This window comes from Cajanus cajan, chromosome 6 (assembly GCF_000230855.2).
Source record: "Cajanus cajan strain Asha chromosome 6, NIPB_CcT2T_4, whole genome shotgun sequence".
Classification (NCBI taxonomy): domain Eukaryota; kingdom Viridiplantae; phylum Streptophyta; class Magnoliopsida; order Fabales; family Fabaceae; genus Cajanus; species Cajanus cajan.
The window spans coordinates 10,881,561-10,953,649 of record NC_138522.1 but is presented as its reverse complement, the minus strand read 5'-3'; the positions used below and the strand labels follow the sequence as shown (position 1 = coordinate 10,953,649).

At 28.0% G+C, this 72,089-nt stretch overlaps 1 protein-coding gene and 1 long non-coding RNA gene across 2 annotated transcripts; both read right to left on the bottom strand.

Annotated features, from left to right (window-relative positions):
* Window positions 1-15,144: 15,144 nt before the first annotated feature.
* On the bottom strand, window positions 15,145-17,077 carry LOC109818664 (myb-related protein 306). Its single transcript, XM_020384194.3, has 3 exons — window positions 16,553-17,077; window positions 16,216-16,345; window positions 15,145-16,071 (listed from the first exon to the last, which is right to left on the bottom strand). The coding sequence occupies exons 1-3, from the start codon at window positions 16,683-16,685 to the stop codon at window positions 15,375-15,377; spliced, it is 960 nt and encodes a 319-aa protein (XP_020239783.2). The 5' UTR covers window positions 16,686-17,077; the 3' UTR covers window positions 15,145-15,374.
* Window positions 17,078-43,223: 26,146 nt separating this feature from the next.
* Window positions 43,224-45,525, bottom strand: LOC145958955 (uncharacterized). Its single transcript, XR_014434539.1, has 2 exons — window positions 44,400-45,525; window positions 43,224-43,485 (listed from the first exon to the last, which is right to left on the bottom strand). It is a non-coding gene; the product is annotated as an uncharacterized LOC145958955 (long non-coding RNA).
* Between the last annotated feature and the right edge of the window lie 26,564 nt (window positions 45,526-72,089).

The window sequence follows — 72,089 nt, the reverse complement described above, 5'->3', positions numbered from 1 at the left end:
TCTACAAAGAACTACGTGACTCTGATTCTCCATTGCATATAGAGATACGTAGGAGCAGGAAATAAATCTTGTCGAGCCAAAAATAATAATATTATATTTTTTGAGAAATGCATTAGTTAAATAAAATACATTTGTTTGTTACAATTAATTTTAATTAATCTAGGGTGAGATAAATATTTTATAAATAATTTGTTTAATTAATTAAAGGTAATTGTCTTAGGATGAACGTTGTGAGGTGCTAATATCTTCCTCACACGAAATCGACTCCTAAACTCAAAAATCTGGTTTTCGTAGACTATTTTCTACTTTTTGGTTTTTCCAATATTTTTCCATAAAAAATAACATTGGTGGCGACTTCATGTATTTAAATTTTTTTTATCGTCTCGTTACGATCTCGGTTACGACAGTACTCCACATGAAAACTCTTCATGGTTAAAACTATAAACTAAGAATTTGTTATTATTAAAACATGAATTAAAGTAAAATTCAACAATATTGTTGTTGTTGAACAATGATAATTTAAATATTTTATGGAATAATTTGGTAACATGTAATGTTAACGACCTAATTGAAAATTTATACAATATATGTTTTATTACTAATTTTTCTATCTTGTACACCAAATGCAAATTTAATGACAGTTAATTATGTTTTTTATTTCAACAAAAAGTTTCAAATTGTATCTCCTTAATGAATAAAAAGAATATTATTTCCTTCGACAAGTAAATTTAATGCATAGTATAAAAATATTATACTCTCCCCACATTCGAATATAAGAAGAAAAAAAAAACTTAGATATTTATTTGTCTCAAATATAAGTAAATATTGACTAATCTTACTTTATTTAATATTGTCATTTTCAAATTATGCTTTTATTTAATTGAGATTATATTTTTAATAACTTTTTTTGTCCTTGATATTAAGTTTCAAGGAATGATAGTTTAGGACAATATATTAGTTTTTAGATGGAATTAACAAAATTAAATAATGTAAAAAAAATATTTTTTTAATTAGTGTGAAATTGTTCTTTTTTATTATTACTTGCATTCCGAACCGAAGAGAATATAGGTAAAATTTATGCGAGTCTCACTAAAAATTGATAATATATATTCTTATTTCATAGATCTCAATTATATATTTTTTTTTATCCATAAGAATTATATTGATCGTAATATGGTTTTAATTTAAGGTTTTGTACATATTATCCTACCTTACATCAATAAGGTAATCATAGTGATTCAATCTCAATTCTATTTAAATATATATATTTTTTAAAATATATAAGAAAAATAGTATTTTGCTATTATTTCACTTCATTGTTATCATTAAAAGAGATTTTTATATTGGAAAGAAATTATTTATTACATTACAAAAACAATAGTATAATAAATATTTAATAAAACAATTTTTATTTATTTAAAATTAACCTGAAGAATTATATTAAAAATTGTTTCTCTTTTTATAATTTTCTTAGGGTGATAAAGAAATGAATAAAATTATAATTTATTTTCCGTTGAAGTAATTGCAATTAAATGAACATATAGTTAAATTCATTGTTGTTGCCAGAAACCATTATAGCAAAAGGCCCGGATCATGAGAGACATGTCCACCATTTCTGAAATAAATTTCCAAGCGTTATTCAATAGCATTAAATCAAAAGGTAAGCCTATTATATGAGGACATCCTCCACTCATATAGTCATATTGTACACACAAATATATAAAGTCATAAATACAAAGTTTAAGTATTTTCTTTTGGGGGCAGGGGATAGGATTACTTGCCGACAATGCAAGTTTATTTTTTCCGTGCCACTAGCTAATTCTATTCAAACATGTCTTCATTCAAGAGATAAATTGTTTAATAGTAATTTATAGTATAATCAGTTCAAATAAGATACTTTAACATCATATTTATATAAATATAAGCGTATCTTATATATATATATATAAAAGAATGTGCAACTACAAACTAAAATTTAAAGTGCACGTAATAAGTTGATTTTTCTTAAATTGTAGCAAATTCTAAGCATCATATTGGATGAATCATGTTATCCATTTTTGGTTTTAGGCTTAAAAGAGTTTTGGGGTATATTGAATTCACTATTCATATAAGACTTTTTTTAGCACTCTTGTAAGTTTTAAAAGACTTTGTAAGAATTTAATGGCTTTTAGGATGTTTTCAAAAGATTTTGTAAGAATGTAATGAATTTTAAGATATATTTTTTTTAAAATTTTAATCAAGATTTTATAATAAAATTTTTAATAGATTTGTATCTTAGGAATTTATAAGATTTGAAAAGATTATGTTAAATTTTAAAAGATAATATAAACTTTAAAAAATAATATAATTAATAAAAAAAATAACATAAATGAAATTGTTTGAATAAAGAAAATAGAATTAATAAAATTTTCAATCTTTTAATAAATAATTAATTCTGGTTTAGTGTCATATCTTTAATGTATCTATATTTTCTAGTTTATACTACTAAATTTGAACAATATATTCAAATTTATGATATTCATTAATCGATAGAATTGTCAAAAAAAAAAATTTAATATATGTTTAAAATTTTGATATTTCAATATTAAATTTTATTAAAAAATAATTTGTTAAATTTTAATAATTTAAAATTTTTAATAATATATAATATTTAATAAATCAAAAATAATTTTAAATATTTAATAATTGAAAACAAATATTGATTAATTATACATCAATATTGATAGATAAAAATATAGAGAAAAGAAAAAGAAGAAATAAATGAGAGAGATGAATAAAAAGAGAGAGAAATATGAAAGAGTTAATCATTCATATAATGTCAGTGTAAAGTTTACACTGGCAACCAATCATATCTTTTAAAGTTGCTTATTTTATTATTATTTCATTAAATAAAGCAACTGACATGTTATTATTAAAAGATATGATTGGTTGTCAGTGTAAAAAACCATTACACTGACAGTGTATAGGTGATTAACTCAATATGAAATATATAAAACATGAGAAAAAAAAAGCATGAGGAAAGATAGGAAAACAGAGATGAGACAAAGAGAGGCAAAAAAGGTAAGGGAGAAAAGGAATAATTAAAAAAAAGTCACACGAAATCTCAATAATTTTTGTGAGATTGTTGAACAAATAAATTTTATGTAAATTTTATTAATAAGTGTCACAAAATTCATCCATCAAAATAATTCATTAAAGTCTTTTATTATTTTTTTAAAAAATTAACAAACTTTTTTTAAGTGAAAAAAAAGTTTTAATTGAATATCACTAAATTTTAACGTACTCCTAAAAAAATCTTGATTGTTTTAATTAAATATCATCAAATTTTGATATCTTTTTTTAAAAAAATTAATTATTTTAATTAAATATCACATAACTTTTTTATATTAAAAAATAATTAAATATTATAATTTTTTTTTTTATAATAATAGTTTTTAAAAATTCTAATCTAATACACTCCTTTATGCTACCTACACAGTTTTATAAATGAATGGGGAAAAAATGAGATCATAGAATTTATGAACTTAAATTATGTGTGTGGTGGTGGTACTATTCACTATTCAGTATAGAAAATAAAAATGTGTGCGCGAAGTATACCTGTCTACACGTGTGTAGGCATGGCAACTGGGCGGGGCGGAGTGAGTTTTATATTTTTTGCCCCGCCCTCATAGATTTAAATTATTCCTCCTCCCGCCTCATATACTTAATAGGGGTAAAATATGGGTACCCATTCTTGTTCCTGGCGAGTTTGGGTTTTTCCGCCCTGCCCCCGACCCCGTTCCTAAACCTTTTTTTTCTTAATTTTTTCTATTTCTAATAAATATGAAAAAAATTTAAAAAAATAAAAGAAAAGAAAGATAATATAATTTTTTACATGTAAATATTTCTAATTTTGGCTTTTATATATATATATATATATATATATATATATATATATATATATATATAATTTTTTAATGATATTATTAAGGGGGCGAGCGGGGGTGGGTATGGGGGCGAGGCGGGTATTAACATCCCCGTCCCCGCTCGCGATTTATCAATCGGATAAAACCCGAACTCGATCCCGATAAACACGAGTTTTCCACGTCCAAATCAGGATGGGTTCGAGCAAGTATCCACGGGAACGAGTTAGATTGTCATGCCTATACGTGTGTAGACAATAACATGTGCGTGATACCCTCAAATTCTTAAAGAGTAAATATACACGAACAAATTTTACGATCAAGAAAATAAAAATAGAGAAGTTCGCATTAAAATAAATGATAGGATGGAGAGAGATAAATATAAATTAAAAATAATATTATATATTATTATATATTGTTATGTGAATTATTAGGCATGTATAATTATTTTTGTCTATAAATGTGTGTACGTGTATACATTCATGTATGTGTGAATTTTCTAAAAATAAAATAAGTATTCATAATAATATTATATATCTAGTTAAATTTAAAATCAAGGCGACATCATCAAGTATTCAAGTATATGTTATATTTATATATTTATTTATATAATTATTCTCTATTTTATTATTATTATTGATTAATATTAATTAAGAAATTATATTTATATGCTAATATCAATTATATTGTATATTATTATTAATTTATGGGTAATGCTTATTGGACTTCTGATGAATGGTCCGTGATGGGTTGGACTATTCACTAGTCCGTTGAGAGGTCCCTGGTCTCTACTGGTACGGATATAGAACTAGTATCCCATTAGTCAGTTCATATGAAGAAATACATTTTCTGTCTTCTGTCTTTTCACCTCCTACCAGGAAGAGAACAGCCTTCTCTCACGTTGTTCAAGACTGACAAGAATGGATCCTTCAATGATTATGGATGCGCAATTCTTTCTAAACCTTACTCGAACATACTATAATATTGTATATTGTATTGTTCATTATCTGGTAATTACTATGATTTTCTAACAATTGGTATCAGAGTCATTGAGATACAAATTATGGTTATTCTGAGTTATAGAATCAGTATCTTATGTATGAATTATTCACAAATTGTATATGAAAAAAATTAGGAATTTTTATTGTAGGATATTTATTCTAATTCTGTAAATACTGTATAGGTATTGCAAATGTCATTTATCAGGTTCGATTCTGATTTTGAATAATAGAAACTATTTTCTTCTTCTTTTGAAAATGGCAACTCAGATTATATTCATTAATTGAACAAATTGTCAAAGGGGTTTTCTTTCTACATGTATTTCAAACCTTGTGCAAATTTTTTTCGAACTTGTTCTATTCGGCGAGAAATTTAGATTTGTTTTTCCTTATTTCTCGATGATTATTCATTGCAATTTATTGGGGACTTTTGTTCACCTCTGGATGTTGAATAAATCTGCACATTTTGTGAAAGAATTGATTGAATAATCTGACGAATTTTTTGTCTCTTTTCGTCGCAGGTATCTTCAAAACCCCAATTTCTTAGATTTGAAATTGCCTTCATTTGAACCGATGATTCCCAAAACTGATAGGGGGTTTTGGACTCTCATGAAAGGGAGATCATTTGGCTAGAAAATCGCAGCATGTCGTCGCCTGTAACGGTTTTGCGTTGAGTTTTTTGTCACTGGTCGGACGACCCGTTTTTTATTTTTCGGGTGAGGGAGAAGATGAATAGTAATGCACGTACCTGCCCACTCACGAGGCCAGGCACATGGGGGCGCGTGAGACCCCTATTTTGGCCAGAAAAATTTTATTTTTTATTTTAAAAATTAAATAATTAATTTTCTGATATTTTTTGTAATTTTTTTTATTCCTATAATTATTTTATTTTAATTATTCCAAGAATAAAACTTAATTTTAAATATTGTACTCTTGAGATTTGGGTTTGTAGTTTTTTTATATATATGTTTCTTGTTATCTGAATGACATGTTAGTATGGTGTACTCTCCCTGGTAGCATATATATACTTGAGTTAAAAAAAAAATGACCCTTATTTGTATTAATAGTTGTTTGTTTTGTACTTATTTCATATGATGTTCATGCATAATATAATTTTATTATATTTTTTTAAGCATAGTTAATATAATTTTATATAATTGTGAGCTCACCTATCGTAGGTACAATTATATGAAATTTGTGTGAATGAAATAATTTAATTATTTCTCTAATTAATTTTATATTACATTAATGATAGTTATGCCCTATCGGTATTTTTTTGTTAATGTATTTTGGTATTATGATGCAATGTTTTTTTTTATCTTATGTCAATTATTTGTCAAGTACCATATCGGTATTAGATTTTTTTTACATGAGTTGTGCGTTGCATTTTGTATTTCTTATTTATTATGGTTCGAGACCCTTAGGTGGGATCATAATGAATGAGAAATTTTATATTATAGGTATGTTTGACTGTGTATTCAAAAACATTTAATTTTTTATTGCATATTAAATGTTTCTTTGTTGTTTTGATTCCAACTTCTTTGCCTGTGCAATTGTCTTCGGTCAAAACATTGAATGTGACAAATTTTGAGGACCGGAATGAATCTCTGGATTTATATTTGACAATTACTAATATGGACTTTTCTTTAAGAGAGGAAGAACCTCCAACTCTTACTCTTGAGTTCACTATTGTCCAGAGAACTTCTCATGAGAAAGGAACAATCAAACAAGGTGTGTCTAATGGTGATGAAATACACCATGGAGAAGTCTATTCGACAGAGCATTCTAGAAAAAGATAAGGCTAAGAATATTTTTTTTCAGGTCAGTAACCAAATATGATGGTATTTGAAATTTGATTAGGTATTCACTTCTTTTGGCTTCAAGGAAAATGCCTCAGATCAGTGCATTTTCTTGAAGACTAGTGGGAGTCATTTCATCATTCTTGTCTTATATGTTGATAATATTCTTCTTGCTAGTAGCAATGTTGAACTTTTGACTGAGACAAAATTTATGTTAAATAGCCACTTTGATATGAAGGACCTTAGTGATGCCTCTGTTGTTATAGGCATTCAATTTTTCCATGATAGGTCACATGGCATTCTTGGATTATCTTAAAGATGGTATATTGATAAAGTCCTCAAATAGTTTAACATGTAATTTTGCTCCCCATGTGTTGCACCTGTTCAAAAAGGTGACAAACTCTCTAAATCTCAATATCCTCAAAATGATAATGATAGAGTTGAAAAGGATAAGGTCTCATATGCTTCCGCTGTTAGTAGTTTGATGTATGCTCAAGTTCGTCCTCGTCCCAATATTGTTTTGTAGTTAATGCTTTAGGGAAATACTTGAGCAACCCAAGTTTGGGTCATTGGAAAGCCGTTAAAAAGGTCTTTAGATATTTGCAGGGAACCAAGGATCATATGTTGACCTACAAGAAGTTTGATCAACTTCAGGTCATTTGTTATTCTGATTCTGATTTTTGTTGGTTGCCTTGACAACCAAAAATCTACTTCCAATTTTGTTTAATTATGATGGTAGGAGAAGCTATTTGAAGAGTGTTAAATAGACTCTTACAGCTTCTTCTACCATGGAAGCAGTTATGAGGCTACTTATCAAGCTATGTGACTTAAAAATTTGATTTCTCACTTTCATATTGCTGAAAGTATTTCTAAGCCACTTGTGATATATTACGTCAATACTGCTGCTATGCATTTTCTTTCAAAACAATAGAAGTTCTACTCGATCGCTCAAAGAATTTTGATATAAAATTTTTGTTTGTTAGAGAAAAAGTTTTGGATTTTTAGACTTGAATTGAGCATATTGCTACAGAAAATATGTTAGCAGATCCACTGACTAAAGGCTTAGCTATTGGAGTTTTTCAAAATATGAAATTCATATGGGTGTGGTTAAGTTTTTTGATGTATTGGGTTAGTGGGAGTCTGAAATTTATATTTTTATTATTATGGTTTTCATGAGATGTAAATTTATCAATTACATCATTTACATTACATCTCTTTTAGCATATAAAAATGCTTGGATCATTTTTGGGATCACATATTTTATTATGTTTTTCATTATCATTATTTATGAAATATAAGCAAAAGTATCTATCCCTATCGAAAACTATCTTTGTAGTTCATGTTTATATTTCTTATATTGTTAATTGATATATGTGATTGTGTTGTAATTGGTATATTTAATTTATTGATTAATGTTATCCAAGTGGGAGAATGTTATATTTATATATTTATTTATATAATTATTCTCTATTTTTTATTATTATGGATTAACATTAATTAATAAATTATATTTATATGCTAATATCAGTTATATTGCATATTATTATTAATTTATGGGTAATGTTTATTGGGATTTTGATGAATAGTCCGTGATGAGTTGGACTATTCAGTAACTCGTTGAGAGGTCCCTGGTTTCTACTTGTAAGGATATAGAATTGGTATCCCATAAGTCAATTCATATGAAAAAATACATTTTCTGTCTTTTGTCTTTTTACCTCTTACTAGGAAGAATAGTCTTCTCTTATGTTGTTCAAAACCGATAAGAATGGATCCTTCATTGATTTCGGGCATGCAATTCTGTCTAAACCTTACTCGAACATAATATAATATTGTGTCTTATATTGTTCATTTTCTGATATTTACTATGATTTTCTAATAGCATATACAATAAAGCATGCGTATATCGATATGAAATGGAAAAATATAATAAGTTAAACTTTTTTTTTTAATAATCCGATATCATATTTTGGTGTGGTTTTGGGAATTTCGACAAACTGCACAAGACTATAATATACTTAGGTTATTGTACTTAATATCATACTACTCTACGTATTTAATCAAAAATCTAATGATGTTGTCAAAAGAAAAATAATCTTATCAAATTGGTCGTTAGCTAGAGAATTATATTAAAAGTTAAAGGCTTAATTAGTTATCAAATTTGTAAGGTAAAAATAAAACTTATATGAATTAAACAATAAATTTAGAAAAATATAAAAAAAATAATGAGAGAACTTTTTTTTTTCAAAGATATGAAAATAAATATAAAATAACTTCTGTAGTAAATTTTTTTTTTATTAAATAAAGTAGCTGTAATCACAAGTACCGAGAATGAATGACCAACCATTTTTATTGAGAGGCGAAGAGATCGACTTGCAGCAGATAATGTTACAGTTAGATCCTTTCCATCTGTATATAATTAAAAAAATAACTAATTTTACACAAATTAAAAAGTTTATTAAATATATTTAATTTTTTTCATTTCATATAAAATATACAGTACATTACATTTTCTAAAACATCCTTAATTACATTTATGATAGATAATACTCTCATTTATTATTATAGAAATATTTTTGGATTAAGAACATTAAATAAGGTTGACTTGAAAGAAATTTGTTTATATTTTAGTCCAAAAATTTTAAGTATTTATTTATATATATATATATATAGAGAGAGAGACGGATTTACATACAAGAGAGCAGGGACACTTGCCCCCACTACCATTTTGCATATACAATTTTTTTATTAAAAAAATAATATATTAAAAAAATTATATTCTAATAATATATATATATAAATTTAAATTATCATATGTATAAAATATAAATTTGGAAGAATTGTTCATTTATTTGATATTTATCAAATTTTCAAATAAGATTAATTTTCATACGTGATAAAAAATATTTCTTAATAACAAATTAATTTTTTTTTAAAATTTTAATTATAATAGATATATATTAATGCTCACATATATAATGTAATATAGTAATTCTTTCTATTTATTGTATATGTTGATAAAAAAAATTAAAATAATAAAAATTATAAGATTGTATACGTTAATTTTAAAAAAATTAAAATTGGAAAAATTTGAAGATTTATGTTCTATTTATAATTTTTATTATAAAACATGTTTTAAAATAAATTAACATCTAAAAATTTATATCACATATTAAAAACATGTTTATATCATAAATAAATTAAACTTGATTTTTATAAAATTTAACATATTTATTTTTATATTTTTATTAGTGTTAAATTATTATAAAGTAGGTCTTTAAAATTATAATTTTAACCAAATATTTAAAAAATTTCTATGATAGATAAATATGTCATATTTAGAACATGTATTTTTTAAAGAAAGTTAGGTTCAAACATATTAAATTATAATATAACATAGTCTAACATAATTTATTTTTATCCTTAATCGTAATTATAAATATAAAAACTTGTAAAAAATATTTGTAAAATATATTTATACTTTTAAAAATTATATATAAATTTTTTAATATTATAATTTATGAATAAGTATTGCCCCTACTGCTATCTAAAGTTTCTGGATCCATCACTCTATATATATATATATATATATATATATATATATATATATATTAAATGTGAATTTTGTAACTTTTACTAAGTGTTACACCGCTCAATAACTTTATATTAAATGTGAATTTTGTAAAGCCAACCGTTAGATGGAAAGTTCATATCTCTTAGATCATATATCTCAAATTTTGTTAAAATTGAACAACAACTTGAAGGTAATCAAAGTGTTCATATTTTAGTATATTTTGAAATGTATATATTACGTCAATTTTGTTTTATGAGAATGAAGTATCAAATCATCTTAGATTAATATAAAATTTGATATATATGATCTAAGAGATATGAACTTTCAATCTAACGGTTGGATTTACAAAATTCACATTTAATATAAAGTTATTAAGCGATGTAACACTTAGTAAAAGTTACACCGATGTCGTTTGAACCCTCCTCTATATATATATATATACCAAAGGGGATATTGTCACACCGTATGTTTTAGTAATTGTTGATTTTTTTTAAATGTGTTGTGGTTTTTTTGGGCATTGGTGGTTGATAAACTCTAAAAATTAAAGAATTCTTTTGAGATTAGGTAATTTAGAGAATTTCTCTAGACAGAAGTCTAATTTAACCTTGAGCGGATGATTATATAAGATTTCTTTTAAAACTTAAGTTTAATAAGATCATTTCTTGAGGATCATAGAGAAATAAACTACAGAGAGAAGCTTTAGAGTTATAAGTCCTTTTTCTTTCTAGACCCGAAAGTCATAGTCTAGTAGATAGCTAGTGATTCAAAATTGTTGGAGTTAAGAATCAGATTCGTTGGTGGTAGTGGTACAGAGTTCTCAAAAGTTCCAACCTTCTTCATTCCTTGATTTTCTTAGAGCTAGAGGTAGAGGAAGCTAGACTTTTTTTTTCCTTTTGTTGAATTAATTTGAGTTGTATGTTGATTTACTTCCATAAACTTGTGGTTGTGTTGGTTGAATTTTGATTAAATGATTAAGGTTGGGATTTTGTTTCTTATGAAGCATGTTGAGAGAATTTGATGATTTGATCATTATGTTGGTTGCATGTTGAAGTTGTTGTTGAAAATGAGTTGTTAATATCGTGTAGTTATGTTTTCTTGAGTTGCATGTTGGATTTTCTGAATTTCAAGCATAAATTGAGCCAATTTGTGAATTTGTCATGTGCAAATTTCACTATTGTGTTGAACATGCCTTTGTGGTGCCAAGCATGACTCAAATTAGGGATCCTCTTTCTTGATTACGTTGGATGCAAGATTGGTGGCTTCATTCATGAGGAGAGAAAATAACCCTTGAATTGGTCACATCAAGCATGGCTTGAATAGTGTCAAGTGTGAGATGAGAGAATTTTCTTTGTCTAAATTAGAATTGGGCATCAATGGAGTAGTGTTGGATATGAGGAGAAAGACTCGTCTTTACCTGAAATTGGGTCGAACGTGAGTTTTTCCACTCTAAGTGTGAGAGCAAAGGGGTTCTCTACTTCATTAACACTAGACACAAGTTGAATGGCATCGAGCGTGGGTGAGACATAGTTCTCCCTTTCTTGATGGCGCCAAGTGCAAGGTGTGTAGCATCAGGTGTGGCTTTCCTTGTGAAAATTTGTTGTTTGAATGATTAGATGGCTCCTTTTCTATTATATGCCGTATGTTGATATATAAAGTTGAATATTTATATCTTGATCTTGTATGATGTAAATATAGATGATTAAATGGTTGAAAGTTGAGTTATATATAGTTCATTTTAGTAGTTGTGTTGAGCTTAAAGTACGTTGTTGAAAGTTGTTGATCAACCTAAGACTAGAAGAGAGATTGTCTTTAAAGTTGAATATGTCATTGTGAAAATATTGTTGTGGTGTTCTACGAGTCTAGTTGTTGAAAAATCATTCTTGAAAAGTTGACCCTTGAAGCGAATTGTTGAGTATCCTCTAGGTCCTTAGTTGATGTGGTATGTGGGTCACGTTGAGGCATACTGACTATAAGCGACCACAGTATAGGGGTCATGTCAAACTATATTGATCACAAGTGAACACTATTAATCCATATGTGAGCAAGGCCGAGACATACTAAAGTAACCAAATTAAAGTAAGGTACAAGGTCGAGAGGCCAAAATCCCTAACCATGTACTGGAAAGGCATAGTATTTGGAGGATACTCGGTAGGATAATTCCATAAGTGGTTTAGTTATGCAAGCTAATATCATGGTAAACTCACACCTAAGTTTTTCTACCTTAACAAGAATACTATACTTTTTAGTTTAAGTGATGACATCTGAGAAATTATGTTGTTAAGGATTTGTATTCTAATTTGTTGTTGATCTAATTAGATTGAAAAGATCAGATTGTTGGTTCGATAGAGTCAAGCCACTTACACTACTCACCTGTATTGTAGGAGATCTTCTAGTTAAAATATGTGACAACTCATATAGTGAATTTGTTGCTTATATGCGATTGTATGTTGAGTTTTGTGAAGAATATAAAATGATATGATGTTGTTCAAGTTGAATGGTGTGTTGAGCTTGTATTTTGTTGATGTTCATGTTGTTCACATACTATGTTGGATTGTGTTGGGTTGTAGTGTTATGTTATCCTAATTGATTATCATGTCGTATTATGTTTATAAGTTGTAATATATGCTATGTTGAAACATATTAAATTGTGTATGTTAAGAGTATAGTAGTTCCAATTCTATGCTTATATTGTTAATTATTTTAAATACTATCTAGTTTACTCTTACATATTTTCTTAAACATAGATTGTAATAATTATATTTAGTATAAGAGTAGCAGGGATAGGATATCGTTGGAGCTCGTTTTGAGGTCATGCTAAGTGATAACGGTGTGAGCCTCTAAATAATTATATTTTTTTTCTTTTACTGCTCATAATCAAATTGTTAAGTGTAGGGATCAAACATATCGTTATAAATATATTCTTACTTAAAAAATTGTAGGTCGGGATCGAGAAGAAACTTAAAAGCCAAGAAAGCATATACAAATTTCTTACAATCAAAATATAAGTTTATTCAGTAATAATTTCAACCGCAGTGAATCTAAATGGATGTAAAACATTACGTGCATGTATAGGAGACTACAAATTGTAGACTCTCAAAAAGGAGACTAAAAAGATTTCCCACCAATGGAAGTTGATATAAAGAATTTTCTATAAAACGCAAGACAATTGTAAAGTGCAACGGGCCTTTAGCTGGTTTGAAACCAAAGTGCCAGCAAGGTGAGAAAGGGGTAAGGAATAAATTCTAATTATGTTTATTTTCCTTTGATAAGTAATAAAAAAAATTTCAATTTGTCTTTCATCTTTAAATACTTTCTTAACTATTTAATAAAATATTAGTGTAATAACTTTTAAAACATATACTCTATCCGATAATAAGGGTTGTCTTAATTTTTTTTTACATAAAACAAAAAATAATAATAAACAAATAAAAATGAACAATAATTTTATAAAATTAACTATGTTATTATTTTTCTTTATTAGAAAAGAAAATTAATATTTTTAGAAGTGTAAATGAAAAAAAAATTAATATTACATTAAAAAATTAAAAAATAATTACTTTTGAAACTTATTTTTTCTTCTTATACAATATTTCATCATGTTATATATATATATATATATATATATATATATATATATATATATATATATATATATATATATATATATATATATATATATATATATATATATATATATATATATATATATATATATATATAGAGGAGAGATCTTTTTACTCCAAGAGTAAGTATACCCAAGCTTATTTCGTTCAATAACTCATGTTCTACATCAAATTTCAACGATCCAACCGTTCAATTTAGAGTTTTTAATGCATAGATCAAATTTGCAAATTTTTAGAAGATTTGAAAATTATTTGATACTTCGTTTCATTAATTCGAATCAATGTATAAAATGATTTTATGATTATCCGTCAATTATAATTAATGAAATGAAGTATTAAATAATTTTCAAATTTTCTAAAAATTTGCAGATTTGATCTATGCATTAAGAACTCTAAATTGAGCGGTTGGATCGTTGAAATTTGACGTAGAACATGAGTTATTGAACAGAGTAAGTCTACTTAGACTTACTCCTAGAATAAAATGATCCTCCTCATATATATATATATATATATATATATTATCATACTATCGAGCAAAGTCTCAATGACATGCTCAAGCTGTTAACAAAGACCCACTTACAACTATTCAACTAGTCCCTAGGCGTTATGAGACTCCTATAAGGTGGGTTATTCACCAAGTAGGAACAATGACATCAAGGAGATTCGAACTCACATTTATGTAATAGGTGAAAGTTCAGTTCAAATCATAAATATTGGGAAAAAAATCAAGTTTTATTTATCCTAAATCATTAAAAAAGGAAGTCACCCACCAAGTAATGTATTTAAAGAGATGTATTTAAAAAAAAAAAAACAAGTTTCATATCGACTCAATAAAATAGAATTTATAAGTGAGAAATAACTTTTGTCTTACAAGTTGTTTTTCAGGTTGAATTAGATCTAAATTCACATTCTAAAACTAAATATAAGGAACAAATAAAATAATATATATGCAGTAATAAAAGAAAATAAATTAATACAGTTTCTTAAGAATAAAAATGGCCATTAAAAATATAATTCCAATTAATTGCATGCGTATTTTAGAAGTAGTAGAAATAAATAAAATAAATTTAATTGAGATTTGCATACGAATTAAATTGAGTTTTTATTATTATTATTATTATTATTATTTTTTACTTTTATTGAAAACCAGAAGTACTTGTTAAGAGATGAAGAGGGTAGTGATTTTGTATATAAGGAAAAGAAATATGGAAAGGAAATTATGACAGGTAATAGGGAAACCCGTGCAAAAAGTAGAAAACACAAATATATTCAACTCCAGTTATTATGGTAGATAGCTAACATAATAATATCGTATAGATGTACTTGTAATGTACACTTTGCTTCTATTGACTATTGAGGGAGTTACCTTCCTACTGGGGGGACCTAGAAAAGTAGTTCCATTTGCAAGAACTCTAATAATAAAGTCTATTTGACTTTCTTAAAGACCCTTTATGCTTGGTTATTAATTTGGTTACATGAATCTAGAACAACCCAGTTGTACTTTCCTCCAGTGATGACATGTTGATAAGATCTTCATTGCACTGAGGGGCTGCATCATCAAAGAGCCAATTCTCCAGCAGCATGAGAGGCACTTGATGCGTCTCAATCTCATCACCCAAGTTGGCGTTGTTTTCTTCAGCCGACACAGATTGAGAACGATCAGAGTCGTTGAAGCTCCACAACGAGTCAAGGGCATGATCCCGTGTGGTGCATGTGATGCTGCTCTGTGTTCCCTCACTTGAACTGGACCCTGTCGTTGGTACCATGTTCATGTTGTTGCTAAAGGAGATTGTCTTTGGGGATTTCTTCATCCAGTTTTGGAGCAATCTGGCTATGTTTTCTGTGCTTGATGCGTACAAGGGTGTTTGTGTTTGGTTGTTCGGTGGTGTTGTGGTTGTGGAGGGTAGATTGGTCTCATCAGGGAAAATATTGGTTGGTTTTTCTTCAAGGGACAGTGCCTCACATAAGGCTTGTTTGGCCATGTGGATATCCGTTTGAAGCCTTCTCTCCCATTGACCCTTCAAACAAGACTTTTCTTTCTCATTAGTGTTTCCATCATCATCACCACTCCCAGAATCGGTTTGCATCTTCTTCAACTTTTTCTTCAAATGGGTATTCCAATAGTTCTTTATGTCATTGTCTGTCCTCTGTGGAAGGTACGAAGCTATAGCAGCCCATCTGCACATCATTAATCAATTATTATCAAATCAAACCAAACAAACACACCCCAAATTTTCATACCCAATTCATGAATTTGTCGAATTACTTTAAAGATTGAATTTTTTTTGTAAAAAAATAATTTTTTTTTGGACAATATGGTACCTGTTTCCCAAAAGTGCTTGGAGGTGGATAATCATTTTTTCTTCATGATCAGTGAAATTCCCTCGTTTGATACCAGGTCGGAGATAGTTAGTCCATCTGAGTCTACAGCTTTTGCTGCATCTCATCAACCCTGTACGTAAAACAAAAATCAATGGCATCATTCACATCAAATTTATTAAAACCATGTTTAATAAAGAATATTTCTCTTTAAAAACACTTATAATTTGTACCAGGCTTTAAATAATTAACAAACGAGGACTGGTTGCACATAAATGAAGACCCAAAAGAATATTAATGAAGAAATCACAAAGCATATATGTTAAATTTTTTATTTTACCTGTATTAGTGGGAACCGATCTCCAATTCCCGGGTCCATGTTCTTGAATGTAAGAGACCAAGATGATGTCCTCTTCTGGAGTCCAAGGCCCTTTCTTAATCCCAATTTTGTCACAGCAAGGTGGTCTTCCCATTTTGTACACAAAAAAGTGTTATAGCTAAGCTAGCTATATCTATATATTCCTCCTTTTTCTTCTTCTGGGTTTGTGCCTAATATAAGAGCCTCTTGAATTCTGAGAATGGGAGTATGATATGAACTAAGAAGGATCTTAGAAATTGAGAGACAAGTTTGTGCAACTGGGGCTGGGATGTCTATTCCATTAGGCACATATATATAGAGAGAAGAAGAAGGTGGGTTAGGTTAAAGTTTAATCGCTGACTAGAGATCGAAAAAATGAGGTAAAAGAAAAAGGGTCAAAACGACAACAAAAACATTTACTCGTGTATTGCAAAGGTCAGCTATGCTATGCTTCTCTCTCTTTTCTCCATAAACATTTCACACAAACCCGAGCGGCATTCATTATTATGGGAACAGTGTAAACACTCAGAAGAACAACACAACTTCTTTCTACTATTAATCATTTTATGTATTCTACGTGTTTTAAATATTAAATAAACGTATTTATTTTTCATTTAATGCTTTTGTTATTTTATATTTTGATTTCTCTTCACTGATACGTACCTTTTTTCTTATACGAAAAACTTCTTTTATTAAATAGCAGCGAGAATTATGAGAAGATGTAACATTTTTCTTGAACTAAAATGTCAACTTTAATTAGAAAATAATATTAATAACCATTATAATACACATTCTCTCTAAACCATAATTTTTTTTATATTTAAAGTTTTTCAAACACCTTAAAAATTATTTAATACTAATATTTAAGTACAATATTCTCATTTAGTATTTTTAACAAGAAAATAATAAAGTATGAATAATTAATAAGTATTTCTCTTAAATAAGAGTATATGTGAAAAAATTTAATTAACATTATTTGAAGTTGTAAATAATATTAAAAAATTGAGGAAAAAAAGTCTAAATCATAACAGTTATGTAGCGAAAGGGGTACTTCTTTTATCATAAATTTTAAGTTCTTTTATATATTTTTTTATCAAAATAATTTACATTCCAAGATTTTAAAGTTTAATATTTTTTAAATATCCGACAGACATTTTTCATTTATTTTTTAGAAAAAAAATAAGATAACGGGTTAGGACGATAAAATATTTCCTCTGTCCTAAAGAAATCTTGGATTAAGAAATATTTAATAATATAAATTTGGAGTATAAAAATATAATTTAATATGACAAAATTTAAGAACAGTATAAGAATTATTGATGTTGTTATCTGATTAGAGTTGAAGTTAATATCAGTAATATGCAAATCAAGGTTATATGCATTTATATTTAATATGACAAAGTTAATATGCATTAATATTTAATGAAAATTAAAATACTTATTTACACATATTATTGAAGTGAAATTCTCATTATAATTAAAACACAATATTGAAAGTATTTATGGTAATGTATCTAAGTTTTGTACTATTTATTACTTCCTTTGTTTCATAAAAATGTTGTCCTAATAATTTTTTTTACATAGATAAAAGAAATTAATAAATAAATGAAAGAAAATAGTAATTTTATAAAATTAAAGTTATTATTAAAAATGTTGTTAGAAGTAATGCAACACCAAGAAAATATTAAAGCATATAGGTATAAATGAAAAAAAATTAATATTATATTGAAAAGTCAAATTGACTTTTCGTCTTTATTTTTGTTGATATACAATTTTGTTCCCTTTATTTTAAAATTGAGACATTTACTACTCCTTCTATTTTTAAAATCACAAATTCTAGTCATACCTTCAATTTAATATTCGTTGATTATTAAATTATAATCATCACCACTTAGCTGACATAATATTTAGTAACATGACATATATGTGTAAAAATTAAAAATTATCATATAAAATAATTTTGTTTATATTTATTTTTCGAATAATTGATATTTATTTTATTAATAAAAATTTATTTACATATTTTTATAATTTTTTATTTTTAAATATCACATCACTTAAATATGAGTAAACATTAAAATTTAATGATTAGTATATTATAATTTGATAAAAGGATCAAAATTTCATACTAAAATTAGAGGACTAAATGTCTTTTTCTTTTTAAAAAAAAATCAAAATTGTATATTGATAAAAATAGAAAGACTAAAAATACCATTTAGTAAAAAAAAAATAAAAATTAAAAACACACTAATTTTTTACTTATTTTTTTTTCTTAGATGACACTTAATTTAAGACAAAGAGAATATCTCATTATTTCAACTTATTATATTGTTTTTGCAAAATAAAAAAAGGGTAAATACTTTCTATTATACTTATCATAAGACAGGGAAAAAAATATTAACTTTTTTTTTATAAGTTTTACAATTTCTATGAAACTTTAGTTTTATTTTTATCTTTTGTCACTATTAAATATTATGAATATGTGTAGTTTTTTATTGTTAAATAATTAAAATATAATTTAAAAATTAAATATCCTCTCTCATCTCTTAAACTCTTGGATTGTTTATCAAATTTATTAGTATTAGAAGAAAAAGATTGTTTAACTTTTAATTCCTATAAGTTTTTTTTTTTTTTTTTATCTTTCATCTCTCCCATTACTTTTCACTGCTTATCTATGACATGTCAACTAAATGAATATTGTTTCCAGTGAATTTAACTCTTTTGATGTTTGACATTCCATGCATAATAAATGATAATAATAATAATAAAAAAGTAATGATGGAGATAAAAAAATTAAAAAATATTACATAGACTAAAAGTTCATCAAAAAAATTTAGGGACCGAGAAAAAAAAAACCAATATATTATATGAAAAAAATATTTAAACTAAAAATTAAAAGTTTTGGGATGAAGACTAGTAAATAAAAGCTGTTTTGGCATAAATTTATGTCTATTGTGCATGATTAAAGATTTTCGATGAAAGAAATATTATGTTTAAGTTTTTTTATTTTATTAATAGATCTCTTAAGATATTGAAAACTTAATAAATGATAAAGACATTAAGTATAAAAACTGAAAATTTTGATATTATTGATGATTAAAAATATTATATTTATTAATTTTTATAACAATTATCTTAAAATTATTTTATTATAAGAATCTAACTCTATTAAAAATGCTTTTAATACTCACGCACTTGTTGAATCAATTGAACTATGCTCTCTTAATAATTTCTTTATATATTAGTGTGTCAAAAATTAAATTCAAATAATTAATTGAAAGTTATATTTAAGATTTTTGTTACGTAATATGAATGAGGGTGCGCCAAATTTTCTTTTTTCTCCGCGGAATAGTGTCGCTGTTGGTATCTAATAGTAATATGGGCTTTTGGATTATATAACAAGTTGTTTTCAACGTAATTAAACCTCACGCCTTGTGATGTGTGCTTCATCATCGTGTGGTTCACAAGCTTTTAAAGAACACAGGCTTTTCAACTTCATTATGGTATCACCGGTCGGCGTAATGAGGAAAGAAGAATGTTAGTAATGCAATTTTATATATATTTTTTTAAAAATTCTTTTATAAAACTTTGTTTAATTTTGAGTCTTTGACAATGTGAACCTGTTTTTTTGTTAATAAATAAAATAGTACAATAGTTTACTTAATATTGAAAATTATATATGTTGATGACATGTGGCCCTTTCCAAACAAGAAATACGACTTCCCGGTGCATTGTCGGCTATTAATTTAAGTGAAGAATTGTCGGTAACTACAAAAAAATGTGTGATTTCTGGCGGTTAAAAACCGTCACAAATTGCATTACCGGCGCCACAAAATGCATTTTGGTTTGACTTGTTTGACATTTTCTGGCGGTCTAAAACCGCCACAAAATTGCAGCTCTGTTTGACTTGTTCATCATTTTCTGGCGGTTTTAAACCACAATATTTATTTTAATTCTACCCAGTTCAACATTTCTGACGATTTTTAAACCTCCACAAAATTATTATTATTTTTGGTTGTTTACATTTTCTGGTGGTTTTAGATTGCCATTTCTCGCATTTTCTAATAATTTTAAACCGTCAAAAATACACTTTATTTTTCGGTAACTTTTTTTAAAAATATATTTGGAATTATTTTAAAAGCGCATTTTTATTATAAATTGACAAATAATATTCTGTATATTTTAGACATTTATCAAATTATTATTTAAAATTATCACTAACCATATTAATCATTAAAAATTAATAATGACTATATTATATTGTTATTTAATTCAAGTAACTTATAAATAAAAATTTTACTTGTCAAATTCTAGGATCACTTATTTTAATAAATTATACCTATAATTATAATAATATTTATGTGTTTTGTATGTTTCTTGTTCAAATATAATTACTTAAAGATACATTAAATTAACAATTTTAACATTATAAAAAAAAATCAAGCCAACATCTAGTCATGGGTCTAGCATGACATATTTTTTTAGCCCCTGTTCACGGTCTTGGCTGCAATAGTCACAATGGCAGGCTCAAGACTCTGCAACAGAATTTTAAGGCTTCAATAGCAGTACTATTGAGCATTATTAATAAATATGCTTTGTCCAGTTCCCTTTGACTATGATTTTGTACCTATACAATCACAAACACAAACAGACAGAAGCCCAAATCAAACTATTGAATATGAAGTTGATTCTGTTAGGAATGGCTCATCTATTACTTCAGTGTCCCTTGATGCCATTGTTTCATATGCTTCACCATGCCATATCCAAACTTTGTAATTTTTTGGAAATTGCTTACAAATCAAGTGGTCAAACACAACATCTCTAGTTTTCCATTTACTAAAATGACATTTAGGACATGGACACCTTATTGCACCATTGACAGATCGATTTTCAAAAGAAAAATCTAAGAATTTATTTAATCCATCTAGATATTCTATTGTATTCCTTGGCATATCAATCCATGATTTATCCATTACTACATCCATCTGACAAGGTTCAAGAAGAAGAAAAAACTAGATAAGTAAATTAATTTACTTATTTAAGCCAATTAGTCCAATTTCTATAGTCCATGAATCTAGGCAATCTTTAAAAGAACCCTTGAAGGTAAACTTACTTGAGAGCCTGCTGTGACAATATCAGTAGATTCTTTGTCTCATAAGCATAAACATCTTCAATATCATAAAAGAATCATATGAATGCATACTTGCTTTGTAAGTTTTAGTGCCACAAATATTTTGACATATAAGGAGATAATCAGATAAATGAATAGAAAGCTGCGTGTATTAAATAATACAAATCCCATACATCTATACATATAACATGCCTAGAAAGTAGTTATAGATATCCTTAATATATAACTTAACCAATTGCTAAATATCACACCAGTTTAAAAATTGAAATACTACTAAATTAAAAGGCATATTATATTATAAGTCAAACATTTTTCTTTTTACATTTATGTCAAACAAACAGATTACCTTGCAAGTTTTGCTTCCTTAAAAATGGTCAGTTGCTGGGAGAAAAATGATTTGCAAGAACTGCACCCACAAGCAAGTGTAAAAACTGAAAAGCAATCCATCAGTATATGTAAAAGATATTTTTTTTGTAAGTAAAAGATACAAATAATAAATCCATAGAGACTGACATAGATTAGTTGACACAGAGTGTACAGAAGACATTTTTTTTTTTAATCCATCTTTTGTAAGTGAAAAATGCCATCTAAGTAATAGTTGTTAGTAAAGATATTAGATTTTTCTTTGTTTTTTTGGTCAAATTTCAATGAATGTATATATGCAGTTTTTTCTGCAGAAAAATTTAATATACAGACGGCAAATGTTATTCATATGCTCTTCATTTTTTTTACTTCATTTCCAGAAGCTAATGTTAAATCTAATGATTCAACGGGGTCATCCATAAATCCAGCCTATATGGATTTCAAATGTCACACCTTTTTGCATGACATGTATACTTTACAAAAAAAAAATGAGACAAATGAAATGTCACTGTTTCTGATCCCCCCGAGTATCATCGTCATCTCCTTCCTCACTTTTAACATAAAAAAAAATTTCTATCCAACCCACCCATATAATGATATCCAGTTTTGCTATACACAGCATATACCACCAACTTCTCTAGTCCAAATAAAACATAAAAGCAGAATCATCAAAGAAAACAGCAACATTGAAATAGTGTTGAGAGAAAATGTCTATTGAGGCTTGCATATTGATCCCTTCTTTATACTATACAAGGGTCAACTTTGAGCCTCTTTTTATCTTGGTTTTAGATGTGCTTGTAGAGCATATCCAAGAGCCAATGTCACAATGCATGAATTTTTGTAGATGATACAGTCCTAGTGTAAGTGTCCAGAGGGGAAATAAAATATAGAGTAGTTGTAGAGAAAAGATTTAGAAACTTTTGTTATCATATTGGAGTGTCATTTGTCTTTTCAGTAGTTCACAAATCACGGGTCATATTCATCAGGATCCAATGGTTTAGAGGCCGCTGATGCAAACTAGAAGAAAATATGATGACATAACTCATAAGCCTTTTTCAATTCAGTGGTAAACAACAAATGTTAATAATATACCTTGAAATCAATTTGCATTGGAAAGTTCAATGAGCATAGCAGAGGAAGACCTTTCTTAGTGAAGAAAAGAACCAGATATCTATTAAAAATGTCCATATCACATAGGCTCATATCTATATCAGGAAGGATGATATTCTGAGTGCAATATAAGCATAAAAAGGGTGATCTTGCATTTGAGAATGTCAATGCTAATGCCCTGTATTGAGGTCATTTTTACTGTGGGCTTAATCATATTTATCCTGACTCATTGTCTCATTGTTTTAAACTATACCTAATTTCTCAAATATGTTATGGAGGCATATAATATTTTTCCTGATATTGATTCTACCGCTATAGTTTGTTTCATATGTATGCTTCCTATTTCAATAGTATTTTGTTATTTTCTTATAAACTTTCTTTGCTACATAGGAACTGGCTTTATATTGTTATATATTTTATTCAAGTGTTTATATTGTCTTAATGATTATGGCATTTTAACTTACTGCTACAACTATTAATTACTATCCTACAGCTTGGCATTTGTCTAAATTATTCAAGTGTTTATATTGATTATGACTTAGACCCTTGAGCTGACACTTCCATATGGATGGACTCACTTCCATATGAATTAACTAAGGTCCTGTCAAAATTGAAAGATGATGCAGCAACAGCAGACAAAAAACTTTAATAGATTATAGATGAACAATTGATTATTTAGTAGTGTTTAATTCTTTTAAAATAACAGTTTTGGAAAGTAAAAAGTGAGAAAGAAATCAAACAGCAAAAATTAAGGGCACTCAATCATATTTTGTAAGAAGATGACTTGAATTAAATTTCTCCTACAAGTTAAAAAGCATTAGTTAAATCAGTTTTTAGAGAAGTTAAACAAGAAAGATTCTATAAATTGGCTTATACATAAATTACTTTTAATAACTTGATTCAAATAAGACTTAAGTTGTGAGCTGCTCTTATACAGTGTGTTATTCCCAATATGAGACTGAGAGGGCATTGTCACTGCAGAAATAAATAAAATAAATACATATAATATTCAATGATCAGTTAATGGAACGAAAATGTTTTTTTGTACACATTTTTTAGAGTGTGTACATTTTAAAAAAAAATTGAAAGTAAATTTGGCACAACTAACAACTAATTAGTAAAATTCAGCTTCGAACATAAAATTAAGTCTCATAATTTCTAAACATAGTCTAGGCAACCAATTTATAATGTGGCTGAGATAATTGGAAATGGATGTGAGCCTCAATCACATAAACACTAAAATACATATATATATATATATATATATATATATATATATATATATATATATATATATATATATGTATATGTTGGTGCTTGATATTTAGAATTTTGAATCACCTAGTTGTTTAACTACTATTGTGCCCTGTTATTGGTGAACTTAGTTCAAAGTTCAGGAGTCTCACATACCTCCAATTGTATGAGCCAACTGTTTGATCCTGAACCATATCCACGGTGGAAGTGGTAACATGGTAAAGTACAAAAATCACGCTAAATGATAATGAGAAATTATTTGATAACTTTTTTATGTGTTTTGCAGCTGTCATCTACATTATGATTCTAAATTCTAAAAGGGGCCACCTCACAAGCAATGTCAACCATGTAATCTACAAAAGTTTGATTAGATATCATATGTCTAGATCTCAATCAAAGCCGGGAAAAGTAACTAATAACAGTGTTTTAGAAACATAGAATACATTTCTCATTTAATTTTCTTACATAAAAACCCAATCTTATAAGAACTTGGTTAAGATACTCTCCATATTAGAGATGCTCCGAATGTAAGAAACCGCTTCATATGATTAAAAACAATAGAAATAATATGCAAAGCTCATTTAATTTTTTAACGATTATACTATTAGAATACAAAATTGTTAAAAACTCTATTAAGCACATTCAATTTAAATACATCATTGAACATACTTTTAAATTATTCTCACTCATTCCACAACTACTAGGAGTACCAAGCAACCATCGAAAACCTCAAATCACATTAGCATTAGTGCAAGTCTTGATCATTTATATGATACCAAAATTAATTTGTACAAAAGAGTATATGTTGTTCAGAGAGGTTATCCTTTTCAATAAATATCAGTGCCTTATATGATCAGAAAAGTTCCTATTGTATTTTACAAGCCTGAACTGAACCAAAAATGCCACCCCTTCGAATTTGAGGGTACCGCGGAAACATAAAAAGAATAGAGCCAAAAATTCAAACAGGGAAAGCAAAATGCATACAAGACTGAGTGAGCTATACCATCCTTCCACAAATAAACAAGTTAACAAACCAAATTCACAAAACACAAAAAGACGTGACATTACACGAGAAATGGCATCACCAACAGTGAAGTTCAAACAAGTGACAAAATATCATCCACATTATAACACCAACTATCGAAAAACAGAACTAATGCAAGCAGGAATAACAGCGAGGTTCAAAAATAAAACAGAAGTGTGCGTTTGGTTTATCATCAGGATGGTATTCAACAAACTTTCACTTGATCCAATTCACAAAACATTGAATGTAACTCTTTTACAAACACACCCTAACTGTAAATATAACTGAAGAATCGAAGACATAGAAATGCACATATCAAAATTATTATGGTTCTTACGAGACACTCAAAATCGAATAGAAACGTGCCCTTCTCACAACAGCAAAAACTATTAAACTGATTCAATTGCATATTCCTCGATTGTTTCACATCGCAAAGCAGAGCAAACAAGGTGCAAAATATGACACTAGCATTAGTAACGTAGAGGTTTCAGTTTGCGGAATCAAATTAGGAATAAAAACCTAGGGCGAAATTCAAAGTTGAAGGAAAGCGCGGAAACTTAAGTAAAGCCTTACCGAGAATGTGATTGAAGGAAAGCAAGAAAGAGAGTGAGTGAGGGACTGGGACTAAGTGAGTGGGAGAGTGAGTGAAGGTCTGGGAGTGAGAGTGAACGAACGAAGTTAAAAAATTGGGGCGGGAATTTTTTTCACTTTTTTTTATTAAAACCGCGTCCACTCTCCTAAGTGGTTGCCACGTGTGACATGAAAAGGTAGAACAGGTATTTAAAGATTGTGGCAGTTTTAAACCGCTAAAAATATCATTCTTTTGTGGCGGTTAAAATAACTGCCAGAAATATAATATTTTGTGGCGATTTTTTGAAACCGCCAGAAAAAAACCGCCACTAATTACATAAATTTTTGTAGTGAGTTTTTTAATATTATTTTTCTATCTAATTTCTGACCTCACTTAATACAGTATTCAACTTATTTTTTTATTTTTTTTTTGACATAAAATTTCTAATCATTACTTTACAAGTTTTCATAACATTCATTAATATTAATTGGTTAATTCTTTTCTTTTAGATAGTAATTTGTTCGTTAAGTCTTGATATTTAGATTTTTTTTACATAATAACGATTTATTTATATATTTTGACATAAGAGAAATCTTGGTCCTATAACAATTTCTTAATAATATTTTAAATTCTTAACAAAAAGATTTATGTTAATAATGTTTTCTTGACATGCCTAATGAAGAATGAGATTCTAAATCATTAAATAAAAATATTCAATATTTTAAAAACTTTAATTATATTTTTATTTAACAATCTTTTTGAGATTTTTTTTAAATATCTATAATATATAATGAATAAACTATTAATGTATTTTTCTTTAGATTTTTTATCTCTCGATTGCAAGTGATGACTGATTATTGATTCCATATTCTGATTTTTTTTTTTTTGTCATCGGTATCCCTTAGTCCGCTAAGATAGAGACTAATCCTCTCATAGTATTATGAATAATATTGTTGATCCAATGATTTTTTGCACACGACAAGAATCAAACACAAGTTTCTCGTCAAATAAATTGTTCCCACAACATTTGAGCACAATGTAACACTATAATTAATTGTTGTTGATTATATTAAAATATATGTTGTTGTGTGATTTGTTGTCTAATTATTGAGAAACTTTGTAACTAAGGAATTTTTTATGAGTTTTAGTTGTTTAGGAGTGTCCTTGAGCAACGATCAAGTTGGACTTGTAGGGGAAAGATATATGAGATTTCTTATAAGAATTGAACTTCATAATAAGTTCATTTCTTAAAGAAACTTAAAGAGAAGCTAAAAAGAGGAACTCTAGATCCCAACTTCCTTCCTTTTTCTTCCTAACCTTCCCAAGAGTGTAGAAGATCTTGGTTGTGTAGTGGAGTAGTGATTTGAAGCCCTTGGAGCTGAGAATCCGAGTTGTCGAAGTAATTGTCCGAAGTTGGTCGGGGAAAACTCTAATTTCTTCCTTATATTCTTTTCCCTTAGATTTTGAGGTAAAAGAAGCTATTTTTTTTTTAAACTCTTGTAGATTTATCTGAGTTATATGTTAGGTGAATTTCATCAAATTGTTGTTGTGTCGGTTATTTTGGATGAATTTTGAGGTTGGGGTTGGTTGATCATGAAGAATGTTAGAGGTGGCCGGATTTGATGATTTAGACCAAATGATGGTTGCATGTTGTGTTTTTGCTTGAGAATAAGTTGTTTATGATGAGTGGTTATGTTATTTGTCTTTGCATGTTGGAATTGCCAATATTTCAGGTGGGATTAAGCAAACTCGTGAATCTATTAAGTGCAAAATTCATCATCGTGTCAAGCACAACTTCAAGGCATTAGACATGATGTAGACTAGAGGCTTTCTGCCTCTAACCCGAGCATAGGATTGATGGCGTCAAGTGTGAGTTCAAGGAGAGCTATTTAACTTGGTCACATTAGGCATGGGTTGAATGATATTGGATGTTGATGTCATTCAAGCTCTCTAACTTCATGATGTCGAGCCCTAGTTGAGTGGCACCAAGCGTGGTCAAGACAAAGGCTCTTTGCTTAGATGACATCGGACATCGATGTAGCGACATCAGATGTAACATCCCAAATTTTATTCAATGAAAAGAAATATTTTTTTTATGTGAATAAGTATTTTATTTATGTATTTTACTATTTACGTATACGTATTTTACTATTTATGTATACATATTTTTACTATTTATGTATACGTATTTTACTATTTACGAATACGTATGTATGAATAGTATTTTACTATGCAATTGCACAGTAAAGGGGCGGCTGAAACGTGGGCTGCGGATTCTTTCCGTTTCAAAATTTTAATTAATTTGAATATAATAATGAATAGTGCATAGTGCATAGTAATTTATAATATTATTTTAATGAATAGTGCATAGTGCATAGTAACTTCAAAAATTCTATAAATAGGGGCCTAAGGTTTTGAAAATTTAGAATTCTAGAGAGAAGGAAATTCTGGAGAAATAGAGAGAGAAAGTAAGAGAGAGAGAAGGAGAAAGAAAAGGAGGTTCTGCTCTAGTGCCTTGTTTAAGGAGAAAGAGGAAGAGATTCTGCCCTAATTCCGATTCCTTTTAAGGAAAGATAGAGAGGAGGAGATTCTGCCCAAATTTCTGTAAACCCAGGTAAGGGGGGAGTGGGAAACCTCGCTTGGGGGTGTGGGAATAATTGTTAAATAGTTTGTTTGTTGGATTGGCTCCCGATCCCTTGCCTGTTGTTTATTTCTTTGAATATGTATTATTGATGTGTTTTGTTTTATATCTTATTTATTTACATATTAGAATCTGTTATTTGAATGGAAGGCTAAGCCTCCTAAGTATTTATAAATTTGTAATCTATTATTTAAATGGAAGGCTGAGCCTCCTTATTATCTTATATTACCTTTTAAGCTTCCTACTTTACTTAAAAGATCTTAATATATTATTATTGAAAAATATGATACCTAAGCAACCTCTGGACTGTTGGATTGTTGGACTGTTGGACTGTTGGACTGTTTGGACTGTTGGATTGTTTGGACTGTTGGACTATTGGACTATTAAATTGGATTATTGAAATAATTCTTAATTATGAAATATGAATATGATATGTGTAACATGCTAAAGGTTGAGTCTGTGAATGTATGACATGCATCATATGCACATATTACTCCAGGTGTGCCGCTGAGGCCGCATACCCACGACTAACAAGGTGTACCTTTGAGTCACCCACGATATGCTAACGAGGTGTATGAACACCAGTGATAGGTGTGCCTTCGGGACACCAGTGATGTAACATGCTAACGAGGTGTATGAACACCAGTGATAGGTGTACCTTTGGGTCACCAGTGATAAATTCTGAAACTTCCGTATGGCGCCACATGCATACAATAGTGAGTCAAGTCAAGAAAATCATTATACATAAGCATATATGTGAGATTGATTATATATGTGAATTATACTGCGTGTGTGTGTGCTATTTAACTTTTATTTCTATATCTGCAACTGAGTGAGAAGTTTCTCACTCCCTTGTCATTTTTGTGTATATTTAAATTATGATGCAGATAATTAGCATGAGGCTGAGGATGTTGGTGGTGAAGCTTAGGCTTCTGTTTGGGTTTCGCTCTGATAGGATGTGACATCGGGATTAGCTAGACTTATTGTTAAATTATTATTATTTTTCTTTTGTAATTTTTATGTTATTTATGTTGAAAGTGTGTATTTTTGTCATATTATAATTTTACTAAAAGATTATAAGTTAATTCCTAACTAGGAGGCTCTGCCACCTTTACTGGGATTAATTTATAATCTTTGTTTTATAATAACTTCTTGAGTTTAATATTTATGTGTATGAATTATGAATGTGCATCTTCTACCTTATGATACTTATTGTTTTATATCATTCTATGAAAATCTTTTATAAATATAGTTTATGTTTATTAATGATGTTGGGGTAGAGGGTGTCACATTTAGTGGTATCAGAGCAAGTCGATTTTATCAACCGTGTGTGTTATGTGCTTATCATGACTCTGTTGTGTACTCTGACTATGTCTTGTTTGTTGTGTACTATGATGATGATGTTCGTCCTGTGTTGATATTGTTGAGTTTGAGATTGTTAAGTTAGTTTGTAATCAGAGGAATGATAATCATGATAGTGTTAGCCAACTCGAATTATTAGAACCTTGGATGGGAGGTGATATATTGAGTGTACTAAGAGTTTATGATTGGTGAAGTTTCTGACATCTATAGTTGTAGCAGGTTGAATCTAAAGGTGGTTGTCTCTATGGTGAGAGATCGAAATGATGTTAATTCCCTTAAGTGTTATTATTGGTATGTTAATTATTTATGGTTTAGGTAGCATGTGAGTTGTTTTGATTGAGAAAAGTAAGGAGAGATTTGAATGAGAAATTAAGTAGTGAATTTGGAAAAAGTTGAGGTATTTTGTGGCATTAGATATATTGATACATTATTGCTATTTGGTGTCGAAAATATTCTCATTATAGTTTGTTATGATAGTATGAGTATTATATCGACAAAATTTATATTTTGAGGTCTTTATGAAGAATATGGTTTTAGATATTATCTTTTCAATAGAACTAGGATAAGATGAAACAAAAATCTAGAACTTCAAGTTATGACTGCCTTGGTGATTAGAAATTTAGTAAGCACTGAATTTATTGGTGGTGATATTTGAATCTTTAGCTAAAGAGATGATCTCTTGGAAATCTTATGTCTTCATAAAGAGTTGTAGCTTATTCACTTAACTTTCGTTTGAGATAGGTTTGAAATCATTTGGACGAATACAACTCTGTGTGTCAGGTAGATATATGCTATCATGATATTTTGAGTTGTTAGGCATAAAAATAGATTTAAACTAGATTATCTAAGTATGAATTTGGATTGTATGAGGTGAGTATTTTAGACCATGAAATTTCTTGCGGAGGAAGATCTACTTAAGTTATGCTTAAGTGAGAGATACTTGAGTCAATTAGTAAAATCAGGAGTCTTGTTTGATAGTTTATATGAAAATTCAGTGAGTAATTTTTTTTTTAACAACTGTTCATGGTTTAAACTGCTCTCACTATAAAAATTGCTTTTGCCTTCGTTTCTTTGGTCATTAAGATGTTTCAGTTCACTAGGTTGTTTCTTGCCTACCCTTGGAATCAACCGTAAGGATAATCTATATCAGGAATTCTTGAACCTTTGTATATTTTTAACTACCCAAATCATTTCGTTGCTTACTTCTTTGAATTACTTACTATTACCTTTGACTGAATTGACTAGAAAGGAGTTACATTAGTATGGGATAACAATTGAGGAAGTAGTTTTCAAACTCTTAAGGAAAGATTGACTAGTGTTAATATTACTAGATTTTAGTAAGATTATTGTGATATATAAATATGTCTCTGAAAATAGGTTTAGGAAGAATATTGTGGCAAGAAGAAAAGATAGTAGCTTATGTTTCTAAGAAATTGAAAATTCATGAGAGAAATTACCTTACCCATAACCTTGTTAGCGACTTTGTCATTTATACTAAGATTTGGAGACACTAACTATATGATTCTATGGTTGAGGTATTTAATGATCATAAGAACCTTAAATATCTTTTGACCAAAGGGGTTGAATACGAGATAAAAGAAATAGTTGAAATTTCTTAAGGAGTAAAATTTTGATCTTATTATTTGGCTAAAGCCATTGTAGTGATTGATGTTTTGAGGAAATCTTTATCTTTCATTATGATTAGAGAGATGAATCTTTTTGGCTCAAATTAGAAATTTAAGTTTGGATTATAAGGTTACTTCTAGTATTGTGAGATTAAGTATGAATAACGAATGGATTGTTGAAGAAAATTATAGGAGCATAATTAGTTGATTTATTTTGGTAACAAGTTATAAGGCTATAGGTTAAGGTGATGGATATGATTATGACTTGGGTGAAGATGAAATGGTGAAACTAGAGAACTGATATGGATACCGAGTGTACATTATGCTTAGGTACCTGATCTTTAGAATTGATCATAGAAGAGTTTGAATTGGTTGTAGATAGAGTAGTAAAATTAGTGATCTGATATGTGTATCTAATGCTTAGGTGTTGATGTTGTGGCAAATATCTGGATTACAATGATAACCAAATTATTATTTTGATGATTTAAGGATTGAATTTGATTGCAGAATTTAGAAACTTATGCTTGATGTGTAAGATTACCCTAGTAGCATTGAATTATTTATGTTGGAAGTAACTATCAGATTAATAGATGAGATTAGAGGAACTAGGAGTTAGATCCTTTATTAGTGACCCAAATAAGCAAGAGATCAGAAAGGACACAGTTGAATGTTTAGTTATAAAACTTGAAAGGACATAAGAGTACTCTTAACATTTATTTAGGAGTTACTAAAATGTATCAGAGTGGCGCAGGGGAAGCGTGATGGTCTAATATGGAAAGAGAAGTAGAGAACTTGAATCAAGGTATGGAGAGTGAGTTTAAATTTAGAGTGGATGGAGTTTTGAGATTTAAGGATAAGTTGGGCATTCCTAGTGTGCTAGAATTTAATAAAGCAATCCTAGAAGAAGGTCATAAGAGTATCTTTAGTATCCATTCAGAAACTACTAAGATGTACCAAAATCTTAAGAAGATATTTTGTGACCTAAGATGAAGAGAGGAGTAAAGCAATTGTATATTTATGGTTAGCATACTAAAAGTTTTTAAGAATCTTGTAGCACTTAGATGCTCCATTTTGGAAGTAAGATGGTGAATAGATAGACCCTAGTGGAAGATTTGTCTAAGACGCTTAAGAAATTGATTTTGTTTGTGTTTAAGTGGATAAATTCGTCAAGATCTTTCCCTAAGCAAATCCTTTGAGGAAATTGATAAAAGTTGTACATCAACAAGGTAGTGATGTTGCATAAGAATTAGAAGTAAGAATGCGAAGAGTTTACCATTGCAAAAATTTCGGGGACGAAATTTCTAAAAGGAGGGGAGAATTGTAACATCCCAAATTTTATTCAATGAAAAGAAATATTTTTTTTATGTGAATAAGTATTTTATTTATGTATTTTACTATTTACGTATACGTATTTTACTATTTATGTATACATATTTTTACTATTTATGTATACGTATTTTACTATTTACGAATACGTATGTATGAATAGTATTTTACTATGCAATTGCACAGTAAAGGGGCGGCTGAAACGTGGGCTGCGGATTCTTTCCGTTTCAAAATTTTAATTAATTTGAATATAATAATGAATAGTGCATAGTGCATAGTAATTTATAATATTATTTTAATGAATAGTGCATAGTGCATAGTAACTTCAAAAATTCTATAAATAGGGGCCTAAGGTTTTGAAAATTTAGAATTCTAGAGAGAAGGAAATTCTGGAGAAATAGAGAGAGAAAGTAAGAGAGAGAGAAGGAGAAAGAAAAGGAGGTTCTGCTCTAGTGCCTTGTTTAAGGAGAAAGAGGAAGAGATTCTGCCCTAATTCCGATTCCTTTTAAGGAAAGATAGAGAGGAGGAGATTCTGCCCAAATTTCTGTAAACCCAGGTAAGGGGGGAGTGGGAAACCTCGCTTGGGGGTGTGGGAATAATTGTTAAATAGTTTGTTTGTTGGATTGGCTCCCGATCCCTTGCCTGTTGTTTATTTCTTTGAATATGTATTATTGATGTGTTTTGTTTTATATCTTATTTATTTACATATTAGAATCTGTTATTTGAATGGAAGGCTAAGCCTCCTAAGTATTTATAAATTTGTAATCTATTATTTAAATGGAAGGCTGAGCCTCCTTATTATCTTATATTACCTTTTAAGCTTCCTACTTTACTTAAAAGATCTTAATATATTATTATTGAAAAATATGATACCTAAGCAACCTCTGGACTGTTGGATTGTTGGACTGTTGGACTGTTGGACTGTTTGGACTGTTGGATTGTTTGGACTGTTGGACTATTGGACTATTAAATTGGATTATTGAAATAATTCTTAATTATGAAATATGAATATGATATGTGTAACATGCTAAAGGTTGAGTCTGTGAATGTATGACATGCATCATATGCACATATTACTCCAGGTGTGCCGCTGAGGCCGCATACCCACGACTAACAAGGTGTACCTTTGAGTCACCCACGATATGCTAACGAGGTGTATGAACACCAGTGATAGGTGTGCCTTCGGGACACCAGTGATGTAACATGCTAACGAGGTGTATGAACACCAGTGATAGGTGTACCTTTGGGTCACCAGTGATAAATTCTGAAACTTCCGTATGGCGCCACATGCATACAATAGTGAGTCAAGTCAAGAAAATCATTATACATAAGCATATATGTGAGATTGATTATATATGTGAATTATACTGCGTGTGTGTGTGCTATTTAACTTTTATTTCTATATCTGCAACTGAGTGAGAAGTTTCTCACTCCCTTGTCATTTTTGTGTATATTTAAATTATGATGCAGATAATTAGCATGAGGCTGAGGATGTTGGTGGTGAAGCTTAGGCTTCTGTTTGGGTTTCGCTCTGATAGGATGTGACATCGGGATTAGCTAGACTTATTGTTAAATTATTATTATTTTTCTTTTGTAATTTTTATGTTATTTATGTTGAAAGTGTGTATTTTTGTCATATTATAATTTTACTAAAAGATTATAAGTTAATTCCTAACTAGGAGGCTCTGCCACCTTTACTGGGATTAATTTATAATCTTTGTTTTATAATAACTTCTTGAGTTTAATATTTATGTGTATGAATTATGAATGTGCATCTTCTACCTTATGATACTTATTGTTTTATATCATTCTATGAAAATCTTTTATAAATATAGTTTATGTTTATTAATGATGTTGGGGTAGAGGGTGTCACATCAGACATCGATGTAGCAACATCGAACATCGATGTAGCGACATATCGGACATCGGTGTAGCGATACCGAGCGTGAGTCAGGCAGAGACTCTTTATTTGAACAAGGTTAGGCATGGGTTTTAGTCACGCAAGCATGATTTCCATTGAGGCTCTCTACCTCATCCATGTCGAGTGTGTCAAGATTGGCATTAGGCATGGTCGACAGGCCAAAAGCTCTCTGTCTCATTTCACATTGAGCATGGGTTGCCTTATTAAAATATGTTGTTTGATTGATAAAATATTGAACATGTATGTGGTAGTTGTATATCTCATATGTTTGTATGCTGATATGTGGTGTTAGTTCTTTATACATTGATATGGGATAATGTATATTGATGATTAAGTTGTTGAAATGTTGAGAATGCTTCAGCCATTAAGTTGCGATTGACTTAGGACTAGAAGAGAGGTTGTTTTAAAGTTGAATATCTCATTTTGAGGATATTGTTGTAGTGTTCTACAAGCCTAGTTATTGAAAATCCTTCTTGGAAAGTTGACCCTTGAAGTGGGTTGTTGAGTTTCCTCTAGGACCTTAGTTGATGTTGTATGGGGCTAAGTCAAGTCATACCGTTTATAATGCGACTATAGTATAGGGGTCAAGTCAATCTATATTGATTATAAAGTAACCAATGTTGATCCATATGGGTCAAAATCCCAAACTAAGTACTAGAAGAAGCATAGTATTTGGAAGGTAGTCAATAAGCTAATCCCATAGGAGACTTAATTAAGGTGTTATTGTTGTGTTGCTAAATTTGAAACCATGAGGAGTTGTGTCAAGTGGTTTATATGTTGTTGGTTGGTAGTATAGTGGCATGTTACTTTTATACTCGATATGTTATTTTTTGTTGAATACTATCTTACCCTTACATGTTTTCTTGTGGTTGGACTATGATATCATATTTATATGGGAATAAGGTAGGGATAGGTGAGACTCGAATATTGAGTCAAGAGCCAAATGAAGGATCGATTGTGTAGCTTGGTGCTACCTTTTGTTGTTATTTTCAATAGTCTTGCTTAACTAACAATCTAGTTTTACATTTTAGTTTTTAGATTATTGTAGATATGTGTATATGTGTGTATGTGCGCGCACATGTGTGTATGTGTGTACTGGATACACTATAGTTCCATTACGAAACATATACACTTCAGTTGATTTTATTCCTATGCATATATTATTACATGTATTTTTCAAGAACTATATGCATGTTAACCTTAGGCAGAGGTATTATTATTTTTATTTTTATTATTTTTCCTGGTGCTAGTAGCTAAAACTTTAAGTGTAGAAATCATGATAGATCGTTACACACTAAGTATATATCTAACCACTAAGCCAATTCATTGAGTTACTCTCCCATATTATAATTGATGTTTTACCCCACAATTACATATTCACATTTTTTTAATTAACTTCCTTTTTCTTTATCTTTCATTTAAAATGTATAACATTATATAATGATGATAAATTCTTTTATTTTTTATTTATTTATTTGTGAGTATTTTTACCCCCTCAATTATATGTGATAATTGGTCTTACTCTCAAAGTGTTATAACCATTTTTTTATCCCTTACCTATACACTATATTTTTCTAAGTAACTTTCTTCTTTCTCATTCATTTTGTTTTTATTTCAAAGTATATAATGAGACATTAAATCTATCTTATTTCCTAAACCACTAGTGTAATATATGTCATTGTAATTAATGGATAAAAAAATTCTATTATTTCCCTAATCATGATAATATATATAATAAAGTCTTAAAATTGAGAACTTGCATATTACAAAATAAAAAAAAATCATGCACAAAATAATAAAGCAATATATGTGGTAATTAATGTCATTGGTTAAAAAAAATTCTTGGTGAATTATGTATTTTAATTGGAAGTTAGGGAATAAAATTTATTTAAAGGATTGATCTTCTCAACAAATATTTCTTTTTATATTCATAGTAAAGGAAGTGAAAAACTATTTGGTTCAAAGGAGAAGAATGGAAGGGAAAGGAGGGGAGGGAAAGTTAGAAATTTTGTTTGGTTGAGAAGTGAGAGGAGGAGTGATAACTTTTTTCTTGTTTAGTTCACAAGGAAAGATGATGGATTTTAAAAACCAATTTACCCTTGACTCCATGCCTTGCTCATTTTTGGCCCTTCAAACAAGCATGACTCAACCTTGTTCCTATATTATATTCAACATAAAAATCTAAAGGAGATAAATTTTCAAAATCAACTTTCTATTTTAGGATCCATCTCTCTTATCGAAGGATTTTCGTCATTGAGCTCTTAGAGCACCATAACTCAAATCCTTACAATGAGATCTTTTAACTCTGAACAACTAACTCTCCTTTAATTTCTAAGTTAAACTCAACACATAAAGCATACATCATGGATTATCAACTTAAGATATCAACTTAATTAACTTCATGCTTCACAACTTACAACATTTACTCATAAAATACATGTTAACTCAACACAATACATCTTAAATCATCATTTATTTAACATCATATATCATCATTCTTTTCATAAGACATTAACATAACTACACATCATAAGACACCACTTTTTATCCCATATTATCTCAAATTCATTACTAATGATCAACATATAATAAATTACAACATTTAATAACAACTTACATAATATATATATATATATATATATATATATATATATATATATATATATATATATATCAACCACCTTGATTAAAAAGAACTAAAATAAGATTTCTCAAAATAGGGCTTGGGACCCAAGCCTTCAAAAGAGCCCTAAGCTGAGTGCGCTACTCTTGTTCGATGGAATAACTCTTGATGACTTATCTCGTTGGGCAAAAGAAACCTTTGTGGGTCTTCTCATTGAGTGAGTCTAGCTCAATGGGCAAGCGAGACTTTCTTTAAGTCCCTTTGTCAAGCAAACTCCCAACCTCCACAACCATAGCAACTTAGGCTCACCCACAACCACACATTCTCACTTAGCGACTCAAGGCGTCATTGAGTGAGAGAGTGATTTGGATATTTTAGTCTTCTGTTTTGAAGGTTTGCCCAAAAAGTAACCCTTATCACTAGGTGAGAACATGAATGCCATCATGTGTTTGGGCTCTTCTCAGCTCATCCAATCACATGCAACTCAAGAAATCAATTGCAATTCACCTATTCAACACAAAATTCAACTTAAGCATCACATGCAGCAACAACAACATCTTAAGATTTCATCAAATCTTTGGGTTTTGGTTCAACACACACAAATCTCATCTTCACCAACAACTTGAATCCATTCAAAATCAACATAAATGTCACCATTTGTGACACCCTCTACCCCAACATCATTAATAAACATAAACTATATTTATAAAAGATTTTCATAGAATGATATAAAACAATAAGTATCATAAGGTAGAAGATGCACATTCATAATTCATACACATAAATATTAAACTCAAGAAGTTATTATAAAACAAAGATTATAAATTAATCCCAGTAAAGGTGGCAGAGCCTCCTAGTTAGGAATTAACTTATAATCTTTTAGTAAAATTATAATATGACAAAAATACACACTTTCAACATAAATAACATAAAAATTACAAAAGAAAAAATAATAATAATTTAACAATAAGTCTAGCTAATCCCGATGTCACATCCTATCAGAGCGAAACCCAAACAGAAGCCTAAGCTTCACCACCAACATCCTCAGCCTCATGCTAATTATCTGCATCATAATTTAAATATACACAAAAATGACAAGGGAGTGAGAAACTTCTCACTCAGTTGCATATATAGAAATAAAAGTTAAATAGCACACACACACGCAGTATAATTCACATATATAATCAATCTCACATATATGCTTATGTATAATGATTTTCTTGACTTGACTCACTATTGTATGCATGTGGCGCCATACGGAAGTTTCAGAATTTATCACTGGTGACCCAAAGGTACACCTATCACTGGTGTTCATACACCTCGTTAGCATGTTACATCACTGGTGTCCCGAAGGCACACCTATCACTGGTGTTCATACACCTCGTTAGCATATCGTGGGTGACCCAAAGGTACACCTTGTTAGTCGTGGGTATGCGGCCTCAGCGGCACACCTGGAGTAATATGTGCATATGATGCATGTCATACATTCACAGACTCAACCTTTAGCACGTTACACATATCATATTCATATTTCATAATTAAGAATTATTTCAATAATCCAATTTAATAGTCCAATAGTTCAACAGTCCAAACAGTCCAACAGTCCAAACAGTCCAACAGTCCAAACAGTCCAACAGTCCAACAGTCCAACAATCCAACAGTCCAGAGGTTGCTTAGGTATCATATTTTTCAATAATAATATATTAAGATCTTTTAAGTAAAGTAGGAAGCTTAAAAGGTAATATAAGATAATAAGGAGGCTCAGCCTTCCATTTAAATAATAGATTACAAATTTATAAATACTTAGGAGGCTTAGCCTTCCATTCAAATAACAGATTCTAATATGTAAATAAATAAGATATAAAACAAAACACATCAATAATACATATTCAAAGAAATAAACAACAGGCAAGGGATCGGGAGCCAATCCAACAAACAAACTATTTAACAATTATTCCCACATCCCCAAGCGAGGTTTCCCACTCCCCCCTTACCTGGGTTTACAGAAATTTGGGCAGAATCTCCTCCTCTCTATCTTTCCTTAAAAGGAATCGGAATTAGGGCAGAATCTCTTCCTCTTTCTCCTTAAACAAGGCACTAGAGCAGAACCTCCTTTTCTTTCTCCTTCTCTCTCTCTTACTTTCTCTCTCTATTTCTCCAGAATTTCCTTCTCTCTAGAATTCTAAATTTTCAAAACCTTAGGCCCCTATTTATAGAATTTTTGAAGTTACTATGCACTATGCACTATTCATTAAAATAATATTATAAATTACTATGCACTATGCACTATTCATTATTATATTCAAATTAATTAAAATTTTGAAACGGAAAGAATCCGCAGCCCACGTTTCAGCCGCCCCTTTACTGTGCAATTGCATAGTAAAATACTATTCATAAATAGTAAAATACGTATACATAAATAGTAAAAATATGTATACATAAATAGTAAAATACGTATACGTAAATAGTAAAATACATAAATAAAATACTTATTCACATAAAAAAATATTTCTTTTCATTGAATAAAATTTGGGATGTTACAATTCTCCCCTCCTTTTAGAAATTTCGTCCCCGAAATTTTTGCAATGGTAAACTCTTCGCATTCTTACTTCTAATTCTTATGCAACATCACTACCTTGTTGATGTACAACTTTTATCAATTTCCTCAAAGGATTTGCTTAGGGAAAGATCTTGACGAATTTATCCACTTAAACACAAACAAAATCAATTTCTTAAGCGTCTTAGACAAATCTTCCACTAGGGTCTATCTATTCACCATCTTACTTCCAAAATGGAGCATCTAAGTGCTACAAGATTCTAAAAAAAACTTCTAGTATGCTAACCATAAATATACAATTGCTTTACTCCTCTCTTCATCTTAGGTCACAAAATATCTTCTTAAGATTTTGGTACATCTTAGTAGTTTCTGAATGGATACTAAAGATACTCTTATGACCTTCTTCTAGGATTGCTTTATTAAATTCTAGCACACTAGGAATGCCCAACTTATCCTTAAATCTCAAAACTCCATCCACTCTAAATTTAAACTCACTCTCCATACCTTGATTCAAGTTCTCTACTTCTCTTTCCATATTAGACCATCACGCTTCCCCTGCGCCACTCTGATACATTTTAGTAACTCCTAAATAAATGTTAAGAGTACTCTTATGTCCTTTCAAGTTTTATAACTAAACATTCAACTGTGTCCTTTCTGATCTCTTGCTTATTTGGGTCACTAATAAAGGATCTAACTCCTAGTTCCTCTAATCTCATCTATTAATCTGATAGTTACTTCCAACATAAATAATTCAATGCTACTAGGGTAATCTTACACATCAAGCATAAGTTTCTAAATTCTGCAATCAAATTCAATCCTTAAATCATCAAAATAATAATTTGGTTATCATTGTAATCCAGATATTTGCCACAATATCAACACCTAATCATTAGATACACATATCAGATCACTAATTTTACTACTCTATCTACAACCAATTCAAACTCTTCTATGATCAATTCTAAAGATCAGGTACCTAAGCATAATGTACACTCGGTATCCATATCAGTTTTCTAGTTTCACCATTTCATCTTCACCCAAGTCATAATCATATCCATCACCTTAACCTATAGCCTTATAACTTGTTACCAAAATAAATCAACTAATTATGCTCCTATAATTTTTTTCAACAATCCATTCGTTATTCATACTTAATCTCACAATACTAGAAGTAACCTTATAATCCAAACTTAAATTTCTAATTTGAGCCAAAAAGATTCATCTCTCTAATCATAATGAAAGATAAAGATTTCCTCAAAACATCAATCACTACAATGGCTTTAGCCAAATAATAAGATCAAAATTTTACTCCTTAAGAAATTTCAACTATTTCTTTTATCTCGTATTCAACCCCTTTGGTCAAAAGATATTTAAGGTTCTTATGATCATTAAATACCTCAACCACAGAATCATATAGTTAGTGTCTCCAAATCTTAGTATAAATGACAAAGTCGCTAACAAGGTTATGGGTAAGGTAATTTCTCTCATGAATTTTCAATTTCTTAGAAACATAAGCTACTATCTTTTCTTCTTGCCACAATATTCTTCCTAAACCTATTTTCAGAGACATATTTATATATCACAATAATCTTACTAAAATCTAGTAATATTAACACTAGTCAATCTTTCCTTAAGAGTTTGAAAACTACTTCCTCAATTGTTATCCCATACTAATGTAACTCCTTTCTAGTCAATTCAGTCAAAGGTAATAGTAAGTAATTCAAAGAAGTAAGCAACGAAATGATTTGGGTAGTTAAAAATATACAAAGGTTCAAGAATTCCTGATATAGATTATCCTTACGGTTGATTCCAAGGGTAGGCAAGAAACAACCTAGTGAACTGAAACATCTTAATGACCAAAGAAACGAAGGCAAAAGCAATTTTTATAGTGAGAGCAGTTTAAACCATGAACAGTTGTTAAAAAAAAAATTACTCACTGAATTTTCATATAAACTATCAAACAAGACTCCTGATTTTACTAATTGACTCAAGTATCTCTCACTTAAGCATAACTTAAGTAGATCTTCCTCCGCAAGAAATTTCATGGTCTAAAATACTCACCTCATACAATCCAAATTCATACTTAGATAATCTAGTTTAAATCTATTTTTATGCCTAACAACTCAAAATATCATGATAGCATATATCTACCTGACACACAGAGTTGTATTCGTCCAAATGATTTCAAACCTATCTCAAACGAAAGTTAAGTGAATAAGCTACAACTCTTTATGAAGACATAAGATTTCCAAGAGATCATCTCTTTAGCTAAAGATTCAAATATCACCACTAATAAATTCAGTGCTTACTAAATTTCTAATCACCAAGGCAGTCATAACTTGAAGTTCTAGATTTTTGTTTCATCTTATCCTAGTTCTATTGAAAAGATAATATCTAAAGCCATATTCTTCATAAAGACCTCAAAATATAAATTTTGTCAATATAATACTCATACTATCATAACAAACTATAATGAAAATATTTTCGACACCAAATAGCAATAATGTATCAATATATCTAATGCCACAAAATACCTCAACTTTTTCCAAATTCACTACTTAATTTCTCATTCAAGTCTCTCCTTACTTTTCTCAATCAAAACAACTCACATGCTACCTAAACCATAAATAATTAACATACCAATAATAACACTTAAGGGAATTAACATCATTTCGATCTCTCACCAAAGAGACAACCACCTTTAGATTCAACCTGCTATAACTATAGATGTCAGAAACTTCACCAATCATAAACTCTTAGTACACTCAATATATCACCTCCCATCCAAGGTTCTAATAATTCGAGTTGGCTAACACTATCATGATTATCATTCCTCTAATTACAAACTAACTTAACAATCTCAAACTCAACAATATCAACACAGGACGAACATCATCATCATAGTACACAACAAACAAGACATAGTCAGAGTACACAACAGAGTCATGATAAGCACATAACACACACGGTTGATAAAATCGACTTGCTCTGATACCACTAAATGTGACACCCTCTACCCCAACATCATTAATAAACATAAACTATATTTATAAAAGATTTTCATAGAATGATATAAAACAATAAGTATCATAAGGTAGAAGATGCACATTCATAATTCATACACATAAATATTAAACTCAAGAAGTTATTATAAAACAAAGATTATAAATTAATCCCAGTAAAGGTGGCAGAGCCTCCTAGTTAGGAATTAACTTATAATCTTTTAGTAAAATTATAATATGACAAAAATACACACTTTCAACATAAATAACATAAAAATTACAAAAGAAAAAATAATAATAATTTAACAATAAGTCTAGCTAATCCCGATGTCACATCCTATCAGAGCGAAACCCAAACAGAAGCCTAAGCTTCACCACCAACATCCTCAGCCTCATGCTAATTATCTGCATCATAATTTAAATATACACAAAAATGACAAGGGAGTGAGAAACTTCTCACTCAGTTGCATATATAGAAATAAAAGTTAAATAGCACACACACACGCAGTATAATTCACATATATAATCAATCTCACATATATGCTTATGTATAATGATTTTCTTGACTTGACTCACTATTGTATGCATGTGGCGCCATACGGAAGTTTCAGAATTTATCACTGGTGACCCAAAGGTACACCTATCACTGGTGTTCATACACCTCGTTAGCATGTTACATCACTGGTGTCCCGAAGGCACACCTATCACTGGTGTTCATACACCTCGTTAGCATATCGTGGGTGACCCAAAGGTACACCTTGTTAGTCGTGGGTATGCGGCCTCAGCGGCACACCTGGAGTAATATGTGCATATGATGCATGTCATACATTCACAGACTCAACCTTTAGCACGTTACACATATCATATTCATATTTCATAATTAAGAATTATTTCAATAATCCAATTTAATAGTCCAATAGTTCAACAGTCCAAACAGTCCAACAGTCCAAACAGTCCAACAGTCCAACAGTCCAACAATCCAACAGTCCAGAGGTTGCTTAGGTATCATATTTTTCAATAATAATATATTAAGATCTTTTAAGTAAAGTAGGAAGCTTAAAAGGTAATATAAGATAATAAGGAGGCTCAGCCTTCCATTTAAATAATAGATTACAAATTTATAAATACTTAGGAGGCTTAGCCTTCCATTCAAATAACAGATTCTAATATGTAAATAAATAAGATATAAAACAAAACACATCAATAATACATATTCAAAGAAATAAACAACAGGCAAGGGATCGGGAGCCAATCCAACAAACAAACTATTTAACAATTATTCCCACATCCCCAAGCGAGGTTTCCCACTCCCCCCTTACCTGGGTTTACAGAAATTTGGGCAGAATCTCCTCCTCTCTATCTTTCCTTAAAAGGAATCGGAATTAGGGCAGAATCTCTTCCTCTTTCTCCTTAAACAAGGCACTAGAGCAGAACCTCCTTTTCTTTCTCCTTCTCTCTCTCTTACTTTCTCTCTCTATTTCTCCAGAATTTCCTTCTCTCTAGAATTCTAAATTTTCAAAACCTTAGGCCCCTATTTATAGAATTTTTGAAGTTACTATGCACTATGCACTATTCATTAAAATAATATTATAAATTACTATGCACTATGCACTATTCATTATTATATTCAAATTAATTAAAATTTTGAAACGGAAAGAATCCGCAGCCCACGTTTCAGCCGCCCCTTTACTGTGCAATTGCATAGTAAAATACTATTCATAAATAGTAAAATACGTATACATAAATAGTAAAAATATGTATACATAAATAGTAAAATACGTATACGTAAATAGTAAAATACATAAATAAAATACTTATTCACATAAAAAAATATTTCTTTTCATTGAATAAAATTTGGGATGTTACACCATTGAGCTAAACAACTCAATAATCAACACAATTCAACTCAATAAATCAAACCACAAGTTTTCCTTACATTAATTACTTCCAAAAACAGAGAAATTAAGGAATAAGGAATGAATTATAGGACCATCAAAGTCAATTTCTCTAAAAGAATTTGAGCCTCTCAAGCTTGAATATGAGTTTCTAAAACTCAATTTCAATAAAGGAAGTTCTTGATGAAATCAAACTTTTTTGGATTTAGAGTCGTTTTCTCTAAAATGTAAGACAATGAACTTATGAAATTCATGTTTTCCTAAAATCTTATATAGCCATTTCTCCATTCTTAATCGACTTTGAGCCCAATTCAAATAACTTGAAATAACTTGACTCTCAAAGATTTTCAACTCCCAAAATTTTATAAAATAACTAAAGTAACAACTTATAATTCATAACATCTTAAAAACATCATAAATCATCAAATAATACATAACATGCATAAAAAAAATAATTATAGAACACTTAATACTCAAAATTGGTGTGTAATTTGACAAATAAATAATCATATCCATATGGTCAATTATATGTATGAAAAAAATATTTATTAAAAGCTAAAAATTCCTTAACTGATTTCAATGTTTCGAAAGATTAATCCTTACCTTTCGATAAATAAATATTTTGATATAAAAAAAATATGCAAAATTAGTAACAATGATTAGTTTACTGTTTTGATATTATTATAAAAGTGTAAATTTATTTTTTATATTTTATAATTATTAATTAATTTAGTCTTTAAAGTTAATACTATTAAATAAGTTTCAAATACTATTAAATCAATCAATTTAGCCCATAACTTTCCATTCATTATCGATTTGGCCCTTAAATTTCGTAATCGTCAATAAATTTGGTTTGAACTTTTAAGAATATAACTAACTGACATAGACTAAATTCAAGACTCAAGATCAAAGCCATTGACTTTTTATTATTATTTTATTTTATGATATGTAAATATAATGTTTTTTTATTAGATTAGTCTTTTTTATTAGGCCAGTCATGATCTTTATATAAATAAAATAGTCCCAACTTTATTTCTTAACATTATAAGATTATATGATTATTAATTTTAAAAATTGAAAATTTAATATTCTTAATTTTACAGACCAATTTTAAAGATTGATTCACCTGAAAAATATTAAAGATTGATTTGATGTTTAAATCCTTTTAAAACGGTAAATATGATATTTTTTTAAAATGAATCGAAAGCAGAAATATGGTCACCAAGAATGAGGATCTCCAGCGGTTCATATTGAACTACATCAATCTCAATCCTCAATATAAACTTTAAATTCAATAAAATTTTAATTGAAAATAAAATTAAAAAATTATATAGTGATAGATTGAATTTCAGCTGATGTAATTTCTTTTTGAACTGTAGACGATCCTAATCCAGTCGCAATAGATATTGATACGTGTTATGAGTATTAATAAGGTAGTTTAAACTTTAAACCAGTATCTTTGACTATTCAGTGTAATGAGTATTAATTTATAGCATGTTATATTATTCCTCTAAATTATTGGTTGTTGATATATGGTAGGTACGTCTTGTACAATTATTAATGATGTATTAGTTATCAGTAGATACAAATACAAAAATAATTTTCAATTTTTACATCCCCAATATATTATACAACCGTAAAACAAATAAAAATATTGTACAATAGTCAATATAATACGATAGAAATAAAAAGAATTTAAAGTATTAATAAAGTGTTTTTCTAAAAAGAAAAAGCATTATCCCTACATAGAGTATATATCCATAATGCAAGTTATTTAATATATATATATATATATATATATATATATATATATATATATATATATATATAAATAAATAAGGAGAGATTCATTTACTCTAAACGTAAATATACTTAAACTTACTCTATTCAATATTTCATATTTTATTTTAATTTTTAATAATTTAATCATTGAATTTAATGTTCTTAATATATAGATTATATCTGTAAATTTTTTAAAAATTTAAAAATTATTTTATACTTCATTTTATTAATTTAAATTGATGAATAATTCATAAAATTATTTATATAGTGATTTAAATTAATAAAATAAAGTATTAAATATTTTTTAATTTTTTTAAAATTTACAAACTTAATTATCTATGCATTAAATTATTTTAATTTAACTGTTAAATCGTTGAAATTTGATGTAGAACATAATTTATCGAATGAAGTAAGTTTAAATAGACATATTCTTCAAATAAATATTTATTTATTTTTTTTCTCTCTCTCTATATATATATATATTATTTTACTTATAAAATTTTACTTTGTGAATTCATTTTTTCTTTTAATTTATTCTTTTAGGTTTTGCTGGTGTAGAATGGTTTGAGTGAAGAGGCGGTGTATGTTGTGTATTTTCGACTCATTTCATATATCACACCGTAAATTTGATTATATATGTAAACAATTTTATATGTGATATCCGAAATCAGTTAAAATATATTTGATTTTATAAAGTTATTATTGTCTATTATACTAAATCGAATATAATTTATCATATAACTAATTTTACAAAATTGATAATAATTGCACAAATATCACTATGCTAACTGATATTTAATAATTTGATGTTTTTAATTTTTTAATAGGCTTAAATATATTTTTAATTTTTTAAATATAAAGAAAATTACTTAAATTTAAATTTTTTTTCATAATTCATTATTTAAAAAAAAAGAGAGAGATTATTTCAATTCTGATTTCTAAACACTGTTATAAAACTTCTGTCAAATAAACTTATTTATTATTAAATCTCTCACACAAATACATACTTTAGTATTTTTATTAATAAAAATATCACCTTAAACTTAATTAATGTTATATAATTAATTTAATATATTTATGTTAGTAATGTTACAAGTGTCTTTAAAGGATTAAAGTAAGTTTCTTCTTTATTGAAATTTTAGAAGTTAAATATTAATTTTAAAAATTTGGAAAGTTAAAGGCAACTTCCCTTACATTTAAGAGATTAAAAATATATTTATCTCTTTATAAACAAAATTTTACGTCAATTAGAGTTAGTCAATAAAATGATCAAGATCAATGACCACATTAATAAAATTTCAAATTAATCAAAATTTGTTAGTAAAATAATTATGATTAGATAAATTCCTATACATACACAAATACACACGCACACACATATACATTTAACAATAGAACTATATTTTTAGTAGTGTTCTTTAAATCAATTACATAGTCCAAACTAGTCCTACAAACCAAAATTTTAATATATGTGATCAAGTCGAATTTCATTCAAGTCATAATTATTTTTGTCTTGTCTAATTTCACAGATTGAATCATAAATTATTATTATTATTATTATTTTATTACATAAGTTCATATAAATTTTTATAAAAAAAAATAAAGAAATATTGTATCAAATAAACTCATTAATTTTTCAATCAGTTTTGCATCACTTAACCTGACTAATTTAACAGTTAAGTTAGGTCAAATGAACTTTTTTTTTCAAAATTAAACAATATAATTAATCTAACTTAACGATTCACAAAACTATTGAATCGAGTAGATTAATTTTGATCATAATCCTAATTTTTAAATGATGCTATTTTTTATATGAAAATATTTGGGAAATATAATTGCATTCATTTCAAAATAAAAATATTTTAACACAAAATTTTTATATTAAATAATTTTTAATTTTTTTAACTAGTTCTATAATATTTTTGTTTTTTAATTTTTGTAATTACACTATCGTCATAAGTTAACAAATTGCAAATAGACTATTAATTTCAAAGACTTGATTACAAAAGTTTTAAAAAAAATTTAAAATTGAATTATAATTATATATAGTTTAATAAAATGTTTAAAAAATATTAAAAATTAAATACTAACAAATGTATTAAACCTTTTAATAATTAATTAAAAACTATAGTCCAAGTTAAGGAATAATACATGTAATCAAAACAAAATATACTTATTTACATATCATAATAATAAATATTTGGATTTCTAAAGATTTTGCAGTTTTGAATAAAAAATGCAATTTGTTTAGAAATATTTATATGTACTTTCCGCGTCAAGGGGAGCTCTATCTTGTTATAGAACAGATGGTCAAATTAATTATAATTCACAGGTCCACTGAATTTTTGTGGGAAAAAGTAGCTTTTATCATACACGCCTAAGTTTGATCACATTCATCACATTAAAAAAACGAGAGAAATTAAATTGATTAAATTCTTTTAGCCCTTATATTATTTTTATTAATTTATAGTTTTTATTTTTTTATTTTAAAATAAAAATTATTTAATATTTTTAATTTTAAAAATACGAAATTTGCATCTTTCGATTAAATTGATAGATATTAATTATTAATTTTAATTTTTAAAATTTATTTTATTTAAATGATTTTTCATTTAAGAATATAATATTTAGAGATAAAATAATTTAAAAATATATAAATATAATTTATTAGTAAAATAAATATCAAGTACTCATTAAAATAAATATAAACAAACATCTTTTATATGTTATTTTTTTAAACTTTACTTTTATATGTCATATTACTAAATATTACATAATTTAAGTGATGATACATCATAAATAATATTAAAATTTAATAATTAATGAGTATTAAATTGATAATAAAATTAAAATTTTATATTTTTTAGAATAAAATAATTAAATATTTTTATTTTAAAATAAAGATATTAAAATTATATATTAATTTTTTTTTAAATGATTAAAAATGTAATTTAACTTATTTAATCTTAAATTATATTGGATTGTGAAGTGAGGGACCAGCATGATGATTGATGTGTAAGACAATGGTGGGGAAGTGGTATTTTTAGTTTCGAAAGTTGGGACAAATGTGGGTTCATTTCTGGACTTGGGACCATCTACTATTGAAAGGTGAGAAACTGAGAATGAAATGAGATAGCCCTAGCTAACCTCCATTCAAACCCTTTCTCTTTTATGCTTCTCCATTTTCAATTCTGGCCTTAACTAAATTTATTACTTCATAAAAAAAATAGTATAAATTTATGGTCACAGGAGAAGAATTGCAAGTTGTGGCAGTTAATTCCCATTGCAGACGATTGCGTTATTCCGCGTGTTTCAACTGTGCATGCATGTAATGATGTAATCACGTTCATGCAAATTAAATTTCTGGACTTATTCTAGTGTTCATTGTCAGATTTAGCAGGGTACAAAATTATTATTATAATTATCTCAGACTATTATTATTAATGTTCTTGTGGAATGTGATTGGAGACATCTACCCTGTTGAGATAGATTCTTTGAACTGGTATATAAAGTAATATATATCAGCTGCATTATGTTATGGACCTCTAATTTTCAATATTGCTGCTCACTACAATGAAAAGTGGTGGTTACTACTTATTGTTCCACCGTTGAAGCTATATAATATAATATGTTGACACAGTCATAGACGAAAGTTCGATATTATATATGGTTCATTATTTATTTATTTATTATTAGTAGTAATATTTTGAAAGAACTAAGAATAAATCGAAGTATAGCATTTTTGTTAGCAGATAATCGAAATATTTCCAAAGCACCAAGAGAAATTAAAGAAATACTTTCGAAAGCCACTTAACTAAAAATGTAAGAATATTTTGCTTGTACAATTAATTTAAAAAATTTCTGCCATGACTTTTTAATCAAGTTATTCTAAGTGTGTATTTAAATTTCCTTGTGGAATCTCATATCATCCATTCACTGTTTCAAAGCTTAAAAATAGAGACTTAAGTTTCTTGGTAGATTATAACAAAAATAGAATTTCGTATTTATGTTTAACCTAATACTTTTCCAAACACACTACAAGTAATACATGAATATATGGTTAAATTTAATTCTAACATTTAAAAGATATTTAACTTTATTCTTTAAAATTTAATATATATATATATATATATATATATATATATATAAAAGATTTTAAAAAAAATTTAATGTCATTACAAATTAGTGATGATATATCTAACTATCCTATGCCAAAGATTATATATTAAAATGATATCTCTAAATGAATGCGATTTTATTAATGTCTACTAACAAAAGTTGTTTTTAAATGTTTAAAATTATAGAGAATAAAAGCTAAGGAATACTAAGCTTTAATGTTTAATTGTACCATTAGAGTCAATGAAAGATTAGAGTAGTATATATAGAACTCTATAGATTAAAACTCTATATATATCCAAAAGTTAATTAAAAACGTATTTTTATCCGATAAAAAAATACTTTACCCAAGTTAATATGAACTATTATTCTTCACTTGTACTTAGATTAGACAATCATCATCAATTCCTATGTTTATTATTTTTAAGATAAATATTTTTATCAAAAACATGTTTTAAAAATTAATGACACTTATTTTTCTAAAAAATAGATATTTTTAATAAATTTAAAATTTTTAAAAGTAATTTAAAAATATTGTCTAAAACTAAAAATATGTGAAAATGTTGTCGAAAAAATTCATTCAAACATACCGTATGTTATACTTATACAAAAATAGTAAGTTGGTATTGGTTATAAATTAAATTTGAAAATCATAATGTTGGACTTTAAATAGGATTTTTCTTAGGGTTCCAGAAAGTAATAAAAACTATGAACAATAGCCGTTATTTTCAGCTGTCCCTTGAATTTATACGCTTGAAGTAGTAATATGAATGACAAGATACCTACCAAAAGAAAAAGGAAAAATACAGCTTTGATTAAGAGATGAGAGATGATAGCTGCATTCACTTTATACTATTTTATTAAATGCATGTATTTATAATGTAAGTTGTTTAATCATGAATTTTAGTACTGTATTTTATTAATTCTTATAATATTATATTATATTTAAGTAATTTATAAATAATTTATTGCACTTTTATTCTAATAACAAAATTTTAACCAATCTTTACTGAATTTTTTTTTGGTAATATGATTTACTGTTTTTAATTTTTTTTTGGGTTTGCTGGTAGATGATGATGATTTTATTTATTTATTTATAACTTACCGTATCTTATATAAGATATGAAATTTAAATTTAAGATACTTTTTTCGTGTCTCATAAGCCAAATGGAAAAAGTAAAATAAGACACGGTTCATAAAAATAAGAATATTTTTTAAGATAATAGCTAGTCGATGTTCTAATGACACTTTTTATTATTAACTAAAATTTATTAAAAATTATAAATTCTATGAATTTTGCATGTCATTTATTTTCTCCTGAATTTGTGGAATGTTTCACTATTTTTTATTTTTAACTAATAATAAATAAAATATTAATAAGATATTGTTAGAGCCAGGGACGGATCCACTTAGATAAGAGTGAGGGCACCTGCTCCCACTACCATTATATATATATATATATATATATATATATATATATATATATATAATTCAAAAAACTATATATTTTTAAAATAAAAATTATATTCTAATTTTAATAAATAAACATATAAATTTAAATTATCACATGTACAAAATATAAATTTGGAAAAGTTGTTGATTTATTTGATATTTGTCAAACTTTTAAAAGAGATTAGTTCTCATATATGTGATAAAGAATACTCCTTAATAACAAATTATTTTTTAAAAAATTTAATTATAATATATATCTATCTATCTATCTATCTATCTATCTATCTATCTATCTATCTATCTATCTATCTATCTATCTATCTATCTATCTATATATTAATGCCCACATATATAGTGTAATATATTAAAAAATTAATTTTTGATAAAATAAAATTTGCAGCATGTATGTTTACCTTTTGTGCTTTCTATTTATTGTATATGTTGATTAAAAAAATCAAAATATAGGAAATATTAGAAGATTTATGTTCTATTTATAATTTTATTATAAAATATATTTTAAAATAAATTATCATTTAAAAATTTATATTAGATATTAAAAACATGTTTATATCTTAACTAAATTAAACTTAATTTTTATACAATTTTTAACATGTTTATTTTTATGTTTTTATTAGTATTAAATATACAGTAGGTCTTTAGAATTGTAGTTCTAACCAAACATTTACAAAATATTTATAACAGATAAATAAGTCATATTTAGAATATGTATTTTTTTTTAAAAAAAAGTTTGGTTCAAATCTTACTAAATTTTAATACAACTTAATTTATTTTTATCCTTAATCGTAATCGTAGATATAAAAATTTATAAAAAATAATTATGATATATTTTTATATTTTTAAAAGTTATATGTAAAACTTTTAATATTACAAATATATGAATAAATATATGAATAAGTATTGTCCCCACTATCTAAAATTTCTTAATCCGTCACTAGTTAGAGCATGTATTATTCACATTTTTCTTAACACATAATGAAAAGATTATGTTGGATTTTCAAAATTGGACAAAGTATATTTGCGTGTGCCATTTAAGTAAATCAAAAAATTATTAATATGTTTTTATTAATAATCCATATAATAAAGAAGTAATATTTAACTATTATATATAGTTAACTATCACTAATAATTTATTAACTATACTGAATTTATTAAAATTTATAATCTATGCCTAAATGTGACGTGTGCCCACGAGGCAGGTTGTGGGAAGTTTGTTAAGATCAATGTATTAAAGTTGACTCCACATTCTATCAAATATTTAACGACAAATGGTGTAATATGTAAGGTCCCATTTCTACCTCAAGTGACACCAACCATATTAAACGATCTATTGCTTTTCCTTATTGTTATCGAAATGAAAGTATAGCTGAAATCAAACTGTGTAATACGTGGAGAATATACAAATAATTCGTCCCAGATGGCCTACGATGTTAATGCTTTTAGGGTGTTATTAGATATAAATAATTAAGTTCCTATTAATAAGTACTTAGTATGTAAGAACTTGCACACAAATTGATTTAACAATTAAAGGAGAAATAAGTTAAATTGTTTTTACACAATAAAAGTTTTTTTCACAAGTTATTTAAAAAAAATTGTTGAATTAAACTGAAAATAGTTTATAAATATATTTAACATTATTTTCATATTTTTTATTAAATATTTACACAAGTATATTATTATATAAATTCAAATAAATTTTAAATAAATTTCAACTTAGTAGTCGTGCATATCACTCAGAGCTTGAGGTGCGTCTTCCATTTAAAGAATATCTTTTCTGTCTGTCTAAGTTGGAAACATATGTGGTGGTTGCAAGCGACAAATACTCTAGTTTATACATAAATAGTTCAATATTACTGAGTATTTATGATTATAGTTACCGGTACAGAAAAATATATTTTATGCGTAAATAGATTATTTAATAAATAATCAATGTAATAAAAAATGCAATTAAATAATTAAAACTTTTGATAATTTTTCTACATGTTACGAAGGAACTAAGGTAAAATATCTTTTCATCAATATATACTTCAATGATGAATAATTCTTTTGAGTGAGGACTAAAAATAAAATCGTTAGAACTTAGGCCCAAAGTGAACAATATTTCATTATTATAGAATTGTGCGTCAAATAATCTTATAAAAATAACTTTTATAAAATATTCCCTAAGATAAATACCATAAAATAACCCTACAAAATGTAACCACATATTCCTCTTTTTCACACAACTTAAATCTTTGTACTTTATCCTACTACTAAACAAAAATTAAGAGACAACCACCATTAACAACTTCCTAAATATACTGCATTCCAAAACTCATATTTGAAGTGTGACCAACACTAAGCAATGCACCCCACAAAGCAATAGTTGGCTCTACATTTGTTTCTACCACAAAATAGTAATAAGGAACATCTCAAACTCTTGCTTTCCTATTTGATCTCCTATCTCTTTTTCTCTTTTTTTTGGACAGTCTCTAGTCTATCCTCCTTCTCGCGTTGATGTATACCTGCAAAATACACCCAATGATCAAATTAGATTCACCATTTTTCTTCTATTTAAGAGTAGACAATTAGTTACCTTTATACTTTATAACCATTTTCCATCATATTACATGTAATAACTGCCTTTTTGAGTTATTATTAATTATGTTCAGTTAATTTGAGATATTAACAATACTCAACTATGTCAAACTATAAATTAATAATACTTACAATACTCAATCACTCAAGATCAAACTATAATGTAGGTTATCCGAGTTATAATTATTAATACTCATTTAATAGCGAAAAGACTATAATAAAATCACATGATAAAAATTATATATAAAAGATTATCTATGAAATATATATTAATATATAAAGGGTATATCCCTTTTGATAACTACTTTTAATTTCCATTTTTACATGGATCATTTTGTCCTTTGTTTATTTTCTATAACTCTCTAAAACTATCTTTTCCTACAATTAAGTAACTTCTCATTCTCTTTTCTTTCTCTTTTATTTCGAAACTACTACAATTACTTATAAAAATAATTATTTTTTTAATATAGACAATGAGTTTCTTACTAGTAAAAAATACCTAAAATTTTGTCATTTATTGACACCTATTACTCTTCTTACCATCATTTTTTATTTCAAACAATCTTTTGTCTACCTTGACCACTTAAAATTTTAGCGATAATGAAAGAGAGTCATGAAGGGTTGTTGTTTCATTTATTTCCTGTAAATGAAATGTCATTTCAATTATTTTCTTTTAAAAAGTAAAACATCATTTCATTTTCAAAAATATTTTTGAAGAATGTATAACTACTATTAGTATAAAAATAAGATTTTTTGATGCACTTATTATGTCGGGTATTAACTGCTTGACATAGAATGTGACATGCTAATATACTTATAAATATATCAAAACATTTTAGAAAGATATAAACCACTACAAGAGCAATATTCTTGGTACATGCATGACACATAAATTTATACTATTTATTTAATATAAAATTATATATTTAATAATATATGCATTGTTAAATATCCACTAATTCAATATTTTGATTCAGTCAATATTGTAGGTCCAATTTTGATAACACTAGGTGTTAATATCGAGTTTGATTTTATTAAGTTTTTTATTAGTATTATTTTAATTAAGTTTTAATATATATGTACATATATGTATGTATGTTGTGCATTAGGGGTTTATATACAAGTCTTCGCATTAATAAAATATTATCCACTTTAGGTTTAAACTATCATGATTTAATTTATATTTGATCATTATCCAAAAGGCTTGTTATCAATAGAGACTTTGTGTATTTATAAATCCATGTTCCCCCTGAACGATGTAGGGTTTTGATTATATCCCTACAGTCATATCCTCAAACAAAAGATCATGATTTACCCCCTCTCCCCATTGCAACCGATTCTAGTCCACGAATATATCTGATGGTGGCTTATAGAACTTAATCATGCTCTAAGTACTTGTATCATTGCTTCATTGTTAACTTACAATAGCGAGACATGCCTCCTAACCCTCTATGTTATTAAGAAGACTCTCCTCTATATATGGATCCAACATTAGGAAGATTTTCATCACAAGGGATCCTTTACTCGGGTCCATGGACCAACCATCATACTCATTGAGTCGGTATAACCTTATTGACCATTGACTCTAATACCACTTATTGTGCACTGGGGTGTTCACACATACTTGCCTCCACATTAGTAAGATATTATCCACTTTGAATCTAAGCCTTCATAATTTTGCTTTTAGTCATTACCTAAAAAGCCTCTTAACAATGGAGACTTTGTGTATTTATAAATTCATGTTTATCCTTTTTTTTGAATAATGTTAAAATTAATATAATGTAAAAATTGGTCTTGTATTTTTAGGTCTTGGTCGAGTCAAGTTTCAAAAATTGGCCTAGTAAAAAAATAGGTCAGGTTTAGACAAGGATAAGCTTGAATCAACTTGACCCATACTCGCCCTAATTAGAGTATCTGATTTCGTATGTGATATATATCATGCATACATATCGCGATCCTAGTTTTGACATATGGGTGTAGAGAATAAGAAATCAAATATTCATGTAATTGATTTTTTATGGATATACAAAATCAATTACTTAGAAACTGGTTTTAAAATTGATGATATTATTTATAAAAATGTCACTACCTCTCCTATTAAATCAGTTCCTTAATGAACCATTTTAAATCTTGATTTTGTATATTTTTGCACTAGTATCAATGTACTTTTTTAAAAATAAATCAAATGTTTGACCATATACATATTTGCATTTAAACTTTTAAAACTTAATGTATCAAACTTAATTATATAATAAAAGGAGATTATTTTTTATGCATTGTTGGTGTAAATATTTTTATAATATTAATCAATTAGAAATCATCTTATATATAATTTTTATAAAATTTAACAAGTTTATCATATATGATATGATTTTTTTGTTACAAAAAAGCTTAGATTAAGATAAGGCATGACCTCATGTAAGACCAGAATCAACTATTAATCTCTTTGATATATAATATGATTGAATGATGTGAAAAAATGATTAAATGTTGGTATAAAAAATTTACACCATCAATATAATAAATTTAAATTTTAATAAAGATATGGACTCATACTAAGATTTTAGGGAAGATTCTTTTAGTACATATAAGAAAAAGGAAAAGAAAAAAAAAAGAAATAAACAAACTTAAATTATTCTTGTTGGTAACTAACTCCCAACGAGATAGTTAGAAACAAATACTCAATGTACATTGGAGGCCAGCAAGATCACCTAGAGATTACTATACACTACATCAAAATTAGTTTTTTGTGGCAATTAGTTTATTTTTTAATGACCATATAAATGACCATTCTTTTTTTACCAGCATTTAAATAATGGCTGGTGTATCTAGGGTCGCTAATGCTATTACCGACATTTATATAAAATGCTGGTAAAAATCTACTAAATTGTTGGAAAAACTTATTATTTTTAGTGGAAATTCTAGTAGCCATTTTAAAGGCTATTAAAAGTTATTTTTTTCAATTGTCTCCTTTCCATCCATTTAGTGACTTTTTTTTATCTCTAGTTGATGTAGGATTTGTAAGATGAGGGTTGTCTTCTATTTATATATTTTTTAATTTATTTTTTTAATTATCTTGTCTCTTAAGAGATATGAGATTTATAAGGTGAAAGTTGTTCTCTAATTATTTTATAGCACTATTGAACTTGATAATAGTAGGTAATTTGATACCAATTTAGAATACACTAGTAGAAAAATAGGATATTACGTCACCCATTTTACGTCGCACATACACACATCCGACGTAATAAAAACGCAGTGGCATGGTTCGTAATTTTAGTGAAATTATTTACGTCGACCCTATTAGGGTCTGACGTAAAATGTATATTCTGTACTAGTGATAGTGAATTAGGAGTCCAACTAAAACCTATAAAATCAACTTATAAAATAATAGTTATTACTCACTTATATACTATTTAATTATCTTCTCTCTAATCGATGTGGGACTTAAGTTTTTTCCAATAAATAATTGTCGCTAATAGTAAACTTTAGTGTAATATAAATATATTATTAATGGTTATTATATATTAGCCATTAATATTTTTATTATATAATTAAATAGCGGCAATTAAATTATTGTCATTAAATAATTTTCGTTAATAACAAATTGTGTTGTAGTATATATATGAGTTTAATTTGTATGATTAGTTTAAAATTGTACATGTATTAAAAGTGATCATACATATAAATTTAAGAGATTATCATTAAAAGAAAACTTTCCATTAAGATTAATTTATGATTAAATAACAGTTTATAAAACTTTTGCATTGTGATCGAATGCATTTTGACTAAATTGTATACGCAAAATACCCTTAACACATGAAATAAATTTTTTTAAAAAATTATTTTAGGCTATGTTTGTAAACACTGAAAACCGATCATGGTCATATAAACTAAGAATATGCTTAGATACTAGAAGTATTTTTTTCAGAGTTTCTTTTTTTGAAAAATATACACTATTTCAAATAAAAATGTTTTAAAAGCTATACCAAATTTGTATCCATATAGAGTTTAATTAACAAAGTCTCGCATCGGTTTTAATTATATGTTTATTTTTTGGTATATATGTGTTTACGTATATATATGTGTACGTAATTGCATTAAGAGTTTAATATAGACTGTGACAGCTATCGGCATAAATTAAATGGAAAAGAAGTCCTCTAATGTTTATCCAATCACATTCTGTCCATGATGCCAGGTAATCCTATATAAGACTATAACAGCTTCATGCTAAGGATCTTGTGTTTATTATTCCATAATCAAAACTCATTAAAAACACATCATCACAAGAAAGTCTCACTCTGATCATAACCTATCTATACCTTTCCTTCTTTTTTTTTTTTCTCTTTTAATTTTTTGTTTTAATTATTAATATAGATATAATCATATATAGTAATATAGGGATGGGAAACGGGCGGATCAGATACGGATTTTATGATATCCGTCCTCGTCTCCGTGGCTCAAATTCATCCTCATCCCCGTACCTGTTGAATATATAATTTTCGTTCCATTCCCGTTCTGATTGGGTATCGGATATACCCGTACTTGTCAAAAATTAATTTTTTTTGTGAAAAAATATATACAATATTTTTAAATTATATATTTTTTCATTATATTATAATTGTAATTAGGTTATTTTTTTATCTCATATTTTAATCAAGAAACTTCTTAATAATTAAACAATTATAAATGTTTCACATTATAATAAATAATCACATATAATTAAATATTAAATTTTTTTAACACAATTAAATTAAGAATCGATATTAAATTGGGATGAAGATGGGGACAGAAATAAATACAGGACGGGTATATACCCGTACCCGATTTAATATAGCGAATTTTACCCATATCCAGTTAAACCGGATATTTTCCATTAAAATCGAGACGAGTTTAAATATATATATTATCCACAAATACAAATTTATTTGTGATTACCAATCATATATTAAAGCTATGAATTTGAGCTCGGTTGCTAGAACAGTATGAAGAACTCCCAAATGGACTTGGAGTGACTATTGTCATGTTATGCATTTGTTCTTCTTTTACCCCTCTTGATTAATTTTGTTTCTTCTTTTTTGTTTTTAACCGAACCATATGTTTTGTGAGAGCTTCTCGTACGTATATACTTGAATTTGATTATATAATAATATCCTTGAGAGAGAGAAAATGTGCTGATAGTTTTTCATGGATATATATCTAGTGTTGAATAATCATAGAAATGAAGAGTGGAAGATTAGGACAGGTTGGAATTTATGGGAAAAGTTTGAAGAGTTTTGGAGCATTAATTAGTTGGAGAATCATTTTGACTATTTTGTAGTAGCCATTTATTAGGCGGGGAAAGGAGAAGCAGACGCGCGTAGACATGGAACAGGTCCAAAGTTAATTGCACCATGCACTACCAAACAAATTACATGAATGCTAGTTCAAATGGCACAGAGACACGTCACCAACGTTAATTTCTTTTTCATACATTAAAGGAATTCATTTAAGTGTTGTTGACGTATTTGATATCGCCACCATTGCTTCTCACGCTTTGACAATGCACCCAGAATAAAATGATTTGCTAATTTTGGCTTCTAACACAGTTGACAAAATGTGTGTGGAAATGGGTATTTATCACGAGAGGGTACGTGGAAGGTAGCTAGTGAATTATTGGAAGCCTTGGATAGAGCTGTATTAAAGAGTTTGATTGTGAGCAATGGATGGGTAGTCCTCTTCACATTGTCATAATATATGTGTCGATGTGCACGTACAGGGATGCTTCAATGAATTTTATTTTCCTCCCTTGCCACGTGTTCCTCACAAACCATTTCATCATTAAAACATACTCTCTTTTAGTTATATGTTTTATGACCTCAAATTTATTATTACTGATTTTTTTTTTATTAATGAATTTTGTGATTGTGTCAATCATTAATTTTTGTCAAAAACTTAACTAATGATCTTTAGTTCGGTTTTTTTCTTAATCATGTTTTCTCTTATTCACGGGATATGAACTCGAAACCTTAATTGAAAAAATCAAGTTCTATTTAAACTAAAAACTTGGTGGTAAGGTAGCGGTGGATGTAGAAATTAGATATTTACTTATTTATTTCCCTAGTTTGGAAAAAAGAATATATTTTCTTTTTAAATGTTATAATAAAGTAGTCTCGTGTTAGGACATGTTAAAATTCACTTCATATATATAACACAAATTTAGAGATTTCTTTTCAACAAAGTGTTTTTAGACATTTTTTTTCATTGAAAGAATTTTTTATAAACTTTTTTAACTTCTTATATATTTTAGTTTATATTTATCGTATTTATTTTTAAATTAAATTTTAATAATTTTAAGATAAATTATAAAATTAAAAATAATTTTATATCATAATATAAATTATTTTTCATAAATTTAAAATATAATTTATTTTTTAAAATATATACCTATAATTTTAAATATAATATAATTTTACATATAATTTGTTACAAATTTCAGTTAATAAAATAGAAGTTATAAATAAATGTAATTGAAATAGGTCACAATACAATTATGAAGAGTTTGCAATCTAGGACGGTCATTTAACATTTAGGAAACTACTAGAGTCATATTTCAATTGCTAATCACAATTTAAAGATAATTGGATCTTTCAACTAAGATTAATTATTAATGAAGTTGATAGATGTTATGTATGTAACACTACGTTTTCACACATGTATGTTTATATGATTATATAATGATATATGTTGTTTGATGTTTACAATTATGTTTTCAGTTGTCTGATAAAGTTTTGAGGGTTGAGGAATCATTAAGAGTTAAGTTGTTGAAAGTAGTTTAAGTTAAGGTCAAGTTTGACCAAGAAAGATAAGAGGTATAAAAAAGGATTTTGAAAACTAGAACATCATAAGTTTCATTTTCCATAAATATCTTAGAGAGAAGTTAAAGAGATGAGCTACTAGATCAAGAAGAACATTTTTACACTAGACCCTTCTAGATGTACCTAAACCCTACCCTGAAGTTGAGATTGAGTCTTAGGGGGGTGTATTGGTTTAGGATTTCATAGGATTTTAAAAGACTTTTTTTTTAGTAAAAAAGTTCATTGGTATTCAATCAAGACTTTATGTCACTTAAAAATAATCCACTGGTATTCAATCAAGATTTTTAAGAATTTTTAAAGAGTCCATTAAAATCCATTGGTATTCATTTGAGACTTTTTACAACTTAAAAACAATCCATTAGTATTAAAAAATATAGAGATTTTAAAAGATTGTTGTATTAGAGAGATTTTGATGGACTTTTAAGTGGTATCTATAAATACCAAATTCATAAAACAATCCCATCCAAACCCATAAGATTTTGGAGGATAGTTTGAAGTGACTTTTCAAGTGCTTCAAGAATTTTCAAGTGGGTTTTTCATCTATTTTTTTTTCTATACTCATGTCTTCTCCTTTTTTTTCTCTTGTTAATAATATTGCACTACTACTTATATATAATATTGTATTACTGTTCTCATTCCATTCTCATGTTAGGTAAAATTTCTATACATAAATGATAGTATCATTAACTTGCTATATTTTTCTCTCCGTTCTCTTTAATTGACTTGCTGTATTTAATTGAGATTATTCATCAGTTATATAACACAAATAACACTTGAAATTTTAACTTTTAAGTAGTAATTTTTTTTATAACACGCGTCAAGAAAAACTAAAATTGATATCATTATCTCTATAATCAACTACAGATCTTCATGACCTTGTAATCAATTTAGATTTATTAGAACAATATATATATATATATATATATATATATATGTGTGTGTGTGTGTGTGTGTGTGTGTGTGTGTGTGTAAAAGATGAATTTGAGTTACGGTTTCTGTAAATAGAATGAGATAAGAATGGATATGAAGAACCCTCTCAACATAAAAATTATGATATCTCTCCCTCTCTTGAATTTGTTATTGTTATCATTCCCTTTTTATAACTCAACAATTATTTTATTTCTTTTTTTTACTATGATTTTTTTTATTATAAAATTAAGATTTTTTATATTTTAAAAAAGAAAATTAACATAAGATATTGCAGTATATTAGAATTCAATATTAAAAATATTACTTCACAAGTGAATAATTGAAAATAATTAAAAATTAAAAAAAATTATTTTGTACCTGTAACAAATTTCAGATTTTTTTTTTCTCCCAATTGATGTTTGTAAATTTCTACTTTAGTACCGATATAAAATGAAGGGACATATTTAGTTATAAGAGAGTAGGGTAGTTGTCCCACTATTTTTTTTAATCATTTATAAAATTATAAATAAAATATTTTAAATCACAAATTATAAAAAATTTGAAATGTTGTTTAGAATAATTTTTAGCATGTGTGGGACTACATAACTTTCTTCGTAAAGAATGTCATTATGATGAATTTCCAATTGAAGTGATGGACGAACCTTCATCTTCAACATTATTGAATGAAAATCATAATTTTGAGCCTATTATTAAAACACAGGAGAAGAACAAAAAGATATTAATGTTTAGAGGACTAGTATAGCTATGGATATGTGGGTGAATTCTACCTAAAACAACATGATATTACAAAAAATTATTATTTATCCAGAAATTATTATATTATTATTATTATTTTTATATTGGACTCTTTTTAAATTTGAATGTATGAAAAAAATCTAGAATTCTTATCTTATGTCAAAAATTTATGAAATTCTGCAAAGTCCCGCAGAATCCATTAAAATCCTAACTTAAAAGTCTTCCATAATCCATTAAAATCCTGATTGAAAGTCTTGTGGAATCCTACAAAATTTTAAAAGTCATGAAAATCTTGCAAAGTCTTTTAAAATCCACAGGACGTTTTTCAACTAAAAAAGTCCTTTAAAATCCTAATCCAATACATCCCCCTTAGATGTTGATTCAAGCCTTGTAGAGTTCAGATATGAGGATAGAAGTCGACCATTGAGGGTTTGTCATTTTTCCCCTTTTTTTTGAATCTAGCTTCTAGGAAGTTGATTGAGGTTAGAGAGTCTTTTTGTTTGATTTTCTAATGTGTTATCTTATTGTATATGTTGTTGATTTGTCCATTGGTGGATGGTATATTGGAAATAATGAGTTTAAAGCTTGTTGGGGGTTTTCGGGCTTTTGAACCCAAACTTAATGTTCATAATTTGTGAGTTTTGATGGATGTATGTTTAGAGTTGAAATCTATACTCTTCAAGTTGTCCTTGTTGTTTTGGATGGATTGCATGTTGAGATGGAGCTTGAGAATGCCCAACATGTGTTAACGTAGAGCATGCTTTCATAAGTTAATTAAAGTCCCAGGTGTAGAAAACACGAGTTTTCATTCAACAAGGGTGGTCTTGCTAAGAGAAAAATGAAGAACATGATGAACACGATGAAGCACCGCTAAGTAAAACATAGTCTTTGAGCGAGCTTCAACCACTAGGTTGGTCATGGTGTGGTCACTCAACAAGGATGACTTGCTAAGCAAGCTATCACCTTTGGCATGATGACCATTTTCACTCGCTAAGTAAGACGAACCTACTAAGCAAGGAATGGTCTCTATCATTTTGGAGCTTTTGAGCTTATTAAGTGTAACATCTTGTTTTTTATAAATAAAATAACTCTAACATAATTAATTAAATTAATTAGGTTAGTAATATAATTAAAATATTTTTATAAAATAAAATAAAAATAGAAAGGGCTTTAGAGAGAGAAAAAAATGTTTAGGTTGGATTCTTAGGCCCAAATTGAAGGCTTATTAAAAACAAAAAAAAAAGGATTAGGTTATTCTTATGCATCTATTCTAAACCCTATTAGTGCTTGCAAAGGAAAACCTATAGGAAGTCATTAGAGAGCGTGCAAAGTGGTAGTTGAGTGATAAAAGGACGTGCTTGTGCTATGGAGGTCATCACTTGAGGTAAAGGAGAATGAAGATGTTTGATCCATGGGCACATATCACATTTGAGGAGTATGTGTAGTGCTGAGATGACTCGTAAGCCTCTTAGGATGTTACTTGAATTATTGTGGATGCATATTTGTATGATCTAAAATTGATCTTAGTTTGGTGTGATTTGTTTAATTCTAAAAATTTTTGTATTAACAAGTCTGAATATTTAGTTGATTTCTCTCTACATGATTAACCAAATAGAGTTTCATTTATTGGAATGGAAAATGATGCATTTGGAACTACATTTTAGACTCAAGAGTCTCATTAAAATGTTAATAAATGATCAATTTATGTGAGTTAGAAGATGAGTCTCATGTCATGTGTGTCAAAAGTAACATCTGTAACTTTTAAGTTTTGTGATGAGCCTTAAATGACCAATTTAACTTTCTTGATATTCATAAGTTTTACAATGGTGTTGGAATAACCCAAAAAAGAGATCTAAAGCTTTGGTTATGATCAAATTGATGACAAAAGGTCAAATTGTTAGAATTTGGTCTAAATATTGCAGTTTTGTAATTTTTAGAAATAGTAGATGGTAAAATTAATTCTTGAGTTCAACATAAAAGTTTTAGATAATTATTTTATCTTTCTAATAAAATTAAGATCAACTAAATAGCATAAGTATAACTCTATATATTGCATTTAGACCACATGATGTCATAGAAGTTTAAGATAAGAAGAGATAATTTGTGAGTTTTAAAATGGTGAGTTGTTTTATTCTTTAAGTGTCTATATGTGATATGAGATGGTTCTGTGTGATATGATGTTAAATGTGTCAAGTCAGACGAAGCAATTCCCAGCAAGGTTTTGAATGAGACAAATATAATATATGTTGTTATTTCTAACAAGTGTGTTAGTGTTTCAGAAAAACATAAGTACAGGTAAGTTGAAGACCAAAGCATGAGCAATTTCTCACGCTGGAACCAAGATAAAGGAAGGTTCAGCAAGTGTGTTAGTGTGCCACTTCAAGCATCAGACGGAAAGATCAAATGAAGCCAAGCCTAGCACAAGAAGGAAAATAATTAAGCTTTAGATGATACAGACCACAGACGAAAGGCCAAAACAAGTATCAAACAAGGCCAAATCAAGAACAAGACAAAAATGGATTAAGCACCGAATTCCGTACAAACATCAAATGAAGCCTAACGGTCAACCAAACAAAGATAAGTCAAGACAAAGCAAAGCACGAAGATCAGACAAAACAAAGTCAAATGATAGATAGAGTAAGACATGTGTGCTAGACGATGATAAATCAAATATCAGACAAAAGTGTGTCAAGCACAACCTAGAGCGCAACATAAGAAATCAGAAGAAGGTTGGTCAAGAATCAGAAGAAAGTCAACAACATATTAGACAAAGGACAATACAGACTGAAAAGCATTCCAGATGGAAACAAAGTCTGTCCATCTACAGTGTTGACTAGACCAAAGAAAGTCAAAGCATTAATGACTAATGCTCAAACGAAGATCAAGACTTGAGACGCACATGGACTAACAGACTCAGACAAAGACTGCTGTACAAGTATTTGAAGAATCAAGTCTCAAGGCATTGTCAACGATCATACGAAAGCTCTCAACATGATCGCGTGATTAAAGTAATAGAAGAAGAAGAAGAAGAAAAGCATGCCAAAAGAGAAAGCATGCATGTGTCAGAAAAAGTACAATACTTTTTCAGATAAAGACAAGGCTTTTACAGCTACGTAACCGGAAAGGGACAAAAGGTTCCTAGGTCTCAGCTAAAGTCAGGCACTGTTACTAACAACTTAGAAGACTTCACGCAATGTCTATAAACAGAAAGTAACATTTAATGCAAGATATTGTGCATTAAATGGAAGATTGAACTAGTCATGAACGACTACATTCTGTTTCAACGAACATTTGCAACGGAAAAATTTTATAAGACTATATATATGTCATAACTTCAAACCTTGAAAGGTTGGCTTTTGACGTTGGCAAAGAGTAAGATCAAGCCCATGAAGTAACAAAACCAGAGACAGAGCATATAGAGTCAAATGTACCATAGTGTATTTATCTCTGTAGACTAAGGAGTTCTAAGTGTAACTTAGGAACATGCACCTTAGTGAGTGTAGAAAATATTTGTATCCTCTCTGTGAGAGTAAACCAAACACTCAAACCAAACCATCTATCTATCATTTGTAAAGCCTGAAGAGGCTAGGGAAAGAATACTTGTAAAAGTCTGGAGAGGCTTGTCAAAGAATACTCATTGCGAGCCAGAAGTGGTTGAATAAAGAATACTAGCGTTAATGAGTGAAGTTAGCGGACCAAGAGTGGTCGACAATCCTCACTGAGAGCTTGAAGAGGTTGAACAAAGAATACTAGTACTAATAGCTAACCATGAGTGGTTGATAATACTTGGGACCAGGACTGGTCAAGAATACTCACTAAGAGCCTAAAGAGGCTGAACAAAAAATACTAGAGCTAATGAGTGAAGTTAGCCAACTAGGAATGATTGATAATACTTGAGACCAAAAATGGTCGAGAATACTCACTGAGAGCTTGAAGAGGCTGAATAAAGAATACTAGTGCTATTAGCCAACCAAGAGTGGTTGAGAATACTTGGGACCAAGAATGGGCGAGAATACTCACTACGAGTCTGAAGAGGCTGAACAAAGAATACTAGATCTAGTGAGTGAAGCTAGCCAAAATACTCAAGACCAGAAGTGGTCGAGAATACTCACTGTGAGCCTGAAGAGGTTGAACAAAGAATACTTGTACTTCATTGAATATCTAGTGGAACCCTTAAATTGAAGGAGACTAGATGTAGCTTAATTTGAGCGAACCAGTATAAAAATCCTTGCACTACTTTTCTATGTTTCAGACGCAGTTTCGTTTAGTTGATTTATCATACTAAAAACTTCGTCCAATGCTTAATGTTCATTATAACTATCTTCAGACGAAAACCATACTTGCTTAATTTATTATCTTAAAGAGCAATTTTTGTTTAAGAAGTATTTTTCATGTGCAGACAATAACTCTTTAGACGCAAAATCTTTTGTTAGACTAACTTTACACGGATTTTATAAACAATCAAAATAATTTTTATTGGACGAAAAAGAGCCTCTCTGCGAAAATGTTTTTAAAATTCCTTTGTTCAAAATGTTGATGTTTGAATTAAAAATGTTGTGTGCAACATTTGAAACATTAGTGAATGACAATATATGAGATGATAATAATCGATGATGATGATGAGAGTATGAGTAATGATAATGTATAATGTTATGATGTATAATGATGTTTGATGATGATGGTATTTGAGGTTTAATGATGATGATGTTGTGATAATGATATTATAATGATGAATGTTATAATATGTAATGAACAAATATGAGGATGTATAGCGGTGATATGCGTATGAGATAGTGTTGATGACAACATGATGTATGAGGTGATATTAATGGTGGTGATGTTGATGAGATGTGTAAATCTAAATTGTGATTGGCAACGATGAGATCCAAGCAAGACTTGGTATGTTGTGGAGAAGTCTAAGCTCTACAGTTTGACAAACTCACCAAGTGGACATTGCATTTGTTGTGGTGTAGTATTGTTGTGTTTAGAGTCCATGCATCTATACTTTGTTTGAAAGGTAGTGTGAATCTATACAGATGGGTCTCTATGGCCATCTACCTAGGCCTTGGAAGTGTTATGGTAGGGAGCTTCTAACAAGGTGAGAGTTAACAATGGACGACTATAACTCTTTGACTGGATCCTAGTAGATATCCCCTAGTTGAAAGTGGATTAATAGGGTCACCTTGTGTGTAATGATCCGGTCCATGGCTCCTAGGCTAGCTTGAGTTGGTGATGATTAAGAGATTGGTACCACATGAATGTATAATTAAACACATGCATTTGCACGAGTCTTTATATTATAATTGAGATTTATTGGATTGAATGAATGGTTATTGTTGATGATAGATGTATGTGGAGTGATTGGTGTTATTATGATGAGTGTGCCTTGGATGTTGGATATGTGTGTGTATACACATATGTATAGGTGATATTTAATTATGAATCTTTATCATGTTAATATTTTTCATATGCTTTGTATGTGCTATACATGGATGAGATATATTTCCACTGTCTTTTGTTTGTGAGGTCGTTGTTTTGTCTAGGTTGATCGTCATTTGCAGAAATAGAGAAGGTATATTAAGCTGAGTATGAAGGAGATAAAGCTTAGTGCTTTAGGGTTAGAGGATCTTGCTTTATTTTCCTTATTTATGGATTGAGCTTTTCAAACTCTCTTTATTACGATGTTTCATCTCGGAAGATTTATATAAAAGGCTAATTTGTGCCTTGTTTTTTTTTATAACTTTATATTGATGTTTACTTCTTTTTTTTCATGTTAAAGAGTTTTATTTAACAAACTGTGAATCTTTCTACTTAGTAGATTATTTTAGACACCTTTTAATTTAATGTATTTCTTAAAAGACTTTATTTATGATGTTTTCTAGTAGAAGAGTGTCACACATACTTGTCATTAATGGCTCAAGACACAGAGTTGAGGGTCAAAATCCCTAATGAAGTATTGGAAGGGTATGTAGTATGCTCACATCCAAATTATTTTATTCATTAATATTAGACATTCCTAATTTAAGTGGGAAGATCAAAGAAACAAAAAGTTATTTACTTGGCTTGAAATTTCAAATGTTGTACTTTACTTGATCCCAATAAGGAGAACACGTTTCTATACTTGGTCCAAAGAAGGGCTAGACATTGTTAGTTTAGTAGAGAGAATTTGTAGAGATTTTTTTAAATTCTTATTTAATTTTATTATTATTTATCATAATTATCCTTGAATAAAATATTAATATTTTAAATAAATTATAAATAAATAAAATAATTTTGTATTACAATATAAATTATTTATCATAAATCTAAATATTATTTATATATTTAAAAGTATTTATTTAATATTTATACAAATTTTATTTTAAATAAATTATAAATAAATAAAATAATTTTGTATTACAATATAAATTATTTATCATAAATCTAAATATTATTTATATATATTTAAAAGTATTTATTTAATATTTATACAAATTTTACATATACTTTATATATTCAAACATAATACTTATTATTTATATTTAATTTATAAAAAATTTAATTATATATAATAAACATGTATATGCAATTCACATATTAAAGTACTAGTTAGTTTAAAGACCCATCAAGCCCGGATTTAGATAATAAATCTATAAATCAAAGGTTCGTGATATATACACCTCCTTTTTTTTTTTTTTTTAATAAATACACCTCTTTTAAAAAAAAATTAACTTTTTAAAATATCTTGAATTTTTATTTTTAATTTTTTAATTTTACACCCATAATATTTAATTTAGTACTTTTTTTACACATCTTCTCTCTTTTTTAAATTTTTACATGCATTCCCTTACCTTTCCTTTACCCCACTTACTTTAGTAGGTAATTTTAATTATTTTAATTTTATATTACTCTCTTCCTCCCTCCTCTTTTAGTTTTCTTATTATTATCTCCCATCTCCCCGCTTTTAGTTTTCATACACATGCAAAAAGTAGAACTAATTTTAAACAATATTATAGGTGTATGTGATTTTCTCGACAATGTTAATTGTATTTTTTTTACATATTGTTCTGAAATGTGCTTTTTGAAAATATGTATAAAAAAAACACAATAGGAATATCTTTCTAGAATACTAAATTCACTATCCCACACAGTACTCTAGAATAGTGAAAATATTTTTTTCATAACACTAAACTTAATTTTGAAGGGGTGAAAGAAAAGGAAATGTTGGAAGAAAAAAATGTGCCTAGTTCGGTAGAAACTATCGAGGAAGTCGCACATACCTACAATATTATCACGTACCAGTTTTACGGTCTGGATACATATGAAAAAGTGAAAGAGGTGAGGGAAGAAGAGAATAATATAAAAATCGATAGAGTTAAAATTACTTACTAAAATAGGTGAGAAATTGGAGGAAGAAGAAATGATGCATGTGAAAACTGAAAAAGGAAAAAAATGAGTGAAAAAAAAAATTTAGAAGTATAAAATTAGAAAAATTAAAAAAAAACTACAAATATTTTATAATTTAAAAAAAAAATAAAAGAGATATACTTATAAAAATAAAAATATTTTAAAAATAAAAAAGAAGTGTATATATCATGAGCCTAAATCAAATAAACAATGGTAACATTAAATCAAATATTTGGGCCAAGTCTTAGCATGCGCGAGTTTGGGCTAGATGCAGGACATAATTTTCAAAATAAAATAATATACCCAAAAGAAAGTTAGAAGCAATTCATGAGGGTATTCTCTTTTTTTTTTTTTAAACTAAACAATCATTTTAGTCTTAAAATTAGAAGATGTTGTCACATTAATCTATGAAACTAAAAAAATATTAATTAAATTTATGAAATGTCAAATAAGTCCTTAAATTTTAGCCCCTAAAAACATGTTAATATTATTGTTTAAATCAAATATTTTTTTTGAATTTTGAATTAATATGATTAATTGATTATTGATTTGCATTTTCAGATACTTATTTGACATTTTTTTCTTCCTAATATAACCGTACCTTCTAATTATGGACTAAATACTCATTCTTTTTTCTTTTCTCGCCCTCTATTTTTTCTTTTTATATTTTGAAAATTAATTTTTAAATATTGAAAACTAATTTCTGAAATGAGAAGATATGGAAAAGGGAAAAAAAAAAAACTAATTTCAGTGTTCAATGTACACGTACTACATTTTTTGTACACAATGTGACGATTTTAGGAATGTAAGTAATAGTAAATATTTGGCATTTATAACAGAGAATAGAGCACAATGAGAGCAAATCTACCTTTCTTCACCCACCAAAAACTCACTTCTACTTCTCTCTTCTGCTTCTTTCTTTTTGGTTGTTTTATTTTTATTTCTAGTTTTTAGTTTTCTGAGTTTAATTGTTCCATGTTTCTTTGAAAGAAATCCTTGAACCAAAGCAATGAAATGAAATGCTTTGTAATCTTGTACTTTATTTATTTATCGAAATTGTAATGATACTACCAAAATTTGAATTTAAGATTTTGTAAAATCCCTGGTTAAGCAACCATAATTCTGTAGAAGATTTGTTTGAAGCACTTTGTTTGATACCTATCTGCTGTGACAGGAAAGATACATATGTATTCTTTTTCTATTTGTCTTCTTTTTATACTTTATTTTAATTTTCTTTTGCAAGGTGAGAGTTGGGCCACTG

Coding starts and splice junctions, on each gene's coding strand:
- LOC109818664 (XM_020384194.3), bottom strand. CDS start 16,685: ATGGGAAGACCACCTTGCTGTGACAAAATTGGGATTAAGAAAGGGCCT. Junction 16,346..16,552: donor ATCGGTTCCCACTAATACAG/GTAAAATAAAAA, acceptor TTTTACGTACAG/GGTTGATGAGATGCAGCAAA. Junction 16,072..16,215: donor CAAGCACTTTTGGGAAACAG/GTACCATATTGT, acceptor AATGATGTGCAG/ATGGGCTGCTATAGCTTCGT.